At 48.1% G+C, this 72,089-nt stretch overlaps 1 long non-coding RNA gene across 1 annotated transcript; it reads left to right on the forward strand.

Annotated features, from left to right (window-relative positions):
- The first annotated feature begins 3,648 nt into the window (after nucleotides 1–3,648).
- LOC146870088 (uncharacterized) lies at nucleotides 3,649–30,604 on the forward strand. The gene is made up of 4 exons (XR_014958963.1): nucleotides 3,649–3,823; nucleotides 6,728–6,831; nucleotides 8,480–8,575; nucleotides 29,753–30,604. It is a non-coding gene; the product is annotated as an uncharacterized LOC146870088 (long non-coding RNA).
- The last annotated feature ends 41,485 nt before the right edge of the window (nucleotides 30,605–72,089 follow it).

A 72,089-nucleotide genomic window follows, 5' to 3' on the forward strand; every position in this document is an offset into this window, starting at 1 on the left:
ATTGCGAGGCGAGATGTACAGCGCAGACAATACAATATTGTCACAAGACAGGGGGAGTAATCTTTATAGAAAAGCCAAAAGCGCATTGTCAATCCAATCAATCAATCAGTATTTATATAGCGCAGCTTATCACCTGTGAGGGTATCCAGGTGCTGGGCTGCAGGGGGTTTCAGTTTAAGAGCCAGGTCTTGAGTCTCTTCATGAAGTCTGTCAGAGTGATGTTCAGAGGTGGAAGGAGAGGGCATCCAGGACTTGGCGAGGTGGGAGAAGGAGTGTCCTCTGGTGCAGCATCGGCGGATGTACGGTGCCTGTGTGAGGATGGGGTGGGCGGATCGGAGGTTTCTGGATGGTTGGTGGAGGTTAAGGCGGTGCTTCATGTATGCAGGTCATTGGTCGTGGAGGGCTTTGTTGGCATGGGTCAGTAGTTTGAAATGACATCTTTTCTGGATGGGGAGCCAGTAGAGGGCTTTCAGGTGCTGGGTGATGTTGGTCCTTCTGCGCAAGTCTGCGAATCAGCCTGGCTGCTGTGTTCTGTATCGTCTGGAGTATTCTCATGAGTTTGTTGGTTGTGCCTGCATATAGTGCATTGCTGAAGTCCAGATGGCTGGTGATGAGGGCCTGTGTTACTGTTTTTCTGGTGCTGATGGGGAGCCATTTGAAGATTATGCATAGAGTGCGTAAACAGGCTGAGGAGACGTCGTGGACCTGTTGTTTCATGGAGAGTTTTGAGTCCAGGATGATGCCGCCGAGGTTGCGGGTGTGGTCTTTCGGGGTGCATCCGAAGTCCGATGACCACCAAGTGTCATTCCTGAGTGAAGTGTGGCTGCCGAACATCATCACTTTAGCAAGGAAAAAAGGAGAAACACTGGCGTTCTTAGGCAGCGTAGCATTAGAAACCACTTGTGCATCGTGTATACCTTCACAAAACACTATTGCATGGTCATTCAGATGACCAGGCAGGCAGAAGTGGGACAAAGTGTATTGAAGAATTTGTAAGCATACACTCTACAAAAAAAAAAAATACGCAGCCAACCCACAGAAGAAAAAAACGCTCTAATTGATGCACAGAATGTGAATGCAGAAAAGATCATGCAGCAAAACAAAATGGTTACTTAGCGGAAGGAGTATTTTTGCAGCTTGTAGAATTTTCTGGATTTACATGTAACCCACCCACCTTCACTGGTGGAGGTGTATTTACAAGCTCAACTCAAGAGACGGAGCGGATGCATGGGAACCGATGCCTAATTGGCGGCGTTACCGGGGGCTCCACTGCCCGCTTCCCCAATGGATACCCGCAGCTGTATTTCGATCAGTTACTTGGTGAGCTCAGCCCTGTTCATTTGACCTGCCCACATCATCTTCCTGACTTGTGGCGATACTCCATTTGCCCGAGTCCGGTTGTGTGATAAACATCTCTCGGCCGCAGCGGACGCGCCGGATATTTTGCCCGGAGTGGCTCCTGTTGCTAAAGATTGGGGTGAGCGGACCCCTCATCCCCTGACCGTCACCTGCCCAGGGCACAGTACCTTGGGAACAGTTTCTCCCCTTCTCCCCTTCTCCCTGTCTCCCCCTCAGCGTATTTCTCCCGTTCTGCTTTTGCCTAGTCACCTTTCTTTCCACCTGTCTGACTGATACCTGTTGGAGTTTCCTCGAGAGCTATAGGGCAGACCGGCCTTGGACTACCTCCTTGGCCGTCACCTACCCATTCGGTATTTGGGCTGACCTTACCTCTATCTCTTATTCTGTCTTCCCCCTCGTCCTCTCCCTTCTCACTCCCCCTCTCCCTCTCTACTGTCTCTCCTTCTCTCACGTTAATGTGTCTCATTTATTTGATGTAACGTTTAATTGTTATTATTGTTGTAACTTTGCTGAACTTATGTGAATCGCTCTGATACCTACAGGTCTAGCCAGCGTTATATAAAACTGTTTAAATAAATAAATAAGAGACGACCTCTAGATGGCGGAATAATCCACAGCTTGTGAATCCATAAAATTCTTCAAACTGCAAAACTAATCCTACCGGTAAGCAGGACCACTGGACTTATGAGGCAGGGGAGGGCCAAATTATGCAGCAGGATTGAGTAAACAATGCAGCAAGAAAAGGCAAAAAAGTACATTTTGTGATAGTATTACTTAATCATTTTGTCGTTTTCAAATTTAACACTCTCTGGGCATTAGTTGTACCCAAGTACCAGTTTACCACCTAATAGATGTGACCTGTCAACCTTAGTAAAAGGCCTTCACGTGTCGCTGGGTTTTTAGAAACTTTTGAAGTGTTTGGGCTATAAACAAAAACATTTTTTGTTAAATTCTGCAGACTGTGCGACAGTTGATGGATTGTGGCAAATCTACAATTCGTCTAAAATCGCCGCAGCTGCACAAAAACATAATGCCAGTGGCCATGCATGCTGTTTTTTCTGTATGCCTGTAGGAACCATACTTCATCAACCCTGCCGTTTTCCTGACAATTACTTCAAACAAACAATGAAATTACTTTTATCTCAGTGTTGCTTAACAGTTATAATGATGGCACTTACCAAAATAGTATTTATCTCTATCTCATTCTCATCCGCACCCCTCCTGCTGAGGGTTGATCCACTAAAACAAGCCTAGGTTTTCAGGAACCTGGGACTTCCCTCGGGTCAGCCAGAGAGGCGCTCCAGTCAATGTTAAAAATATATTTTTAAAAAACAAGGTGCTATCTGTACTAAGGCTTCTATCAGGGTAGCCTCTAAATGTCTGTAGATCCGGAACTCTGCCCCTTCTCACATTCCGGACAGTTCTGTACAAAAGTCCCCACAGACACGGTTGTCAAACAAACAGACAAATGCCACAAATAGAGCATAGAAAAATGTAACTCCCATCTGGAATCAACTTGGTGCTGCTATAAAGGCTGGTCTGACTAAATAACAGACACACGCCATTGCACCAGCATTACTGCTGCTGTGGCAGTACTGCACTTGCAAGCATTAGAAACTGTTACCCTGGCAGGGCTAAAGGTTTGGTACATTGTCTGCCTTTGGGCTGTTGTCTTCTTCTGCCAGTACAGAGGTTTTTGCTGCTAGGCTGCTGCCAACAGGATAGTTTTTCCACCTGCTTTTAGGTGCACATCTTCCCCGAGCCTCTTTGCTGCAGCCAAGATAGCTCTTTTTTCAAGGCATACTGTTTGTATAAACTTTTATATTAGCTTTTCCAGTGCAAATGCATAGAATCATCAGATATCAGTGAATGGTTAATTCACATAGATAAACGTAAGTGAGATACCTCTAGTACAGTTGTTCTGCCCTGGCCTATACCTATGGCATATTGTTAACCACAGTGGATATCACAAATTCTGATGGAATTCTAACTGCATATTTTTATGTCTCGCCTAGCGTTGCAGCACAAATGTGCTGCATCGCTTTGCGAGGCATGCAGTATACACTATAGTGTGGAAGCTTTGTGGAAGCTCCTCCCACTCTCCGGACCATCTTCTTCATTGGGTCAAGGTATAAATGCTGCCTTCTGATTGGTTTTAAGCTTGCTAGTCCTGCCCCATAACAGCCATGTCAGTCATTTGTATCCTTCCATGGCTACTGGCCCCTTCACTGCACAGACTACTTTCTTCCCCCTCCTTCCTATCTCCCCCCTCCCACTGCAGTCTGGACTATTCTGAACAGCTGCTCTTTGCTCCCTCTTGGGCTACAGCTGCCTCCTCCTCCCTCCTGCTCCTGGGGCTCATTTCACCCCTGCAGCCTGCTTGGTGCTGCTGATTCCCCTCCCAGGCTTGTCTGCCCACAAGACAGAGCGAAAGATAAACTTTGTGCAGTGAAACATGGAGCAGGTGAGGAAAGTGCTACTCGCCTGGTGTCTGGAATGGAAAACAGAGCTCTTTGGGGCTCTAGGTTGTGAGAGGTGGCGAGCCTGTGGGGTCTCTGGGGTGACTTTTTACTGAGGATGGGCACATATACAACGTGTTGTTTACACGTAAGATTGACTTTTAGTGGTCAGCTGTTGCTCTTCGCTCTCTCGAGGGCTGCAATTACCTCCTCCTGGGGCTCTTTTCTCCCCTGCAGCTTGTGTGGCGCTGCTGATTCCACTCCCTCCCCACCTTGTCCCGCCCCCGTTCCCCACGTTCGGAGTATGCTGCTCTGCAGAAACCCAGAAGATGTCAAGTGGAAAATGCCTGTACCGCGTATATGTTCAAATAGTGAACTGTATTGTGCAGTCCGAGTCCGAAAAAAATAAACGCAGGATGTGAACTTAGAAAAGAGCATTAGCAGAGGCACAGCTTTGATCAGAAGCTCACTTTGTGCAGAGTTCCTAAATGCCTCATGTATGAACAGTGACGGCTGCTTTAAAATGGGTGATTGCTTGTCCCCAGCAGCTATTTCACTTTTTTCCGCCTGTGTTATTGGGGCTGACATTTTGTATAGCCTTTTTAAATGGGAGCTTTTTGGGGTGAATGAATGCAGGTCACGTAGATGGACTCTGCAATTGTGGTTGTATTTCCTGTAGGGACACCGTGAGAAGAATGGCGGCGGCGTGCAGTTCAGACCTCCCTCTGGCTGTAGGAGTCCCTTCCACAGGGTTTACTGTCACTTTCTTTAAGTAGCCGGTTTCATTTTGGAGCCTGCGCCGTCTTTCTCTTTCACGCTCCCTCAACATGCTGTCCAGCAGGTCACCCTTCCCCCACTGCTCCCTCATTCATTTTCGCTTATTACCGAGCACAGAATCACACTGCAGCCGTTCAAGCTACGCACGCCTTTGAGTAAAAACCAAAAGACTCGTGTGCTGGAATCACTGCAGTGCACGGGTCTGTTTATTTTTACAGGCTCCCCTGGCTTCCATTCCTTTCGGATATCTTGGGACAGATCGTTTCTCCATATTGCCATTGGTTCAGAAGTACTGTTCGATTTAAAAAGGTATCCCTTTCTCCTCACGTTTAAACCATTACATTGCTGCAGTCTCCGAGTTATTCACAGTTTTTCTTTAATCAGCTTCAAGAAACTTTAATGGAGCGCGGCCTGTTCTGTGCACTCTGTTAAGATCTATATTGCTCATTTTCCATCTAAGCTATTACTGAAAGGGCGTTTCGAAGGGATTGGTGTGTTTTTGTAAGCTGAGAGAGAAATAAATGTTTCTCTCTTACTGCAGAAGTAACCTTTCACATAAGTGTTCCCACTAACTACATGAGTCAGAAATTACATAATTATATAAAGCATGATATTTCTATGAGAAGGGAGGTGATTAGGCTCCATCGTTTCTTACACCATTTAATACTAGCAGACGGCTGCCGACTCATCTGGTCTCTATCCCCGACTCCTTGCTTTCCCATACAAATCACCCCTATCTGCCCTTCAGATTTTGGCAGAAGGAAGAACGCAGAACACCATATTTTTTTATAACAAGCAGGATTTTTTTCTTACAAACCGGCTCAGTTTTTTCTCACTCACAGGAATTTAGCAGACGTGTAGGATTGAACTTCAGGTTTACTATAGCCAAACAAGTAATCAGCTTCATAATCTGTATACCGCCCCAGCCTGCCCATATGACTGATGCGTCGTTGTAAATAATCCCTAGCTGACTAAAATGTTGCTTTTCTGACTGTTTGTAATGGATTCTGCACATCGTCATCTGTTAGGCTACAGATGTGCTGCTCACACTCTAATTTAAATGGGCCAAAGAAAAGCATCTTTAAATCGACTACCCTGCAGCTCTCCATTAAGCAGTCATAACTGTCTTCTCACCACGAACTCTCCCACACTTATCTTAGACCACAAATATAAAAGAATGTTCACACATGGGAGCAAACAAGGGCGCGAATTATGTGGGGTTGTATCATTTCTGCAAGAGGCTGCTTTCACATCCATGAATAAAGGTAAAACAGTGTTGTCCTTATAAAGGAATCTATTCCCACCAGCCTGCAGCTTCCACTTATAGTCCAGTGCTGGAAAGATGAGTTAGCCAGCTTCAGTTATAGGGGTATTTTTGGGATAAACCTACTAACAAGTTGAGTCTCGTGGTCTGTCGGTCAGCATTGCTGAGGCCATAACACAAAAACACATATCCAACCAAAGTTAAATGAAGGCTAGTTGACACAGATTATGTTCCCTTCTGAAGAAGCCAAAAGTTAATTCCCATAAAATGCTTAGAAGTCTGGCTATACCAAACTTAGGCAGGCATTTTTGTGCAGTAGCTAAACACATTTCTTTAGTTTGGTCTATTGACACACTATATCCATCCAAGGCTGTTTTTCACTATCTATATGGCATTTAATCAGCTGTGTTCTACAGCTAGATGGTATGAAAGATGATATTAAAGGAATCTTCCCCACGTATTATTCTCTCACTGAGATTTATCCATAATCTTCAGGCACTAGGGTTGTGATTTCACTGGTGCAGCAGGTGCAATGGCTGGGACCAAAAGCTCCATGCACGCCACTAAACATTGATTATTGCTATGTTTCACAACTAACAGGCAGTCACGAGCTGTTATCTTTCAGGCACTAGGGTCATAATTTGAATGGTGCAGCAGCACCATGCCAAATATCTAGACACCCCACTGAACACCTAAAATTGCTATACTTTATTACTAACAGGCAGTCACAAATGCCGTTATCTTTGTACTGGTCCACCTCTCGCCTCCCCCACCTCCTTCCCCTCTAAGTGCCTCTCTCACTGGTCCCTCTCTCTCTCATTCCTCTCTTGCGTACTCTTCCTCTCTCTTTCATATTGGTTCACTTCAGGTCTATAACAGAATCAGGCGTTGGCCTATGAAGAATTGCTGAAAACATTCAAGTCATCTAGATGGGTCAGCTGAGATTGGGACTATCGGCCAATATTGAAATAGGTAAGTTGCGAAACGTTTTTTAAGTGAGATAATATTAGTCCATTCAAATATCACAAGGCAGCAGATTCTATGGAGAATATTGTAAGCGTTTATGGTTCTCCTTAATCCATAGTTAGTCATGCTGATATTGCCCACCTAAAGCCTGTGGATCACCCCAGTGTCTCTGGTGTTTCAGATGCTCTGTGGGAAAGTCAGCTATAGTGGGGATTTTTTTTTATCATCAAACCCTACTGTTTAACATTGGACTGTTTATTGTATGATAGATGTTGTAGAACCATAATTCAATGCACTGGAACAATCATTGTTGAAAATCTGAATCAAATTGATAGATAGTGAAATTAGATTGAACAATTACTGATGGTAATGTAGCCATTAGATCAGGCTTTGAAGAATTAACAACAGCTATAAAGGATATGACAACACAAATGGCTCAAGACTCTGCAGCCCAGAGGCGTCAACAGAGATATATGAACTATTGCCTCCAAAAGATTAGCGCCTAAAGAGGTTCTGCTGCAGTTGACTCTCAAAATACAGTCTCTACTCCCTTAACATTAGATAAATCTGCACTGAATTTTGTCTTTAAATGTCTTCCCAATCAAGACCAGGATCACAAAAAAGCAAGCGTGATCTTTTCAGGAGCTCCTAATGATGTCCAAGTTCTTTCATGTACCTTTTCAAGATTTCCGTCCCTCAAACCCCACACTCTCCTCCTCTTCTTAGAGTATCATCTGCGTACACTGGTATACTCTTTTTATGTCTCTGTGGCCTGCTGTCCACTTTTTTCTCACACTGTCTTTCTGATACTCTATTTGGAGTTCATTCACCACTCCGTGCACATACTACCTATCCCTCTCTATCTTCCATTCTATCTGTTCTGTGCAGCTCTCACCCCTATCAATTGACCATGCCACATAATTCCACTACACAAATACACGCAACACCACACAATTCCACAACTAGCATTTGCTATTCAATCCACATAATTCCATTCAAAAACCTCATACCATAACTCCAAAACAAATCACATTGGTAAAAGACATTATCGTTTACAGCGCCAATAGCTTTAACTCTCACAAATGCGAGACCGATTGCATTGCAAATGCTTGTTCACCTTGTGAATACCCCCAGGCAATAGGCGAGATCTGGAGATTTTTCTCAGTATTGTGTGGCTTCGTCCCACCGAAGCCACATATACTTGCAGTCTCTGTGCCCTGATGTCTCTTATTTTCTTTCATCACCTTTTGACGCAGATCTGGAGCTCACCACAAACTTCTCTTCTTTTGGAGAAAAAAAGGTTCAGTGTGGAAGGGAACATGTCCCTTCCAAAAACGAAAGCCTCCTCATTTCTATATGCTGGGCCAACCCCTAGTACATTCAGGTTAACACTAGATTTGCGTGTTTAGTATATATATAAGCTTTGCCTCTACGCAGATGTTAGTAGTAGTCACACCCATACATATTTAAATATTCACTATTTCAGATCATACTCTGCCTGTAATGAGACAATTCAGCCCATAATCACGTTTGTAATGACATCCCCAAGCTTCGTATAGGTGCGTTCCAAATTAGTGTCTTTTAGTTTCTCTCTTGAAATGTTTTATGTGTTTCTGTCTCTGAGACTAACTTCCACTCTTATTTCCATCCCCAGGGATCTTTGCAGAATTATCACAAGACTAAGTTTAACACTTCTATACCAACATTTCGAGAGCACTTCAGAAGGACTTTTAGGTGTTCCAAAAAACAGGTGAGTCCCCATTGTAAAACTAGAGCTATGAGGAGAGGGATGTGACACATATTGTGGAAAATTGGTGTAGCAGAGCTTTGGGATTAGAACAAAGTGTAAATGTAATTATCTACAATAGTAATTTACCAGCAGAAGTATCTTCATAATAATTCAAGACTTTCAAAATAATTTCTGCAGGTTGAGTGGGGCCTAAAACAGCACCCAAATTAGGTTTTAGATTAACAAAGGTATTTTCCTTTAATTTTTGTAATTACAGAATTGGTCTCCTTGACAAACAGATCCTTTTCTCCTTTACACTTTAAGACTATGAGCATTTGTACAGCGTGCTATCACCAAGAACAGTATCTTGCCACTAAGCCAGTGCAAATCTAGCTACGCTTAGGGCGGGTGTGGAACTATTTGAAGAGCCAGGTATTCAACTTCTTGCGGTACTCGAGAATCGAGGAAGAGGAGGTACTGATATTATCGTGGTAGGTCATTCCACACTTTAGGAGCAATGAAGGAAAACCTAAAACTGCAGCAACCATTTTAATGTTTGGTATTCGGCCGAGAAGAGGTGTCTGGCTCATGAGTGAAAGGTGATGCAGTTGAGGTTTGCTGGACCGGTGTTTAGTGATTTGAAGTTGTGGGTGAGAAGGCTGAAGGGTGCTCGTTTGTGTATGGGGAGCCAGTGGAGCTCCTTCAGCTGCATTGTGATGGGTGTGTTGCCAGGGAAGTGGAGAGTCCGTCTGGGTGCTGAGTTCTGGATTGTTCAGTTTCCTTCAGTCACTGAATTCCACATATTATCAGCCACTTTGACTGTCTTTTACAAGTTGCCCACTTATGCTGTAAAGAAGTCTAGGAAGGGTGAGCACAGTATTTTCCAAAGTCTTTCCTCTAGACTCACCTTTAATGAATGGGTGTATTTTAAGAGAAGCATTTTAGGTTGGTGAAAGATGGGGAAGTAGTCCCGCCCCCATCCCCTCAGTAGACAACAGGCATCTTTATGTTCCTTTAGTTTTACCAATAAGGCGACTTGGGTGGTAAATATTGCCTGGCGGTCCTGCCAGTACCGCTGTCATGGTTTTCAGGACACAGCAGCTACAGCCTCGTGGGAGAATTTAGTTTGCGCACATCATAGGCTTTTTCAAAGTCCACAATTCAGAACTTTCTATCTTTTCATAGGATTAACAAAGCAAACACAAGAGAACAAGACAAAACATTAAAGTAGCTGGATGAAGAAAATCTGTTTCTAAGGAGTCCACTCCTGCTCCAGATGTCACCCACAATGAAGACAAGTGTGTAAAAACAATTCATTTATGCGCCATGCTGCCATGCAGCTGCTGTGTGACGTAAGACTGCTTAGAGCAGTTTACTGATTACTTCCATATGACAACACCTGTATACGATCCAGCATATAAAAAGTCTTCAAAACGTTTCTGCTCTCCTGGTTCTTGGACACATCTGCATCTTTACTGGCTTGCGGTGTGTAAATGCCTTTTTAATTTTTTTTAATTTTGCATTTGTTTTCCATCTGTGCACCCAAGATCTAGAACAGCATCCTCGTATCCAACACGACTGTCTCAAGGCTGCTCCAGAGCATAATTATTAAAATAATTGACAGTCTATTCTGCCACAGTCTGCACCACCCCTGCTCCTGCTACCGAATGGCAGTGACAACAAGGATGACATTTTGAACTATTGCAGGTCACCCCATGCTACAGGGATGGCTTGGGTGTGTGTTTTCTCTTTAGGTTGAAGCCTACCAGACAGCACAGCGGTCTGGTTGCAAAAGACCTTTCTTGTTCACATTCTGAAAGATTCCCTGGGAGGGTATTCCACCCATTGCTAACCATTGGCTATGTATTTTGTAACTCCTGGTTGCTTTTTTTTTATTTGCAGAGTGTAGGGGACTGGCTAAGTATATGATGTGCATGTATTTAAGTGAAGTCCCTTGCACTAATCCAGACAACCCTTATAGTGATTTCAGTGGTCTTTGATAACCTTTTGAAAGCTCTCCAAGGGGTAGCTGTGGAGAGCACCCTTTGGGCTTATCTTGAAGGAGTGTTAAGCAGCTTGTTTTACCAGTGCTAATCATGTAGTGTAGATTAAATGTAAAAGAATCACAAAGTGTATATATACAAGGGCGCTAGGTGGCGCTGGACCGTCATGGCCGCACTTCAGTGAGGCTCCCACCGGCCGGGCGAAACTACACCATGCAACACCATCCTCCGGGCCAATTCCATGCAATCTAACGCTACCGACGGGCAGCACAGCTATGCGGGACCACTCGGTGCAAGTTTGAAGACAGTGGGCGACCTGGTGGCGGAGATATCGCTCGTTACTGACAGCGGGCGCAGTGCAGCGTTCTGAGCGGAACTGCGGAGCGGCGGCTCCTGACAACGCGAGCCTGGGGACTCGATGGGCCTTGTGGGCTGAGGGCGGGGTACCGACTGCGGTTGGCGCTGCTGATACCCTGATGGCAGCTTGAGGTGAGACTGCACCCCCCCCCCCTCCACGTTGGCCCTGCCAGTGACTGCCTGGGACGACGATCGTGCTGGAGCCCTAGGGTTGCAGACGACGGGCCTGCCATTGCCCTACCTGCCTGGCCGGTGCGCCCTGGGGTCGCCGCGCGCCCTCCTGGACCTGCTTGCCGCTAGGGAGCCGTGGACGGAGACACCTTGTGCTGCTTAGGGGTGAGGACTGGCAGTGACGCCCCTGCACTGGCCCTGTGCTAAGAGGTGCCGGTGAACCCGACCCGGCAGAGGTCTTTTTGGCTCTCCCGTTCGGTGCCTCGCCCGGGTTGGGACCCTGGTGCCCGTGGCACGGAGTGACGCGGCCCTGTCGTTGCGGAGGCTGAGGGGGTGCTGTGTACTCCTGCACGGGGCTGGGCGGAGCGCGTGGACGCCTTGCTGGGCTGCATGCTCCTGGTGGCCTGCGGGGGCTGGTCGTCTGGTGTGCCCCGTCGTGGCTTGGCGCTTGAGGTGCGAACTGTGGCAGAACATAGCTATCACCGTGTGGGCTGGCTATCGGTGACCTGGGCCCTCGCCAGCGGCTAATATGGGCAAGTCGGACGCAAAGCAGTCGATGCTCCAATTTAACCCCTCCAAAAAGAAAACTCGTGCGTCGCCAGGGGATGGTGGAGAGCTGGGCCCCGGCGAAGAGGAGGAGGTGGACTGGAAGACTATCCTTTTAGGCATGCAGAAGAGCCTCACCTCAATTGACGCCAAAATTGACAACATGAATACGCGCCTGGAGGCGGTGGTGCACCGGCTGGATCAGCACGGGGAGCGTCTGAAGGAGGCGGAGGGGCGCATATCGGAGCTGGAGGATAGCGCCGTGACGGGTGCGACTAAGTTGTCACAGATGGACCGACTGCTCAAGGTCATTGCCGACAAAAATGAGGATTTAGAGGCGCGTTCCCGACGGAACAACGTCCGCCCGGTTGGCCTTGCGGAGTCCAGCGGTGGGGGCCGTATGGAGGATTTCATCGAGCGGCTGCTAATCGATAAATTTGGCCGGGACTCTTTTTCGCCGCAGCTGGTGGTGGAGCGTGCCCATCGCTCCTTGGGGCCGCGACCGGTTCCTGGGTCCCCGCCGCGCCCTGTCATCATCAAATTTCTCAATTACAGGGATCGCGACGCTCTGCTGCGCCTTGCCAGGGAGAAGCAACCGATCCTGCATGAAAACGTCACCATTTCCTTTTATCCGGACTTTACCCAGACGGTGCAAGATGCTCGCCGCAAGTTTGCAGGAGTAAAGAAGAAGCTGCAACAACGGGACATTCCATATTCCATGCAGTACCCCGCCAAGCTCAAGATCACTCATCATGGCAAGCCCCTTTTCTTCGGCAACCCGCAACAGGTGGAGGACTTCCTAAAAGCCCAGCCCTCTGCTGCCTCTCAGCGGCGCAGTCCTGAGACACGATCGGGCTCCCGCTCTCCGCTGACTGCTCCGGACTGATGAGTACTGCTGTTATGGTTTCTCCTCTGTTTCTTTCCCCCTGCATCTGTCTTTCCATCTTGTTTGGCATTGCCTATTCCTCCTCGCTATTGCTTCCCCCCTTTTGCTAGACCTGTCATTGGGCTGTGGACATGGAGAGAACGCACTTATGAGGGGGATTGCTCACGCCCTGGAGGGGGCTGCCTTAATCTTTAGACCTTGTTCTCAGTTGTAGGGGGTTGAGAAGACATTACTATCTGGGGACCCGCATGTGCTGTCGCCCACTGTTTATGATGATCTGGTCTGGACATTGATGACTTGTTTCGCCTTGGCACTATCGATGTTGCATTCCACTAGGGCTCGGTTGGATTACCTGCTCCTGTCAAGGACTCTGGGGACCTCCCTCTTGGGAGCGAGACACTTGCCTCATACCTACTCTGATCATGCACCCGTGCTCCTTACTCTGGCCCGTGCTGGACTGGTTGGAGATCCGCTTCCGTGGCGCATGCAGCCCAACATCCTACTGGATGAATTGTTTAAGTTTGAGATGGCCCAGGAGATCACGGAGTTCATAGACCGGAATCGGGGGTCGGTGGATAGCGTGGCGACGGTGTGGGAGGCCTTTAAGGCCACCATGCGGGGTGTGTGTATTTGTAAGGGCTCGGGCGTGCTACGCTCGCTGCGCTGACCACCTTAGAACGAGCCTTGCAGACCCTAGAAACTGGCCCTAATTTTATGGGGGATCCCGCGGCGCAATTAGACTGCCGCACCAAACTCACCGAGTTTAAGCTTGCGGCTGAGAGAGAAGTACGCTTCCATAGTAAGCATTTCACTGCACGCGCGTATGGCGAGGGAGAGCGCCCTGGCAGGTTTTTGGCGGGCGCTGTTCGCCCTCAGCGTGGCGCTAATCACATACTAGAGGTCAGGGCCCCAGATGGCACTATGCAGCGTGATACGCCTTCCATACTGTCCACTTTCGTGTCTCATTATTCCGCCTTATATACATCCCAACGTGAAGCGCCCCTGGAGATGACCGTATACCTGTCCGAGCTTACCCTCAGGTGGTTATCTAATGCCCAACAAGAACTTCTGGCGGCTCCTATAGGGTTAGCCGAAATTAAGGAGGCCATTATGAAGACTGTGTCGGGTAAGTCACCGGGCCTGGATGGCTTCCCTGTTGAGTACTATAAAACTTATATTGACCCGCTTGCGGCAGTTCTGCGAGAGGTGTTTGAGGAGGCTAATGAGACTGGCTCCCTGCCGCCCAGTATGTCGGAGACTCTCATCGTCTCTCTTCTTAAGCTGGGAAAGCCCCCGGATAGTTGTGATTCATACCGACCTCTTTCCCTCATCAATAGTGACGTGAAGATCTTGGCCAAGGTGCTAGCGAACCGGGTCAACCTCCTGATTGGAGGGCTGATATTGCCGGACCAAGCGGGGTTTATTCCGGGCCGCTCTACCTCCCACAACTTGCGGACGCTCTTCTCGGTTTTGAATAACGCGGATCCCTCCCTTGCCTTGGTGGCGGGTTTTTTGGACGCCACCAAGGCGTTCGATTCGGTCGAATGGGACTATCTCCATCTGATCCTCAAAAACATGGGTATGCCTGTGGCATTTTCTAGATGGATTCAGATATTGTATCGCTGCCCCAAGGCATGAATCCTTATTAATGGCCTCGTCCCTGCTCCCTTTCTAGTGACCAGGGGTACTCGACAGGGGTGCCCACTGTCGCCGCTTCTTTTCGAGTTGGCGATAGAACCCCTGGTGTCCCGCTTGCGGCAGAACTACATCGCGGCATCCCTGAGATGCCAACGACGGCAAGTCCTACTGTCACTCTATGCGGGTGATCTCACACTTTACATTAAGCACCCTCGGGATAATCTGAACCCTATACTTAGAGAGTTTGTTCGCTTTGCGCTATACTCGGGAATCCACATTAATTGGGGTGAATCCGCTGTCTTCCCTCTCACGAACGGTATTGATAGAATCCCGCTTGATTATCCACTGGAGTGGTGCGATGAGGGCGTGAAGTACTTGGGAGTATGGGTCTCTAGGGACCGACAGGAGGTGCTGCGCATGAATTACGGTAGGGCGCTCGAAGCCATACGCTCGCATGTGGCCCGGTGGCTGACTGTGCCGCTGACTATGACCGGTCGAGTTTCCCTTGTAAAGATGGTTATACTCCCCAAGCTGCTCTACCTCTTCCTCAATATACCGTTTCACCCGAGAGGCTATTTTTTTCGGGAATTAAGATCGGAGCTTATCCGATTGGTATGGGGGGGGGGGGGGGGAGAGACCGCGGCTCAAGTGGTCTGTACTTACACGTCCATATGGGCAAGGTGGATTCGATATACCGGACTTTGCACTCTATCATAACTGCGCTCAGGCGCACTATGCGTACTATTGGTATCGACCCTCGCCCTTCATGCCGCAGACGGCGGTGGAGACTGGTTGGCGGATCCGGTGCCGCTTGAGGGGGCAGTCCTCGCTGCGGTGCCTTCGTCTCGCGCGGACCGCAACCCTGTACAAGCTACGGCGCATGCTTGGGTGCTATCGCGGACCGTCTGGGCTCGTCTTTTCTCTACTCTCCATTGATGCCTCTGGTGTATCATCCGGCTCTCCCACTTTTAGGAGAAGAAATGTTCCTGATTATAAAATTGAAGATGGGGATTGTGAATTGGGGCGACCTCTTTCATGAAGGTAGATTTCGCGATCTTCCGCTCCTCTATGGGGACGTTGTCCCCACCCCCCTGGAAACTTTCGCCTGCATTCGGCTTCGCAGCGGGCTACAGAAACTGTTGCCGGCATATCCGGATGAACCTCCAGTTCTGGAGCCATTTCATAATATGCTCGACTCTTCTTCGCCTTCACATATGGTCTCCTCGCTGTATCGGCGGATATATAATCGCGAGGGGGGGGGTGGTGCTGAGGTCCCGTGTGGGCTGGGATGCCGAGATTGGCATTGAGTTTACGGACGACCAGTGGGAGTTCTGCTGTTTGCAGACTGAAATGATTTCATCTAGTAGTAGGTTCTGCATTATCCATTACAAATTCCTACATCGCCTCTACTGCACCCCAGCCCAGATGCATAGGTTTCATCTTCGCGATAATGATCGCTGCGACAGGTGTCATTCTCCTGGAGCGGATTTCTTGCACCTGGCCTGGACCTGCCCTAGCATAGATGAATACTGGAGCCAGGTATATGAGGCCCTGGGGGAAATGCTGGGGTCCCCGTTGCCGCCCTCTCCAGGCCCTCTTGGGGTATACTAGAGATATACCTAAGCCAGATCGCCGTTTTGTTACTAGTGCGCTGCTGCTCGCTAAGCGCCCGATAGCGTGCCGATGGGGGCGGGGTAGGCGCCCCAAGTTTAAGGAATGGCTGCGGGATATGATTACTTGTCAGGGAAATGTCCTGTTGTATTCAGAGTTGCTCCCGCCTACGTCCTGACTCCCCCGACATCTGGGGACCACTGACGCAGTACCTTGCAGCGCTCAGCGATCGCCTTCCGCTTCCGTACGGGCCGACTCTCCTGCTGCCGGCTCTAGCTAGGAGGGATGCGCGTAGTGCGGGCCTTTCTGGGGACTGTTGTCCTACCCATGGGGGTGAGGAGAGGACACTGCCAGCTCAGGGGTGTCTCTGATGGCTGCCTGCGATTTCACCCCCTCATGACATACCACTACATCGCCACAATGAGCCATGAGGGAATGCTGCTAGTTGGTATGAGGCGGCAGGGTTAGCTGCCCGTGGAGGCACTCCGCATGTTGGAGGCAGTCATTGGGGGGGCTTGTCGGGGAGGGGAGGGCCAGTGGGGATAGTGTTGTGAACAAACATGTAAGTGGCCGGAGTATAAGATACGATGTAATATGCCATTGTTTTCCTTTTTTGACCCATGCCTGGACAAGTGTGTTGCGCTATTGTATTGTGCTGCATAACATTTTAAATAAAGAGTTAAAAAAAAAAAAGTGTATATATACAAATGTCTATTTATTGCACAACACTCACTAACACATTGGTATATCTCCTACCCCGAGATATAAACACAAATACACTATAATACTTCAATTGCTGTAAAGTAACGAAGCACAAAATACAGTGGTCTCCAGAGGGAGACCAAACGATATACTAAAAAAGTGGAATGCGAACTGCAACCGAAGAAGAGACTGGACCCAGAAGACTTAAAATAGCCGTAGAACCAAGGAACCACCCAGGAACCCCACTAAGGCCATTTGCAGAGTGAAAATATAGCCACATACTCAATGCAATTCAATGGGGAAGTCACAGTTTTAAAGAAGGAACCTTCCCAGAGGACCCTTACGAAACGTTGTGGAAGATGAAAGGATGGAGAGTCACCCCACCCGTGGATATCCCAGGAACCAGGATACCTACACCAGGGAAACCGGGTGCATACTTTCGAAGTGACGTCGTAAACTGCCGTAGACCACAATGGAGGACTTCAGTGAAGATGCCGCTGGCGAAGAAAGTGAAAGAGTCCGGTGGAATCCAAGGGTGGATTCTTGAAGAGTACCACCTGCAAGCAGAGGGGACAGAGTCTATGCCACTCGGGAGTTACCAGGAGGCTCGGAAGTCAAATCACCACTGACGGAAGATGCAGGAGAGTTGACGGTGACCTTGTCACTGCAGCTGTGAGCAACAGGTGATGCTGTGGAAGACCAGGAGCTGTTAACGAGCTGTCCCACTTCGGAAGTTGAGAGCTAGGGGTTTGGTGTCCGGCAGGAGCACCAACAAGCCTTGGCAGCAGCAACATACAAGGAAAATGAAGAAGGTGCAGTGTCGGGATCAGCAAGGTCCAATAGACTAACCGAGTGCCGGAGAGTCAGAGCAGGCTCCAAGCAAGCAGAGGAGCCCACTGGAGCTAAAGACGACCCTCAAGAGGACCCACATGACGGAGGCATAGGAGTCGCAAGAGGACCTTGAGAAGCTCATCAATGATGCAGGCCCACGGTGCAGAAGATGCGATGAGGACGAAGATCATGGTAGCAAAAGATGCTGGAGCTCTCTTGTAGAAGAGAGCCAACAAGCCTTGGCAACGGCAAGTCGACGCTGTGCACAGGGGTTCTGTTCCAGCAGTTCCGACGAGGGATCCTGGCTTCAAACTTGCTGTGAACAAAGTGCAGGCCTCGGGGGAGTTGCAGAACCACCACCTGTGTTGCAGAACCTTTCGGAGTCTGTGGGAGCTCAGGAGCAGCTGACCGGTCAGCTTAGTTGCGGTGCCTGCAGATGCAGGGGAGTGACTCCTTCACTCCAAGGGAGATTCCTTCGGGTGTCTTTGATGCCCACAGGCCTGTAGAAGAACCTGGATGGAGCACAGACGATGCAGAAGACTGGCAGAACGACGAGACCAGGAGCAGCAGAAGTCTTCCAGATGCAGTCTCGGTTCCCAAAGCAAGTCCAACAAAATCCAGAGTGCCCAGATGATTGAAAATGAAGTGGTTTCAGATCTGAATCTTGTCCCACGACAAATCCGAAGAGCCACCCACAGGTAAGCCCTTAAGTACCCAAAGGAAAGGGTTGCGACAATTCAGGGGTCCCTCCCAGAGGAGGGGCTGGATAGAGGGGAGGATACTCCCATGTCCTTTGACCCGTTTTGCATCAGAGCGGGAGCCAACGGCTCTCTTGACTGGTTCTAACTGGAGTATGCAAGGAGGGCAACAAATGTCCCCTTCAAAGCAGTTTGGTGGCTCTGGCAAGCGCCCCCACCCCATCCCAATACACTAAGTTCTGTCAGGGAGGTGGTCGGACCTCTCTGTGACAGGAAACCTATTGTTCTACCTTCCCCTGCTCGAGCCTGGCTCAGCAGCAGAAGGGCAGAATCGTGTCTGTGGTCGGCAGAAGCACTAGCTTGCGGTTAGACCTTGAACAGTTGGTACCGGGTGTGAGAAGCTGGCTTAGTATATGGTGCTCACTTGTGTAAGCGTAGCACCCTGCATTAATCCAGACAACCCTTATGGTGATTTTAGTGGTCTTAGACAACCTTAGAAAGCTATCTAAGTGGAGCTGTGGAGAGCAGCCTTCAGCCTTAGTCCAGAAGGAGTGTAAAGCAGCTTGTTTTACCAGACCTTAATCTTATTGGTATAGGTTAAGTGAAAAAGAATCATACAGTGTATTTATTACAAGACACTCAGTAACGCATACAAATATCTCCTACCCGGAGATGTACACAATGCACACAATACTGTGCAAATAAAACAGGTGTGTAGCACGAATACACAGTGGTCACCGGGGGGGAGGGGAGACCAATCCATATACTAAAATAGAGGAATTATTGAACAGAATAGCTCCGAAACGCAGAGGTATCTCACTAGAACACTACATACTGGGACTTGGCCCGAAATCCAAAAGTGGGAACCCCGCATATAGATTTGTCAACCTGGCGCTGATCTTAGTGAAAAGAACAATACCCATGAGATGGAAAGCAAAAAAAGCACCGGCGGTGCTGGATTGGTATAATTAAATGGTTAGATGGGGCAGGGCGGAAAGCGCAGAGTTACAGAGAGAGGAACGAAGAGGTATACATAAAAAACCCATATCGCTAGAATGGAATGTGATGCTGGAGGAGTTTGTAGCGACGGAAATACACACCATGTAATAAAGTCATACATAATTGGTTAATGTAAACTTCATTGAGACACAGGGTGTAAGGAAAAGCAGGATGTGGCAGAGCTCTATTGTATATTAGGTGGTTACTGTTAGCAAAGTCATCTCTAACGTGTAAGAAAATGACAATGGTGCTAGATGCTACAACTGATGTCTGGAAGCAGTGTTGAGTATGTGGGGTAATGGGAGGGGGGAGTTAATTTAAGTTAGGATTCGTTTTTTTAATATGACGGAGTTATGCAATACAGTAAGTGGTCTCTACTGAGTTATATGTACACAGTAACGACTCGGCAGTGAAGTGGAAATTTTGATTTGGATTGTATGTGCAACTGTATACAAATGTGTAATCAATGTCTGATCAGCGTGGTCACTACTGTAATACTAAGGTCGACTATATGTTTTTATTTACAAAAATGAATACTTGGTACAATGTACACAGAGAAACTGTTAATCAGAAAATCAATAAAATCTCTGTAAAAAAAAGAAAAACTAAAATAGAGGGATGCTAACCACGACTCAAGTGAAGACTGTACCCAGAGGATGTAGCAATGCTGGGGACCCAAGGAATCACCCGAGGTAAGTAACCAGGAACCCCACGGAGGCTGTGTGCAGAGTGGGAACACGACCGCAGGCTCAATTCAAGTCAATGGGTAAGTCACTGTTGCAATTTTAAAGAAGTACTCTTCCCCAGTGGACCCTGAAGAAACCCTGTGAAAGACAGAAGGTTGGAGAGCCATCCCACCAGTGGATACCCTAGGAACCAGGATACCTACACCAGGGAAGCCGGGTGCATAGGTGCGAAGTGGTGTCGGAAACCGCAGTTGAATTCAGTGGAGGACTTAAGGAAGATGCTGCTGGCGAAGAAGTGTAAAGTGTCCGGTGGAATCCGAAGGTGGATTCAAGTTGAGACGTACCTGCAAGCAGAGTGGACAAAGTCTATGCCACTCTGGAGTGACCAGGGGGCAAGTCATCGAATGCCCACTGATGTCGGGTGTTGCAGGAGAGTTGATGGTGACCTTGGAGCTGCAGCTGTGCGGACCAGGTAACGTTGTGGGAGACCAGGAGCCGTTCACGAGCTGTCCCACGTCGGATGTCGAGAGTTGAGTGGTCAGTGTCCGTCTGGAGCACCAACAAGCCTTGGCAACCACAAACAGTGAAAAGGGTGCAGTGTCTGGATCAGCAATGTCCAGGTGACTCGCCACAAGCAGGGGATTGTAGGGGAGTCAGAGCAGGCCCAGAGCAATCAGAGGAGCCCGCTGAAATCAAAGAAGACCCTCAAATCGACCCACAGGCCGAAGGCATTGGATTCACGAGAGGTCCTCTAGCAGCTCACGAAAGATGCAGGCTTACGTGCAAGGGATGCGATGAGGACGAAGATCTTGGTCGCAGGAGATGCTTGAGGCGGAGGCAACTTGGAGCCCATAGATCTCTGAGGAAGAGAGCCAACACAACTTTGCAACGGCAAGTCGATGCGTTGCACAGGGGTTCGGTTCCTGTGGCTCCAACAAGGGATACTGACCTCAAACTCGGTGAGAGGACAGGGCAGGCCTCAAGGGATGTGAAGAACCACCACCTGTGTTGCTGTGCCTTTCGGAGTCCGTGGGAGTCCAGGATCAGTAGACCGGTCAGCTTTGTTGCAGTGCCTGCAGATGCAGGAAAGTGAATCCTTCACTCCAAGGGACATTCCTTCAGGTGTCTTGGATGCCCACAGATCTTTGGAAGATTCCTGTATGGAGCACATACACAGAAGTTGCAGCAGACGAGCAGGGTGACAATACCAGAAGCAACACGAGTCTTCCCAGTTGCATTCTCGATACCCAGAGCAAAGTGCTGAGTGCCCAGATGGTCGAAGAAGTGGTGTCTTGATGTGAATCTTGTTCCACAATGAATCTAGGGACCCACCCACAGGTAAGCCCTTAAGTGCCCTAAGGAAAGGGTTGGGTGATTCAGAGTTCCCTCCCAGGGGAGGGGTTTGGACAGTGGGGATGATACTCCCATGTCCTTTGTCCAGTTTCACGCCGGAGCGGAAGCCAATGGCTCCCTGAACTGGTTTGAACTGGACTATGCCAGGAGAGCACCAAACGTGCCCCTCAAGCAGACTGAGTGACGCTGGCAAGCGCTCCCAACGTGCCGTAATACACCAAACCCGGTCTGGGAAGTGATTACACCTCCCTGTGACAGAATACCTACTGTCCCGTCTTCCCCTGCTCGAGCTTGGCTCGGCAGCATGAGGGTAGAATCGTATCTCGGATCGTCAGCAGCCATGTTGTGCCGTCTGGGTCTATAAGACTGGTACCTGGAGCACTGAGGACCTCCCGGAGGAGCTTGGAATCGTACCTCCCACACCATTTACGGTGTGGGGGTATGATTCCAACATGTTTGATACCAAACACGAGAGTTCGTTACAGCCAGTTTGGAGATGGTCATCGCGCAATGATGCATGGCCACTCTATATGTCGTAATAGCTGATGCGCTTACAACCCGGGAGAATAGACTCCAAAGGTTGCAGGGCTGTTCTGCTCATGTAGAGGAACCCTCACACTTAGAACCGGGCACCCTGCCTTCAGGATTAAAAGACCTACCTTTAGGGGTGACTTATAGGTTTTAAGTGCAGTGATCTCAGATATAAGGAAACATATCTGTTTTTAGGGGTGCTTACACCAACACACATAGGCTTCAATGGCAGGCGTATGTAGTCACAGTCTGAGTGGTCTCATGTGTGGTATTATACATGCTGCAATCCATGGGAGAGCCCTGGTGTACCTATGCCCTGGGTACCTCAGTACCATATACTAGGGACTTATAATGGTACATCGGTGGCCAATCTGGGATGTACCCAAGTACTCACCATAGTCAAATGAAGGGAGAAAATACAGGGACAGGTCCTGGTTAGCAGGATCCCAGTCAGACTAGTCACAAACAGCATAGCATCTGGCAAAAGTGGGGGTAACCATGCAGAAGGATCGTACCTTCCTACACCGGGAATACAGGGGGGCTTAAAAGCCTGTTACCAGTGGTTTCCCAGAGGAGCCCCCCAGTGCATGGAATCATACCTCCAACACAGTCAACGGTGTTGGGGTATGATTCCAACATGTTTGTTTGATGCCAAACATGCCCAGCTTTGGCACAGCCACTACATAGTTGGCCATCACATAATGACGGATGGTCATTATATGTATCAAAATGGCTGCCTGCGCTTACAAAGCCTGGAGAATCAACTCTGGGGTTTGTACGGGTGTCCTGCTCATGCAGGGGCACCCTCACACTTATAACTAAGCACCCTTCTTTCAGGACTGAAAGGCCTGCCATAGGGATGACTTATAGGTTTTAAGTATGTTGACCTCAGATATAAGGAAACTTCTAACTGTCGTGAGGGGGGCAAGCACCAACTCACACAAGCTGCAATGGCAGGCCTGTAGTCACAGTTTGAGTGGTCTCTCATGGGTGGCACAAAACGTGCTGCAGCCCATGGGAGACCCCTGGTGTACCTATGCCACGGATACCTTGGTACCATATCCTAGGGACTTACCTGGGTACACCAGTAGCCAATTAGGAAGGTACCAAAGTACTTACCATAGTCCAATTTAGGGAGAGACCACAGTGACTGGGGTCTTGATTAGCAGGATCCCTGTCAGAAAAGTCAGAAAACAGAATGACACCAGCAAAAAGTGCGGGTAACCATGAAAGTAGATCCTACTTTCCTACAGTGGCAAAATATGAATTCTATGAAAGATTCCATTTGCAAAACCAGTGTTAGTTAAGTCACTTTCTTATCACCATTGGTCCTTTTTGTAGTTGCTACCAGTGCTTCCCTAGTGACTCGTATAGAATTGAAGTGGATATTCCATTGAGCGCTGTACCCAAAGGTTTATAGATATAAAGCCTGCACAGTCCCTGACGGCTCCGGGGAGGATTGAGGCCCGGTTGCTGCTCTGGGGAGGATTGAGGCCCGGTGCTGCTGACTGCGGCGCTGCTCCCAACATTGCCTTGGATACCGGAGACGGAACGAGTGGAGCGGTGCTGCGATTGCCGCCGCTGCTGGCTGCCTGGGACCCGGCGGTGCAGGGCTGACTCGGTCTGTGGCGCTCTGCGCCTGGGGCTTGTACCGTCGCTGCCTTCCCGGACCCGCCTGGGATTTCCTAGGTGGGCGGGGCATACCCCTGGTGCTTCCCGCTTCCTCCCCGGCCGCCGGTGGCGGTTCGTGACTCTGCAGCGCCTGCTCCTCTGACCCGGCGGCTTTGAATAGGCGTACGGCCTCGGGACTCCGTGAGCGGGTGGGACCTGCTATATGGCGCGGGACCTGCTATATGGCGCTTCTCTTTGCTCCTACTTGACTGGATCGTGTAGAACGTCTGGGGCCTGCAGCCTCTCTGCTTGCTCACACTCACTAGCTGTCTGCTGTGGCCTGCCCTCCCTCTCTGCCTCGCATCCCTGAGTGCTGTCCCTGACTTGGAACTTTGAGATCACTGATGAGTTAACATCCGCCTAGCCCAGCTTGGGGATGGCAGCCGGACATTAACTGTGACCTGTGTGCAGCCTGGCATAACGTGTAAAAGGTGATACTCTGCTTGGGACCCGAGGTACCCCTTCCCGCTTGTCGTGACTCCTTGGACACTTCTTGATTGTGCGTAATACATGCTATCCCTGATCCCCCTCCCCCTTCCCCCCCCTCCCCCAGGGCGCTGAGCGGCGATTCCCCCGGACCGGTGAAGAATGTGCTATTAACGATTGTGGAGGATCGCGCCCTCTCCATAGCGGTGTCTATGGGCCTGCAGCCAACACTAGCTCGCTGAGCCGCAATGGGTCGCCCCAGGGTCAAGGGGACGGACGCTGGCACTGCCGACAGCCATCAGCTTGACGACTCTACGCCAGCCACACAGCCAACTGCCAGCGATCCGCCCTCTGCCTTGGGGTCTCCCCCAGACAAACTGGACCTTATTCTAAAGGAGGTGCGCGATTCGCGACAGGCCATTGAAAAACAACTTGGGACTTTGTCTTCTGGGTTTACCCTCCTTAAAGCAGACCATGATAAGCTTGCTGCGGTAGTCAAAGAAAACAAGCGCCACAACATAAGGAACACGGTGCACAGATTGCACTGCTCCAGAAACAGGTTGCAGATCTACAGGAGAGGGTGGACGATGCGGAAGGACGTGCCCGATGCAACAATATCCGCGTCATAGGTCTGCCAGAGCGATGCGAGGGTTCTGATGCTACTAGATTTATGGAGCAGTGGTTTAGGGAACATGTGGCTCCGGAGGGCCTCTCGGACCTTTTTTGCGTGGAAAGGGCGCACAGGGTGCCGACGGGTAGACCAGTGGCAGGAGCACACCCTCGGCCCCTGATTGTCAAAGTACTGAACTTCAGGGATCGGGACATCCTACTACAAAAAGCGAGGGCGCTATCCCACATACAATATGAAAATCAGCGAATATCCCTGTACCCGGACTACACCGCTGTGGTCCAACGCCAACGATCCCACTACCAAGACGTGAAGGTCAATCTCAGGGCACTGAATGTTAAGTACGCACTGGTATTCCCTGCCAAGTTGAAAGTGATTCATGACCATAAGACACAATTCTTTGAGTCCCCGGACGAAGTGGCAGAATGGATCGAAATCATGTTCCCCCCTGGTGGATCTGGGCCCTCTTTCTAAACGGTCCCTATCCCCCCCCCCCCCGGAACGACAGCGGGTTCGCAAATCAAAACGTCTCGGTTGCTCGCCGCTACGTCCGGGACTCCTGCCCCGGAGCGGGCCCTGCGGGATAGGGCTGAGGTGCTGTAGACGGCTGCTTGGTTCAAACCACTCGGACTCAGGATCTAGTATTACCTTGTTTAGTAACATTACACCCCAGACTGCTTATGGTTATCTAGGGTGATGCGGACTTCTGCTCTCTGTAGAGGTGTGCTGTCTACTGACCCCGTCCCTTATGTCTTGCACCTGGCGACCTGATACCATACCTCTAGTATCGACTCTGCAAAATGTGAAGGTAATAATAGTGGTCCGAGCTGCGTAAAGCTCGGAACGCTCTAACTCAGCTGGCCTGGCTGTAGGCATACACCCCCTATGGCGAAAGCAACATGCGCAATGTTTTCAGTTTGCACCGTTGTGCACTGGGTTTGGCCCAACAAAGTTCCGATAGCTGGCCCGAGTATTGTAGATGGGAATTCAGGTTTTGTTAGGCTCTGGCCCGCCACCTGCTCCTACCGACACACTGCTGCTCCCCCTTTGCGGCGCAGGCGATATATAGATACATAGCTTACATATCAATGCAGGATAGCTACAACGTGATTACCTGGAATGTCAGGGAACTGGGGTCGATTCATAAACGCCACAGAGTACATGCGCAGTTGAACAGGCGGCGTGCACATATAGTGTTCTTACAAGAGTCCCACCTGACAGCAGCCGAAGCGGCTAAGCTTCGCAAAAAATGGAGAGGTCAGATTTTTTCCATGTCGTATTCTGCATTTGCGAGGTGCGCGTCCATATGGATAAGGAATAGGGTCCCCTCTGAGGCGCTGGAGCAGTGGGTGGATCCATTGGGCAGATATGTCTTAGTGAGGGGCACACTGGATGGTGCACAGGTTGTCCTTGGCAGCATATATTCGCCCAACTTTGATCAGGATGCGTACCTCTTAAGCCTTAAGCCTCAATCCTTTCCTGGCGCCTTGGGCTGAGAGTGCGTGGATACTGGGAGGGGACTAGAACACTGTAATGGACACATCTATTGATAGGTCTCACCCCCCCCCCCCCCCCCCCCCCCCCCTAGGAGGAGCAAACACTGTTCGACAAGCGGAGGCATTATGCAGTTGGGCTGAGGGCTGAGGCCTGGGGGATGTTTGGCGTTTGAAAAACCCCACCAGTAGGGAATACTCATTCTTTTCCCACCCGCACCAACTTCATACTCGCATAGATAGGATACTTTGCTCCAATCACGTTACAACCCAGGTAACACATGCAACATATTTGGGTAAGACCCTTTCTGACCACAACCCATTGGAGGTCTCCCTCAGCTGGGGCAGAATCCCCACCCCGGTTCCTACCTGGAAATTGCGGCCCCTGATGCTTGAGGACCCAGTCTTTCCGGGAGGCACTGGCGACTGGCACAGACAATTACTTTTCTGAGAACACTGGTACCGCATCCACACCCCAGGTGGAGTGGGATGCATTCAAGACCGTGATCAGGGGGATAGCTATCAGCACCACGGCTGGGGCGTGAAGGGAACTGCATAATAACTTGAAAGCGGTAGAAAACTCACTAAATAGTCTAACAGGCTGCGGCGACTGATCCCACGAAGGGCATGCTTCTACAAGATGCCCGAATGCAACATGCAGAGTTGCTGGAGATGCTTAGGCAAATAGATTATACTTCCTATACGCACGCAAGACATGCTGACGCGGACAAGGCGGGCCAGCTACTAGCACGCATCAGGGATGACCCCCCACATTCCCCGATCCATGGGATTATCACTAGCAGCGGGGACACAGTTCATACGCAACAGGACATTAATGCGGCCTTTTGCGACTATCAGGCTCTATATCGGGCACCCCCCCATTGGTGGAAGAGGCTCTTGATACCTTTTTAGCTGATGTACAATTTCCACAATTGGGCAAATCAGGACAGGATGCTCTCTCCGGCCCTATTACAAGGACCGAAATTAAGGGGGCCATCAGGGCCTTACCCCGGAATAAGGCCCCAGGTTTGGACGGCCTCCCGGCCAAATTCTTTGCCACTTTTTCGGACACTCTGGTGCCGCAACTAGAGAGCTTGTACAAAGCCGCGCTGTCCTCAGGGTCTCTGCCCCACTCTACTAGGCAGGCACTGGTAGTCTCTCTCCCTAAACCAGGACGTCCGTCGACTGACCTGTCCGGATACAGACCACTGTCCCAACTCAATACCGAATATAAAATATTGAGTAAGGTGCTTGCTAGCCACCTGCTACCATATGTGCACAAGCTCATACACCCAGACCAATGCGGCTTCGTGCCGGTGCGGTGCACATCGCTTAATATCAGGAGGTTGTATCATGTCATGGCAGCCACCCCCGTGGAGAGAGCCAACGCTGGATGTGTCACCCTAGATTTGCGACAAGCATTCGATACGCTCCGGTGGGATTACATGTTCCGAGCGCTAGAATGCTTTGGTATACCCCCGGATTATTTAAAGTGGGTGCGGCTTTTATACACGGACCCCACAGCACGGGACGGCATATCTCAAAGGAGTACCCGGCAGGTAAAGGCACCCGCCAGGGATGCTCCCTATCCCCCTTGCTTTTTATGCTAGCCCTGGAGCCTTTGGCCCTTAGGGTGCGGCTATCGGCGACGCAACAGGGGATCCGCCTGGGACAGACAACACATGTAATTTCCGCATATGCGGATGACATAATTCTGTACGCTGATAATCTAGCCTCTCTCTCACCCCTCCCGAGCATTTTTGATTCTTTTGCGCGGCTTTCGGGCCTTAACATCAATGATAATAAGTCTTATGCCTTCTTTTTCCGACAGGGGGATCGCCGAGAGACGATTCAGTTTGGCTCCCATTCCCTAACTGTTGCCGCACACACTTTTAGATATTTAGGCATTCAGATTTACCGATCAGCGCCAGATCTCATTGAGGGCAATCTGGACTGTACGATCGCTCCGCTCCCAGGTCAATTTTTGGTCCTCCCTACCACTCTCGGTGATGGGCCGAGTAGCGATCTCGAAAATGGTAGTCCTGCCCCGGCGCTTATATTTCTTCACCAACCTACCGGTTGTGATCCCGACCCAGATGCTCAACTCCCTGAACACTACACTTTCCGCTTTGATCTGGGGTAATGGCCGCCGTAGGGTTGGGCTGACCAAGTTACAATTAGACACTGATAAGGGCAGGCTGGGTGCCCCAGACTTCCGAGCATACTGCTATGCAAGCCAATTGCAATGGCTGTCGTATTGGCTGACAGGGCGCAACTTACAGAAAATAGATTTCCCCCCTGCAGATGTAGACCGGGGGCGGCTCCACACACTGCTGCTCCCGCAGGCTAGGATATCGGCGGATGCCACGCTGCTCTTGCGCACGGCGCTCACTTATTGGAAAAAAGCCACTCATTACACACGTAGTTGCCTTCCCTATTCCGACACTACTCCACTCCTTGGGATCCCTACTCCCACTGGACTGCTCACTAAACGACGATTGCTTCCTTGGGCGGAGGGTGGGGTGACCACAGTGGATGACCTATTTGATGATGGCACATTAATGGACCATGGTAATTTTGCACGACATCATGGGGTCACGGATGCATTGTACCTACTGCATGCTGCACTTGTGCAGTATGTGAAGAAACATTGGGCCCCACACAGGGAGGAACCCTCATGCCACAAAATGGTCTTGATGACCTACCTGATGGGAAACGGACGCCACCTTACCAAATGGCTCTACAAAGGCATTACCACCCACACCAGAATCTCACTAACGGATTTACACAATAAATGGGCTGCAGACCTGGGGACAGACATGACAGATAGGGACTGGGACAAAGCCTTAGCATACCCCAGGAAAATTCCACGAACGCCAAATTCAATATATGGTTTTGCACAGGGCGTATCTTACCCCGCACCGCTTACAACGTATTTTTCCAGCCACACAACACCGCTGTCCGAGATGCAAATTAGAGGGTGCTGATTTACTACACATGCTATGGCAGTTCCCTGTGCTTACCCCTTATTGGTCCGAGGTACTGTCCTTGCTCACAACTGCGGTTGGATCCCAGTCCCAGACACGCCTGCAGTATGCCTTTTGGGATTGATAAGGCGCCCTAAGGCACAGAAAGTGCAACTTCGCTTTGTAGACCTGTCTTTGCTTCTGGCTAAACGCTCCATTACGATGCAGTGGAAATCGACCACACCCGCCCAACTTTCCGGTTGGCATGGGGAAGTAGTGAGATGGGGTGGAGCAGAGAGTGCTGCCATCCGCCGGGAGGAGGCTCGGGAATTGCGCAAAAGGGTTATCTCTTTAGACTGGGACAGTATCCTGGAAGTCTTCAGGGCCTTGGCCCCGCCACCTGTGCCGATAGCTCGGACATAAAACTGTTTTATTACCTAGCCCCTGTTTTCCAGTTTCCATGTTTAGGGAATTCCATTGTTTGTGACTCCTGCACTATGGGGCGCATACACACCCCTTTGAATGCCTACGTGCAGCTGGGAGTAGATGCGGGAGCACCTTGGCATATGCACTAGGAATGGTCGGTGCCAGATGAAGTAAGGGGAGGGAGAGAGGGATGGGATAGTTGTATTCCTGTGCCATACACTTATTGTTGATGATAATGCATGTACACCGTACGATGACTTCAATGTATTACGACATTGTGTATGACTGTAACATGTTGTGATTGATGGGTTGAAAAATAGAAAATATAAATCTGTTTCAAAAATAAATAAAGCCTGCACAGTCTGTGGGAGTCTTAAGGGGAAACATTTTAGTCAATGTGGGCTAACTAGAACTCAAGAGTTTTAAAGAATACACTGTATTGGGAATCTTCTACGTTCATTTGAGTATCTTTCTTACGCCCCCTTTACTTTGCCAGATGACTCCCCAGATCTAAGCAGTGCCTTTTGAACAGCTGACGCCTTAATCTCACTTTTGCTTTTCCTTTGTGATAAACAGGTGGTTCCCATGGGATGTCTAAGAGAAAGACGCATGTACCAGAAGTGACTCGACTCGAGAACAAACCTCTGTGTTCTGCATCTCAGGAGGTCAAAGCAGGGGTGTTGTGATGTCGAAACAAGGGGCTCTCCTGTCTCCAGATTGAGAATCCTGCTTCGCCATTTCCAGAGGCCCAGCGTGGAGTTGAACTACTCTTTTGCTAGCCAATCAGCAGAAGCTTATGTGTTTCTCATTGTTGGTCAACATGACGACCGGTACAGCGCTGTCTTTTCAGCTGTTGCGCACATTTGTGTGATGTTTAAGAGAACTTTACCTTAACCCCTTCAGTGCCCATGACGAGCTGGACTCGTCATGGGCTGCGGTGGCGCTGTGCCCATGACGAGTCCAGCTCGTCATGAACTCCGCCCGCTAATACAAAGCGCGGCACTGGGCGGGGAAAGGGGCGGGCATGCAAGGGGTTAAGTGCAACATCTATGGCTTTTGTATGGGGTGATGCCTCTAAATGTACTCTGGTCAACTTTGAAAACAAATAGTGTTCAATTCCATGCTTGTCTCATGTTAACTCTGTCTGATGAGGTCTTTTTGGCGAACAGTTACTGGTGTAATCTTGCATCCCTTTTCTGAACACAGTCCTGTCATACTGTAATCTTGAGGATAACCCTGCTGACTTAGGTGAGTATGTGTGTGATCTAGTAGAATACAGTAAGCTCCCTAGTCTTCTATAGGGACGGTGGTCTTGTTGTCAGGACACAATGGCTTGCTTTGATTGTTGGCATCATGTCTCCTCTCCAAAAGGATCCTCCTCCAGGGAACCTTGCCCCAACCCTTAAACAAGGTTACTTAAAGATGGACAAAGAACGTGTTTAAAGATTTATTTTATTTGTATTATATTTAATTAATGGACATTTGTTATATCTTGATTCACTGGGCAGTCATTCTTCAAGCCTGAAGGCAAAAGGTAAAGTGAAAAAAAATCGGAGAGAATGTGTTGAAAGAATGAGACTGAAATCAACTCCCGTGCATGGAATGAGTGGCAAGAGTGCATTGAGGAAACTGAAGAATGAATTATTCACGATCAAGGAATGCAGCAGAAGAACATAACACTGTTTCACCGTGCATGGAATACAGCTGAAGATCCCCACACTGCATGACACCATGCCCACCTCCGAAATGACTCCAATACTTCCTCCCTCCCCGTGCATGAAATGTAACTGAACCTCCCCCACCCAAAGTTACCTACTTATTGCAGCAATGGGTGAGACCCCCACGAGAATGGAATACGACAGAAGAGCCCAGTTCACCCCACACCCTGACCTATGTGCAGACTCCTACTGAACAGTCTTCATATCCCTGTGCATGATCTGACTGCAGAAGTCTGCGGTAGGTCCTCATATCGCACAGTGGGAAGAGCTGGCCCCTCATTCTGAAAGGGAAGGTCGTGGGCACCCCGAAAACTGCATAGGAAAAGTGAGGCGTGCTTGCACTAGAAAGGGTCATTCTGGAAGGAGGAGTGGGCCCTAGAACTGCTGAGAAAGACGCAGTGGGCACGTGTACTCTAGATGAGGTAAGGACAAAACAACTACAGTCACATACTGCATTACTGTGCCTTGTTACTGTTGAGTGTGGGATGCTAGCCCCTTCTACTGCACTTGGACTGCCGGGATACTAGTACTGTCAGGAGGGACAAACTTGGCCCCCATACTGCACAAAGGGATGTGCCAGGCACTTATACCTCTGTGGCATATTGGCCCCTCTAATGTATGGGAGGACATGATAAGTCCTAGTACAACTTAAGGACATGGATGTGGGTCCACCATTTTTGTAAGATTCTTGTACTGCAAGAGGAATGTGCGAGTGTCTTGTACTGCAAGAGGATCGTGTTAGGCTTGCACTGCGGAGAGGGACTGTCAGGAAATGTGTGTTTTTGTATGGTCTCACCAGAATTTTGTTTTCTAGGACTGAATGACAGGCTTATTTTGAATCTGGGTTGTGGGAGACTGCTAAACAGCCTCCCGCTGCACGTGTTCTACCCCTAAAACATGGCATATAATGGCCAAACAATTATTTACTTGACCTTAGGTAAGCCTGTGGTAAAAATGGCAAAACATGGTGGCTGTGCCACATGAAGTCTTAGGCCTAGTTGGTTAAAATGTCAAAGCAAAACCAATTTTTGAATGTATGGCCTAAAAATAATCTTAAGGAAGTCAAATGCAATAGTGACTTCCAGGTGAAAGGCTCAGTTGCCTAATGCAGTTACCAGAAGGTCTTTTGCAAACTTCTGTGTGTGCAGTTTGTGGCGATCATGGAGACCTTGCTCAAAAAGTGCAAATCTAATTCATTGGTGAACTTAGATTTGTAGTATTATTATCTCAAATATGATTTCTCAAGAGGAGGGACATTTATGCTACATGAGTGATTGATTCAATGGGCAGCAATGCACACCACGGACCTACCTATAGGACTGGAAGGGCTTTGCTGAGAGAGTGGTGGGCAGAGATGTACCATGGGTATTCGTTTCATATAAATTAGCACAATGTGACCTTGCAATCCTTGTCCTCACATTCCAATTACCAGGACCAGGGCTGAGGAGATTCGTATCAATTGTGACATCCTGGCTTCTTGCACATAGCGACTTCCACGGTGAGGATGTTCGTCTTTAGGCGATCTTCCAAGTAATGAGGAGGCTACTGATATGGCTGGGTTAACCCAAAGGCGCGATCAGTGTGTTTACTGTAATGCTATGTAAGAGTTAGTGAGATAGGCTCAAGACACATCGCCATCACTGCTAGGTTACCACCATAAAATAGACTTTACATCCCCCTGAAAGTTGGAACACTGCTATAATAAAGGGATAGAGGCAGAAGACTCGTTGGATTGGCCAGCTTGGCTTTTGATTACCACCGGGGCGACCACGGGAGATTCTTTGCTCCTGGCTGGTGGGAGACAAGGATATTCAGTGAGTTTCCACCATGGTGGGACTCATCGAATATCCTTGTCTCCCACCCAATATCTCTCCCTCCCAACCCCTCTAGTTCTCAAGCTAGTTTCTCCGATGGACATTTTGAGTGCTTACTCTTTAAAGAGGCTAACTGACGAGCCTAAATACTACAGAGGAATAAACAACTGGGCCCAAGTTCCCCAGAGGGGCTTTTTACTGACCCTTCTGTTGAGGGTGTGCTGAGGCTTTATACTATAGAGGAGGAAGTTTTTTGCCCAAGAGTAATGAGTTGGGCTTGTACTTCCGAGAAGGCTGTGTTGGGCCTCTAAACCTCTGAGAGGAAATAGTTTGGCCCGCCTACTGCTGTATGAAGGTAGTGTGTGCTATACACTGTTATGATGTGCTGGGCTCTTGTACTAAAAGTTTATGTTCTGAAAAATGAACTTGAGAGGTCTAGTTGTCCCTCGTGGGTCCAAACAGTCTGTAGAGCTGCGCTTGGCCTCTAAATACTACACAGGGAGACACCCGGCCCTCAAACTCCTACAGGGCCATTGTTCTCTCCGGGGAAGCTCTTGGGCCTCGTTGGGCGGGGGCTGGGCTCTGGTGCTGCACAGAAGCAGGTGCCGGGCTCTGGTGCTGCACAGAAGCAGGTGCCGGGCTCTGGTGCTGCACAGAAGCAGGTGCCGGGCTCTGGTGCTGCACAGAAGCAGGTGCCGGGCTCTGGTGCTGCACAGAAGCAGGTGCCGGGCTCTGGTGCTGCACAGAAGCAGGTGCCGGGCTCTGGTGCTGCACAGAAGCAGGTGCCGGGCTCTGGTGCTGCACAGAAGCAGGTGCCGGGCTCTGGTGCTGCACAGAAGCAGGTGCCGGGCTCTGGTGCTGCACAGAAGCAGGTGCCGGGCTCTGGTGCTGCACAGAAGCAGGTGCTGGGGCTTCATACTTTGAAGGAATATCCTTAGTGAGCACTGGCACCTCAGTGACCAGATACTGCAGAGCGGAATGTTTGTTTTGTCAGTGGGTGCAAGCTCTCATACTGCAGAGTGGAATGTTTGTTTTGTCAGTGCGGTGCAAGCTCTCATACTCAAGAGGGATACAACTCCTGTGATGCTCAGTGATGAGAGCTTGGCCTCAGTGGCTTAACAGAGCTTACTGACGTGTCAATAAGAGGTTTCGAAGCTGTGCCGTAGTATCTCCATCTTCCGCGCTCTGCGGGAGCAGCTGTATTGTAATCTCTCCTGCCTCCCCCAGAATATTTAACTGTCAGGTTATTCCGTCCCTTGTGCCTGTGTGTGTCATCACAGAGGGTGTTGTGCAAATCACAAGGATCCCTCACATGTGGTACGTTACCCCCCCAACCACGAGTCGAGACTTTAACAATTATTTTCCAGTTTCCCGTCTCGATGCCTTCTGCACACAATATGTTTTAAACGTGTGTGAAGTGAACTTGCTGGATTTTGTATATGAATGTTTTACACACCACTTGGTGTCAGAAGTGTTGTTAGTTATACACGTAAATGACGGGTATTACTCTTACCAATTAATCAAGGCATTTATAGAGCGCGCTACTCACCCGTAAGGGTCTCAAGGTGCTGAGGGAGAGGGGTAGCTGCTACTGCTCGAACAGCCAGGTCTTGAGTAACCTCCTGAAGGTCAGGAGGACTTTGGTCTGCCGTAGGAGGATGGGGAGGTCGTTCCAGTACTTAGCGGCGAGGTAGGAGAACGATCTACCACTCATTTTCTTGGATTCGAAAGAAAAGGGGCTCAGTCAGACGGTCAGTGCTGCTGTGATTTCAGGCCGTGACCTGCGACAGTAGCACTCAACTCAACTGGCTCGATGGCACGGACGGATGGGGGATAGAATGGGTGGCGCATGCGCACCGGCACCGGCTACCGAGTGACAATGTCCGGTCGAAGGACAGCGGTGCTGTGGCGCTTTCACGCAGCTCCTGGTTGGTCTAATTAGTTCAGTGCTAATCCGGCTGATATACAGCTATAAAAGTTTGTTGAATTAGGTGTTTGTCAGATACAAGATCCAGCGCAGTCACTCGCTGGTGTGCGCAGCGTATGGTAAGAGTAAGACGCAAGAGACTACAATGAACGCCAGTGCAATAAGTTAGGAAATGATTGTGAAGATGTGTTTTGGCCCCACCCATGCCCTACTACAACTTTCCATTGAGCCCTCATGTGTTGGTGCTCTGCCCGAAGATTTGGTTAACTTGCTGGGTAACCCAAATGAATGTGGTCCTCCGACTGAGTTCTTTCAGCTTGCCTGCACCCACGTACGTACAGGAAGAGCGAATGCCACCAAGAATGTCCTTCACTGTGCTCTCGACGTCACCCTTGTACACGCTCTCGACAGTCTTCCTTTCCGAAGCCCTGGAGCAGAAAAGAAATGGAGAGGAAATGTTAACTTTGAAGAGGCTAGTACTTGCACCATTCTCGACAGCTCCTCACTTCTATAACACCAACACGGTTCCTCACAAACACAGCTCCAACACTATGCCCTCAGCATCCCAGAGAGTCGGCTTATTCCTTTCTCTAGAAACCCCCACACTGGCAGGGCTCGCACCCAATATCCTTCAGAACTCCTACACCTGGACTGCCAGCTCTTTTGCATCCAGCGTTCAGACGCTAGCCTCACGGCCCCCACAGCCAAGGAAGGCCATTATCTCTGTGCACAACAGCTCGCCTGCAGCTGCCCACAGACCTGAGCTTAAACCATCCATCTCCTTAACGAGAAGCACTTTTGCACCAACTACTGGGGACCACCGAATGTGTACATAATTTGCCAGAAAAATTGTAACGGATATAAACTCATGCAAAGCCTTTAATTTTTTTTCTCCAAAACTCAAGATTACTCAGTGGCTTGTAGAACTCAGCGGCACACTGACACCACCCATACATTGTACTCCATGCCTCACTACCCCGCCGATCAGTGCTTGAAGCACTCTAGAGGCCTTGTCGCCAGCCAGCCACTCATGAGGGTTTCCAGAAAAACTAGGGTGTGCCTGCGCTTGCCACCGTGGAGGAGCACAGGACTCCTCACTGAGTTTGTCTAAGACCTTTACACAGGTTCCGGTGTGAGGCACATCCATGCCTGGTGCCTAAAAGCAGGCTCATCGACCATACTCCCAGCTATGTATGTTTGTATAGTGCAAACCTAGTGAAAAGGAGCGGAGTGCTGTACAGGGTCAGAGGCAAGCATACAGTCGACAAGTGATAGAAGGGGTAGATGGATTCTGGGAGCAGAAGTGTACTGTTACTGCATTTTGATGTAAAGTTCTTTAAAGAGGTGTGTCTTCAGCGGTGGAGTGATCCTGATGGATACACAGATATTGTTACAGATCCGGAGTGCACAGATGGACAACTGCTGCTTTCTTATTTTTATTTGAACACTTCTTAGTCCCTAATGTGATGTTGTCCTGGCTTTTGATGTGCCAAGAAATATCAGAGATGGTGAGTTTTGTCTGAAAGAATAACATTGTTGCTGTTCATAATGCCTTTCTAAAAGATGCAGCTGGTTTTGAAGATGGTGTTGGCTGGCAAGGGAAGTCAATTAAGTTTCATCAGGTTGGGGGTGATGTGATCATCTTTATTCAGGCTGTGGATCACACATGCTGCAGCATGTAGGATACACATAACAGATCCAATGTGGAATCTGGGAGACCACGGTGTATGGTGTTCTCACCATCCAGGTACAAGAGTGTTAGATCATGAACAATAGTTCTAAAGTCGCCTTGTGGAAGAAACGGTTTTACTTTCTTAAAAAGAAAACTGGTACAAGGCTGTCCTTGTTTTTTGGCAGTGTGCTCCTTGAGGGTGAGGTTGGGCTTCACAGTGAATTCAGTTGACTTGACATTGGGTAAAGTTACAGTTGTTTATCGTCTTCATATTGGTGAATTCTGATTCTGTTATCTGTGAGTAGACTAAAAAAAGAAAGGAAGAGGGCCCCTGGAGGAAAACCTAGAGGAAGGTGGATGCAGGGGAATGAGCTACAAACTGAAGGAAAAAAAACACCAACCCTCTATATTTACATTTGTATTGATCCAATAATATTGATTAATTACAGCATACACAGAGCAAAAAAATTCTAACCAACAGTCATCTATATATATATATATATTCTCAAAATATATTTTATTAGTTATTTTGTCTTTATTATTCGAGACCACTGCTAGGTGTTATATCTTTTCCGGTCAGTCTAGCTGCGGTAAGCATTCTTTTAAAATTGTTGCTCCTGCTCATGAGCTTTTAACTTTGCCTGTTTGCACATGTTTCACAAAGACTATATTTGCACATCGTTTGAAATACCTCATATTGTTTGTACCTCAGTTAACTGCTGCCTCGCCTGTTTAGCTGCCCCTGACCCCGTTCCGTCACGGCTGGTGCCGATTGAGCGGAGGGTCGTCGGGGCTAGTACTCACTTCCGGCTGTACCGGACATTGCAGGTTAGCGTTCCAGCTTTGCACGCCTCACACGCCCCCCTCGCTATTTAACCTGACTGAGGGCGCGGACGCGTGCAGCGTTGCTTAGTATTCGAGACCACTGCTAAGTGTTATATCTTTTCCGGTCAGTCTAGCTGCGGAAAGCATTCTTTTAAAATTGTTGCTCCTGCTCATGAACTTTTAACTTTGCCTGTTTGCACATGTTTCACAAAGACTATATTTGCACATCGTTTTAAATACCTCATATTGTTTGTACCTCTGTTAACTGCTGCCTCGCCTGTTTAGCTGCCCCTGACCCCGTTCCGTCACGGCTGGTGCCGATTGAGCGGAGGGTCGTCTGGGCTAGTACTCATTTCTGGCTGTACCGGACATTGCAGGATAGCGTTCCAGCTTCGCACGCCTCACACGCCCCCCTCGCTATTTAACCTGACTGAGGGCGCGGACGCGCGCAGCGTTGCTTAGTATTCGAGACCACTGCTAAGTGTTATATCTTTTCCGGTCAGTCTAGCTGCGGAAAGCATTCTTTTAAAATTGTTGCTCCTGCTCATGAAGTTTTAACTTTGCCTGTTTGCACATGTTTCACAAAGATTATATTTGCACATCGTTTTAAATACCTCATATTGTTTGTACCTCTGTTAACTGCTGCCTCGCCTGTTTAGCTGCCCCTGACCCCGTTCCGTCACGGCTGGTGCCGATTGAGCGGAGGGTCGTCGGGGCTAGTACTCACTTCCGGCTGTACCGGACATTGCAGGTTAGCGTTCCAGCTTCGCACGCCTCACACGCCCCCCTCGCTATTTAACCTGACTGAGGGCGCGGACGCGCGCAGCGTTGCTTAGTATTCGAGACCACTGCTAGGTGTTATATCTTTTCCGGTCAGTCTAGCTGCGGAAAGCATTCTTTTAAAATTGTTGCTCCTGCTCATGAACTTTTATAAAACTTTGCCTGTTTGCACATGTTTCACAAAGACTATATTTGCACATCGTTTTAAATACCTCATATTGTTTGTACCTCTGTTAACTGCTGCCTCGCCTGTTTAGCTGCCCCTGACCCCGTTCCGTCATGGCTGGTGCCGATTGAGCGGAGGGTCGTCGGGGCTAGTACTCACTTCCGGCTGTACCGGACATTGCAGGTTAGCGTTCCAGCTTCGCACGCCTCACACACCCCCCTCGCTATTTAACCTGACTGAGGGCGCGGACGCGCGCAGCGTTGCTTAGTATTCGAGACCACTGCTAAGTGTTATATCTTTTCCGGTCAGTCTAGCTGCGGAAAGCATTCTTTTAAAATTGTTGCTCCTGCTCATGAACTTTTAACTTTGCCTGTTTGCACATGTTTCACAAAGACTATATTTGTACATCGTTTTAAATACCTCATATTGTTTGTACCTCTGTTAACTGCTGCCTCGCCTGTTTAGCTGCCCCTGACCCCGTTCCGTCACGGCTGGTGCCGATTGAGCGGAGGGTCGTCAGGGCTAGTACTCACTTCCGGCTGTACCGGACATTGCAGGTTAGCGTTCCAGCTTCGCACGCCTCACACGCCCCCCTCGCTATTTAACCTGACTGAGGGTGCGGACGCGCGCAGCGGCGCGCCAAAGGCAAGCCCGTCTGCGCCCGTCCGAGCCAAGTCCGCTGTACGCTGCCAGTCCCCCTGTGCTTCTACTTGTAATATCCCAACATATACACGGGAGGGGCTTCTCTCCTATCGGGCTCAATCAGTCTGCACGCCCCACCTCTTTCACCCTGGTTCTCCTATGGTGCAATGCCCTCACTGTGGCTTCGCGACTACTGAGACCTCCTTACCCCCTGACAAGTTAACACACCTTAAGGTGTTTAGTTTGAACTGTAGGTCCCTGGTCAGTCACTATGAGGATATTTACGACCTTCTAGCTGACCAGACCCCTGACATATTGTTTCTTACAGAGACATGGCTAACTAAAGATACTTTAGCCATTCCGACCTTGTCCCTCCCACCAGGATACTTAATACAAATCCAGAACAGACCTGTAAAGAGAGGGGGGGGTCTAGCAGTGATTTTTAAATCCTTTTTCTCTTGCTCGCTCTCCCCGGCCAATATTGCGGACTGTGAGAGCTCTCTTTTCAAGATCAAGATCATGGACACCTTCAATCAATCAATCAATCAATCATAGGCATTTATAGAGCGCTCTACTCACCCGGAGGGTCTCAAGGCGCTGGGGGGGGGGGGGGTGCTGCTACTGCCCGAACAGCCAGGTCTTGAGCTTCTTCCTGAAGGCGAGGTGGTCCTGGGTCAGGCGCAGGTCGGTCGGGAGGGAGTTCCAGGTCTTGGCGGCCTGGTAGGAGAAGGATCTTCCTCCTGTTGTCGTTCTTCGGATGCGGGGGACGGCGGCGAGGGCGTGGCTGGCTGATCGGAGGTGTCGTTTGGGAGCGTAGAAGTTGATGCGGTTGTTGAGGTAGCTCGGGCCTTGGTCGTGAAGAGCTTTGTGTGCGTGGGTGAGGAGACGGAAGGTGATTCTCTTGTTGACCGGGAGCCAGTGCAGGTCTCTTAGGTGTCCGGAGATGTGGCTGTGTCGTGGGATGTCGAGGATGAGTCTGGCTGAGGCGTTCTGGATCCGTTGGAGTCTCTTCTGGAGCTTGGCGGTGGTTCCGGCGTAGAGGGCGTTGCCGTAGTCCAGTCGGCTGGTGACGAGTGCCTGGGTGACATTCTTCCTGGTCTCGGTGGGGATCCACCGGAAGATCTTCCGTAGCATGCGCAGGGTGTTGAAGCATGACGAGGAGACGGCGTTGACTTGCTTGGTCATGGAGAGGGAGGAGTCCAGGATGAAGCCCAGGTTGCGTGCGTGGTCTGTCGGTTTGGGTGCGGTGCCCAGGGCGGGGGGCCACCAGGAGTCGTCCCAGGCGGAGGGCGAGGATCCCAGGATGAGGACTTCCGTCTTGTCAGAGTTCAGCTTCAGGCGGCTGGTCGACATCCACTCGGCTACCTCTTTCAATCCTTCGTGAAGGTTGGCTCTGGCGGCGGCGGGGTCGTTGGTCAGGGAGAGGATCAGCTGGGTATCGTCGGCGTAGGAGATGATGTTGAGGTTGTGTTGGCGTGCGATGGCCGCGAGGGGGCTCATGTAGATGTTGAAGAGGGTTGGGCTCAGCGAGGATCCTTGAGGGACGCCGCAGATGACTTTGGTGGCCTCTGACTTGTACGGTGGTAGACGGACTCTCTGTGTTCTTCCGTCGAGGAAGGAGATGATCCATTCCAGTGCCTTCTCCTGGATTCCGACGTTGCGGAGGCGCTGCACTAGGGTGCGGTGGCAGACGGTGTCGAAGGCCGCGGAGAGGTCTAGGAGGATGAGGGCCGCTGTTTCTCCGTTGTCCATCAGGGTTCGGATGTCATCGGTGGCAGCGATGAGGGCGGTCTCGGTGCTGTGGTTGGCTCGGAAGCCAGACTGTGAGGGGTCGAGGGATCCGTTCGTCTCGAGGAAGGCGGCCAGTTGCTTGTTGACGGTCTTCTCGATGACTTTGGCTGGGAACGGGAGCAGCGAGATGGGGCGGTAATTCTTGAGTTCGGTGGGGTCCGCTGTTGGTTTCTTGAGTAGAGCGCTGAGTTCGGCATGCTTCCAGCTCTCAGGGAAGGTGGCGGTGGTGAAGGAGGTGTTGATGATGTCCCGCAGGTGGGGTGCGATGACGGCGTCGGCTTTGTTGAAGACGTGGTGAGGGCAGGGGTCGGTCGGAGATCCGGAGTGGATGGAGTTCATCATGCGGACGGTTTCTTCGGTGCAGATCGGGGTCCAGGCGCGGCGGGTGGAGGTGGGGGGCGGTGGTTCGGTCGGGTTGGACGTGGCGTTCTTCGGTAGGGTGTTGAAGCTGTTGTGTATGTCCGCGATCTTGTTGTGGAAGTAGGAGGCGAGGGAGTTGCAGAGTTCTTGCGATGGGGTGGTGTCGTTGTTTCCGGCGTTGGGGTTGGAGAGCTCTTTCACGATGTTGAAGAGTTCCTTGCTGTTGTGTGCGTTGTTATCCAACCGGTCCTTGAATGCAGTTTTCTTGGTGTCGCGGATCAGTTGGTGATGCTTCCGGGTGGCAAGCTTGAGGGTGGTCATGTTGTCCGGGGTTGGCTCCCTTCTCCAGGCTTTCTCGAGGGCTCGGCAGTTCTTCTTGGAGCTCTTGAGTTCGTCGGTGAACCATGGGGCCTTCTTGCTGCCGGGTCTGCTGGGCGGGGTCCTCAGTGGGGCGAGTTCGTCCGCGCAGTTGCTGATCCACTTCGTGAGGTTGTCGGCGGCCTGGCTGGGGTTCGCTGAGCTGGCGGGAGGGTGCTGGCTCAGGGAAGCGGCGAGCTGGTCGGCTGTGATCTTGCTCCAGCTTCTGCGGGCGACCGGATGCTGGTGGTGGTGGGTCGTCGTTCTTTTGAAGGTGAAGTGGACGCAGCTGTGGTCCGTCCAGTGGAGTCCTGTGGCGTGGCTGAAGGCGATGTCTTTGCTGGAGGAGAAGACGGCGTCGAGTGTGTGTCCGGCGAGGTGGGTGGGGGCGGTCACCAGTTGCTTGAGTCCGAGGTTGGCGAGGTTGTCGAGCAGGGTGGTGGTGTTGTGGTCGTTGTTGTTCTCCAGGTGGAAGTTGAGGTCCCCCAGGAGGATGTAGTCAGCGGAGGGGAGGGCATGCGGGCTGACGAAGTCGGCGATGTCTTCGCTGAATTGTGTGCGTGGTCCCGGGGGTCGGTAGATCAGGGTGCCTCTGAGGGTGGTCTTCGGGTCGGTGTGGATCCGGAAGTGTAGGTGTTCGGCGGTAGTCAGGATGTCGTCGGTGTAGGTCGTGATGCGGATGGTGTTCCTGTGGATGATGGCGATGCCTCCTCCTATCTGGTTGGCGGTGCGGTCCCTCCGGGTGATCTTGTAGCCCTCTGGGATGGCGATGGCGATGTCGGGCGCTGAAGAGGCGTTCATCCAGGTCTCCGTGAGGAAGGCAACGTCAGGAGCAGTGGTGTCGATGAGGTTCCAGAGTTCGATGGCGTGTCTGTGGACTGAGCGGGTGTTGAGCAGGATGCACTTGAGGTGGTTGCTGCTGGTGTTCGGCTTGGCGGGTGCTGGTGTGGGGCGGGTCCGGATGCAGGTGAACTTGCAGGTGCGGCAGCTGAAGGGTCCGTGGGTGCGTCTCGGGGTGGCACGGTAGCATCCCGGGACTCGTCCGTCGTTGAGTGCGATGAGGGTGGCGGCGTCGTAGGTCCGGCGGGGGCCAGGGGTCCTGGCACTGGGCGCGGTCCAGGCGCGGACGGGCGTAGACGGGCTTACCTTTGGCGCACCTTCGGCGCTCATTCGGTGCTCCCGCTGCGCGCGTCCGCTGCGCGGTCGCTGAGGGGGCGTCATAAGAAGGGAGCCGGGAGGGCGGGTCAGCTGGGAGGCAGGGAGCGCGTGGTCCTATCAGCAGGCGTGGGGGCGGGGTCGCGGCAAAAACCGGCGTGAAAATCGGCGTCGGGCGGCCCTGCGGCGGCTGGGGCGCCGGGCTGGATCGGCGATCGAGGCGGGCGGCCCTGCAGCGACTCTAACAGGGCTGCTGATTTATCGCCCTCCCGGCCCTGTAAGTTCCTTTCGGGAATCTCTGGTTGCTACTGTCTCCACTATGACTCTGAATTCCGCGAACTTTAGCCTATTGGGAGACTTAAACCTTCATTTTGAATGCAGTGATACCCCCACGGTGAGAGGTCTCCTAGATGATTTGAAGCATGCCAACCCACACAGCTTGTTAAAGGGCCCTCCCATGCAGCAGGACACTTATTGGACCCAGTGTTCTCAAACATTTCGGCAATTATCGCCTTCCGCCCAAGTCCTCTCAGATGGTCGGACCATTATTTGGTTCATATTTCCATCAAGGTAGCTGATAATTTTAAAAGACAGTCCCCTCCTCCTATCCCAAGGCGCCCATGGCACAAACTAGACAGCAGTCTGTTTATAGACAACCTGAAAACCACGTGCCCTGTTTGGTCGGTGAATCTGGAGGAAGCAGATGCCGCATACAGAGAATGGATTAATAAATCTCTTGACCAGCTGATTCCCGTGACACTGTCCAAGTCCAAACGTGGACAACCTCATCTCTGGTATTCAGAGACACTTGCTGAACAAAAAAAGCAATGCAAGCTGCTTGAACGCGCCTGGAGAAAATCCTATGACTCCCAAGCCAAAATTAAATTTAGGTCTGCAACCAAAATGTATCATAAATTAATAAAAAAAGCTAAGGCTAGATACTACACTGACATGATCCTGTCAAGTGCGAATCAATTTTAAAACCATATTTTCTGTGGTGAAAGACATGACTAAGCTACCAGAAGGCCCCAGTAATACGATTACCTCCAATGCTCACTGTAATGAGATTGCCACCTTCTTTATAAATAAAGTTAAGGATATTTATAAGTCCTTTTCCTCGACTGACGCAAGCCCCGATTCTATCATACTCGAGACCCTACAAGATCTTCCACATTCTCTCTGCATCCTCCCCCCCTATTTCAGCGGACCAGATGGATAGGCTGACTGTAAAAATTAAATCTGGATCCCCTGAGGATCCTGTAAAACCCGAAATGGCGCGACTTCATAAGGATCCCATTCTGCTAGAGGGTCAGAATCTGATCAATAAAACCCTGGACTCATCTACAATACCTAGATCTTGGAAGCATGCTAAGGTCGTCCCTCTACTAAAAAACCCACTTTGGATCCATCCAAGCCGGAAAATTTCCGACCGATATCTCTGCTACCTTATCTATCCAAGATAGCGGAATCCCATGTAAATTCCATTCTGATTAACTATCTAGAGGTCAATGGAATCTTAGACGACTCCCAAAACGGTTTTCGGGCAAATCATAGTACAGAATCGGCCTTATTAGCCGTTACAGAACAACTGAGGGAGGTACAGGACCAAGGTGGTACAGCGGCACTGGTCCTATTGGACCTGAGTGCAGCGTTCGATACGGTCTCCCATGAGATCCTCTTAAGAAGACTGTGGGAGATCGGGGTCCGAGATGGAGCCCTAGAGTGGTTTGTCTCATTTTTGACGGACCGCTCCTTCCAGGTCCATGCTCCTCCGTATAAATCAGGAAGGTTTCCGCTGTGTTGTGGCGTTCCCCAGGGGTCCGCACTTAGCCCCACTTTATTTAATGTGTACGTCCGCCCCCTGGCCATATTGGCCAGAGCTCGTAACATCAAATTAACATCTTATGCGGACGACACACAGTTTATCTTCTCCTCCAGTGATACCAATGCTGACAAAATTAAATTCCAGGAAGATCTATCGGACATTGCAAAATGGATGACTGAAAATTGTCTTCAGCTTAATTCATCCAAGATGGAGGTACTACTGGTTGGAAAGGAGATTCAAAAATGGGACGATCAGTGGTGGCCGCCCGCATTTGGCCCTGCACCTACCCCTAAGAAGGAAGTTAAAAACTTGGGTATTCTGGTCGATAACCGACTAGATCTTGATTCCCACGCCAAAAAGGTGGCAGGCATGTGCTATGGCCATCTACGGTCTTTGAGACCCATTTTGGGTTTTTTCGAACCCCAAGTCCGCCAGATGATTATTCAGGCCATGGTGCTGTCGAACATTGACTACTGCAATGTCCTTATGCTGGGCTCCAATCAATCTACGATTTACAGACTTCAAAGAGCACAGAATGCGGCCGCACGTAGTCTGTTCGGTTTGCCAAAAAATTGTCACATCTCCCCCATCCTTCATCGTCTGCATTGGCTGCCTGCAAAGCAGCGCATTCAATTCAAGGCACTTTGCCTTATTCATAAAATTCTTCATTCCTCGGGCCCCAAAATTCTGCAAAACCTAAGTGCTCTTTATATCCCCACTCGGGCTCTCCGTTCTGCAGATCTGTTTCTGGCCCACATTCCTAAGATTCGGAGGAGCAGAGCAGGAGGCCGATCCTTCAGATATTTGGCCCCGAAATTGTGGAACACAATCCCGCATGAAGCTCGTGTTATCACGAATCACTTGTCTTTCAGAAAGAGAATTAAGACTTGGCTATTTACCACTCTCTAGGCCCGGTTCTCTGTGGTTTTCTTTCCCTGGCCTGGTTGTTGCGTATCTGGCTCGTCTGCAAGCGCTGGGACGCCCCGTTGCTGGGGTAGCCATGCGCTATATAAGCTACCCTAACATAACATAACATAACATTATAAAGTTTTTATAATATTGTGGAAGATAGTGTAAAGTAACAAAACAGATGCGTATAAATCACAATATAATCTAATGATATACAACAAGGTAATACCAACTTTTCCCCACAAAGGGAGAAAGGGACGGAAGGTAGCCTTGGATTGTTACCACATCCACTTCTGTTTTTTGCCGTGGGATCTGAGTCTGTGATATGGTAGATTCCATTTGCCCTTATCAGCTTTCAGCATCTTCCAGAGGACCATTCAGTACATATACAGCCTAACCGTTGCTGGATTTATCCTATACTCTGGAGACATTTTTGTCATTCATCAGGATATCTGTATATGCCAGCCATCTTCCCATAAGTCTTCTGGGGTTTTCTTATCATCTACACTAGCAACGTCTTCTGGACTAAGGGACAGTGTTGGCCACCTGCCGCTACAGCTATGTTCACTTTGTGACATAAGATGTGGTAACTATCCAAGGCTGGCTTCCCTTTCATTTAATGCTTGGTTCCCTGAAGAAGGTAATTGACTGCATTTGGTTCGCATGGAAATGCACGTCAGTGTCAGAGTGGGGACAGGAAGACTACCCATATTGAAAGAAAGCACAATGAGCACCAAGAAGAGTCTTTTGTAGTCTGGAGGTGCCCATGTGAATGAACATGCGTCAGATGGAACAGTAGGAGGCGACCCAGCGAATGACATTGCCACTAAATCCTATTAGAGAGTGCAGGCTGTTGGTGAAGTTGCTGAAGGCAGCTGATATGTCCAGAAATATCAGGAAATGGGCCATCTTCATCTGTGGTCAGTAGGTTATCATCTGCGATGTGTAAGGCAGTGTTCTCCGTGTTGCACTGTGAAATGAAGGCAGATTGGTGGTCATACAGGTGACCGCACTGATGTGATCTTGTAGTTCAGTGTAGACCGCTTTTTCACTCATTTTGCGTATGGGAGTAGGTGAGTGATGGGCTGATTTTTGGCTAGATCATCCAGGTCTAGTGTAAGTTTCCCTAGGAGTAAGAGGATGTGGCCTATCTTGAGAGCTTTTGAGAACGTGCCTTTAGTGAGGAAGGCATTGACAGTGGTGAGTACAGATGAGAGAGCATCCCAGGAGAATGATTTGATGAGGGACGAGAATAAGACATCTTCATAGGAAGTGGTTTTGTTGGAGTTGAACATGGCAGCAACATTTGCAAGAGATAGGGTTTTAAAAGATGACTACTTTACAATTTTATGAGAAGGGGTGTATGTAAGAGAATAATCAGCCTTGGTGTTGTCAAAGTGTGCATTTTGTCTGTGAAGAAGTTGATGGCATTGCACTTGTCTGTGGAGTGTGGGGTAGGAGGGTCAGGCAGTGGGTTGATGCAGTACTCCAGGCATGTCTTCCTTTGCCCAGTTACCCTGTCTGGCTCCTTGTTTGCAGTGTGGAAATCATGCCTTGCTGTTTCTTAGATCTATCACTAGATTCCTGCCCGTTAGGCCTGACATCCTTAGGGGAGTCTTCCCCAAAACATTTTGCCTTCTCCCATTCTGTTTTGCTGAAAATCGTTTTTGTTGGCTTAAGTGCTTTGTGCACTTTACCACTGCTAATGTGCTTGAGCTCACTCCTTTAAACATGATAAAATGTGCATTTAATTTACTTATAAGCTCCCAGTAAAGTGGTACTACATCTACCCAGGGCCTGTAAGTTAAATGCTACAATTGGGCTTGCAGCACTTATTGTGCCACCCACTTAAGTAGCCCTGTTAAAACCGGTCTCAGGCCTGACATTGCAGCCTGTGTTCAGTTCTAAACTGCCATTTTGATCTGACAAAATACACCCTTTGCCAGGCCTAACTTTCCTTTTTAATGCATACAAGTCGCCTCTAGTGTAGTCCTTAAACAGCCCATAGGGCAGGGTGCATTGTATTTAAAAAGTGGGACATGTACTTTTATGTTTTACAGGTCCTGGTAGTGAAAAACTCGTTTTTCAATACTACAAGGCCTACCTCTCCCATAGGATAACATTAAGTTACCTTATTACATTTAATACGTATTAACGTTTTCTTGGGAACAGGTAGAAATGTAATGTTTAGTCTCTAAAGAATTGTAATTTAAATTCCTCTTTAATGGTAAAGCTTAATTGTAAGTCACAAATATGAAAAAGCACACTTTTAGAAAGTGGACATTGTTTTGTCCTAATCATTTGGTGCCTGTGTATTGGATCACATGACTAGATGTAGTAGGCATTTGTGTATTCCTCCGAGACAGTGTCACAAAGAGGGACCGACTGTTGGCAGGATAAGCAATCCTGATAAGATGGATGGGGGCAGCGCTGTTACCTATCACCCTTACATTTGAAAAGAGCTGCCTCAGCACATTCTGAAAGCCTTTTGTCACCCCAGACATCCTGGAACCAGGGCAGGGAGGAAGGAAATTCCAGACCATCAGTGGGGGAGAAACTAGAAGTTTCTCCCATTTCAAAGCTGGTATCGGGTGTAAATATTGGATCATGAGACCCACACTTCAGTACACTCCTGGACCTGTGGATACTACAGAAGGAGGACTGCCGTGGCGCTTTGTCCGGTTAGGCACTGTATTTAGTTAAATCTTTGAAATTACAGATCTATGTTTTGGTGTCAAATAATTTATTACATTTTGCTCTTCTATATTGGTGTGGGATTTTTTCCTGTGTTTTCCCTATATTACTGTTTGTGTGCTTCATAAATACTTTACAAATCCCTTCTAGGTTTAGCCTGTTTTTGAGCCAAGCTACCAGAGGGTTAGCACAGGTTATCTGAGTGACCTTTGGTGGTACACCATGACAAGGATTGTGGCTGTTGTTCTCAGTTCCTCACATGGCCCTTCTGTTACCATTGAGGAATCACCAGCATAGCAATCAAAGTAAGGAAAAATATAATTCCAGTGTTGTTGGTATGTGCATATGTGATTATGTATAACTGAGAAAGTAAGTAAAAGTGACTAGGAATGAGGAGGAGAGAGTTGAGCATGTCAAACGGAGAGTCAAAATCAATGAAAATGGGTATGCATATTTAACAGTGTGAGAGAATTGAGGATAAGATGGTATGTGGGAGTGAGTGAGAGAGAACCAGTGTGACAAATGACTGGGGTGAACCCACCTTCAATAGTCAGTCGTCGAGGTAGGGGAAAGAGACTGGAGCTCCCCTCCTCCTAAGATCTGCTGCAATCACTTTGTTTGTTAAAAAACGTTTTATTTCATTTTGTGCTTTCAACACAAGAACAGTGATATAAACCTAAAACACACTGACATTATTGCATCACACTTCTGCGAAACAGCACTGTCTGAATTGTCATGTTCGAGGCATGTGGGCTGCTGAATTCATATCTGTGCATAGATCGCCGCCTAGTGTTTGGTCCGGATGTTTGCACGTTGTTGTCCTGGAAGAGTCTTCGAAGTATCCTGAGATAGGTGACTCCTCCCCTGGACTACAGTGCGCATGGGCATCCTCTCCATCCTCAGATTGTTTTTTTCCGCCATTGGGTTCGGATGTGCTTATCTTGACTCAAGTTAGGAAAATTTAGTTTCAGGCCAAAAGGCCTTTAGTTTTCGACGGTACTGTTCCCGATCGGTATCGACAGTTTACAGGCTAGTTTACTAATTTAAACAACTTTCCGGATCCATTAAATCCGACCATCGACCGAACTTCGACGATGGAATCGAGGACCCCATTCAAGCGGTGTCCCGTTTGCCACGCCAAATACCCCCATATCGACGTCCACCCGGTGTGCAACAAATGCCTCTCACCGGATCATGACGGATCATGACGAATCAAAATGCATGGCCTGTGCCCGATTCTGATCCAAGAAGACTCTACGGAATCGACGAGCCGCGAGACTTGAAGCGCAGCAAGCGGCACCGGCCCCAACCAACATCTTCAGCACCGAAGACGAAGATGTCGAAAGCGTGGAAAATATGCCCTCCAGCCCTACTTCCGAACACGGTTCCCGAGCGGAAGATGTCGATGAAGAGCTTTTTCACAGGGAAGAAGCCGACGATGAGGTAGGAGACTACGACGAGGCCTTAGGGGCCGAAGAAGGTAGCTCCGGCGAGGAGCAAGGCCTACCCGTCCAAATAGAGGCTATCCCAGTGAATCCGACAACGGCTCCGGTCGAGGGATCACCTTCGGGCCTTACCCAAGACCAATCCCGCAGTTCCTCGGCCCCGCCCTCTGGCCCGGCCACGGACATTCAGCGAGAGCCATTATTACCAAAGAAGACTGGTTTCCCTACTACAAAACCGAAACCAATCATCACTCCGGTTCAACAGAAACCAAAAGTGAAACTGACTGGTCGGCTCGAGGACCTCCACACCTTCGACGCCAGCCAAACCCGTCGGCTCCGACCGCACCAAAAGGGACTTCGGTGCCGCACTCGCTGCAGCAGATGTCGGCGCCGACCCGAAAAGAAAATCCATCGGTGCCGTCAAAGCGCCAAGGCCCCCGGCACAGAAACAATCGGCACCAGCCATCAAGGTGAAAATGGCCACTGCATCGCTATCCACCTCGAAGACAGCGACTAAGGTACATTCATCGACGCCGTCGACGGCTCCTACCCCCTCCTCGGCTCGATGACCCGGTGTCTCCGAAGACGTCCACACCTGCCTCTACGGAACCTCTCGGCGCCAAAGAACCGTCGGCGTTCCAGGTGCAACAGGTGGCAGCATCCTTGCAACGGATCAGGGAAAAGGCAGCCCTCCAGACCTCGTCGGGCTCAGAACCGAAATGGGCACAGAAGGCACCTTCGGCACCAATATGCCAATATCACCTTTGGTTTGCCGCCACCCACGGCGCCAAAGATGTTCGAAATCAGAACCCGCGTTACCCAGACAAGGTCCCCATGTACCGAACACTCTACTACTGGGACATCACCGTCCCACTTCATCGACGCCGACACCGGCAGGCTTATGCTCCGAAACCGAAAGATCACTTCGTGGCACGCTCTGGACTCTTATAGGATTCCACTAAAACAAAAAATGCCGGCGGAATCAGAACCAGTTCTTTATGAACGCATCCACACTCCTTACACAGATCCATCATTCTCTCCAACGCACTCCGATCCCGATGCGCTGGAGGACTACATGGGTGACAACACCACCTACCCCGAAGACATGGACCCTGAGGGCCAGCAAGACCCTGATCAGGTCTGGGATGACCCAGTGGAGCCAGGTGCCGCTCTGGATACACAGGACACACAACTTTATGGCGCAAAAACGTCCCCCACAGAGGACACTGCTGCATTCAATGCCCTCATCGAACGGGCCGCAGCCAATCATGGAGTGCAACTCCACTCGGACACTATCGAGGATGATTTCTTGGTGGACACCTTCGCATCCTCCGAGAGGACTGTAAAAACTCTTCCCATGTTAAAAGGTGTCCTCAAGCCAGCAATGGACATTTTCAAAGAGACCACAAGGGCACGAGTGATAAACCCCAGGATCGAGAAAAAATACAAACCCGCACCTGGGGACCCCACGTACATTAGGAGCCAATTGCCTCTGGACTCCATTGTGGTTGCCAATGCTCGCAAACCGGCACACTCGCAGTCAACTGGTGATGCTCCTCCCCCGGACAAAGAGTCCAAGGTTCTAGAGACCTCCGGAAAACGAATTGCAGCCCAGGCAGCAAACATATGGTGAATCGCCAATACACAGGCCCTCCTAGCTCGCTATGACCGCTCACACTATGACACGTTAGAGACCCTACTCCAACACCTGCCAGACGAATTCAAAGAGGCAGCGGAGCTCCTCATCAGGGAGGGACAACTGCTCACAAACGCATCCATCAAGTGTGCACTAGATGCTGCAGACACTGCTGCTCGGGCACTAAACACCAGCGTCATGCTACGCCGACACGCCTGGTTACGAATCTCCGGATTCAAACCTGAAGTCCAAAATAACATCCTCAATCAACCGGTCAACCCCGACTACTTATTTGGACCGGAGGTTGACGCCACCTTAGAAAAGATAAAAAAAGACACAGACACTGCAAAGTCAATGGGGGCTCTGCAAACGCAGACATTTCGTAGTGGCTCCTTTCGTCGCCCCGGAAACAGAGGTGCAGGGAGAGGACAGGGGGCACAGCAAACCTACAATAAAGGGGGCACACAGAGTTCCTACGATAAAAACACCCGAGGGGGATATCGTGGTTCCAGCACCAAGGGCAGAGGACGTGGTTACGGCAATACCAGGTCCTCCCCTAAGAACAAACAGTGACGCCCTCTCCCTTCCCCCCCAACCACATAACACCTGTCGGGGGGAGACTCCAGCGGTTCCTGTCCACGTGGGATTCCATCACCACAGACAGGTGGGTGAAAGATGTTATCCAACACGGTTACTGTCTCGAGCTAACCTCCACTCCACCCACCATACCGCCAAGACACCGTCCTATGTCCTCAGAGCACTTAGCGTTATTACAGCAGGAAGTGCTAAGTATGCTGCAAAAAGGCGCAATAGAGGCCGTGCCCATACACCAGCAGGGGACAGGCGTGTACTCTCTGTACTTCTTGATACCAAAAAAGGACGGGTCACTCAGACCTATCCTAGACCTGAGACCCCTCAACCAATACATTCTCTCGGAACATTTTCACATGCTCACCCTGCAGCAGGTTCTCCCGCTCCTCAGACAGGGAGATTTCCTAGCCACGCTAGACCTCAAAGATGCGTATTTCCACATACCCATACATCCATCACACAGAAAATATCTCCGGTTCACCATTCAGGGTCAGCACTATCAATTCAAAGTCCTCCCCTTCGGAGTCACAACAGCACCCAGAGTTTTCACAAAGTGCCTAGCTACCGTGGCTGCACATCTACGGAGGCAACACGTTCACGTCTACCCTTACCTGGACGACTGGCTTGTTCAGGCAAAGTCAGCCCAGCAATGTGCCAGCCACATGTCCCGCACCATTCACCTTCTTCACAGTCTGGGATTCTCACTAAATTACCCAAAATCACATCTCCAGCCCGCACACGTACAACAGTACCTCGGTGCGACCATAGACACTCTGGCAGCCACAGCTCAGCCAAATTTAGTGAGGATCAACAGCATGCAAATGGTAATTTCCAAGTTCAAACCCCAACACTCCCTTCCTGCGAGAGTGTTCATGCAGTTGATAGGCATGATGGCCTCCTGCATTTTCATAGTCCCCACACGCGAGACTACATATGCGCCCGCTTCAGGAGTGCTTAGCACGTCAATGGAATCAGGCTCACGGGCAATTAAAAGACCTAGTGTTGGTGAGCGGTCGGGCATACAACTCTCTGCATTGGTGGAATCCACAAAACCTTTGCAAGGGCCGACCGTTCCACGAGCCTGTTCCACAAATAATACTGACAGCGGACGCCTCTCTCCAGGGATGGGGGAGCCCATGTACTCCATTACACAGTGCAGGGACTATGGACGACACAACAAAAGAAGATGCACATCAACCTTCTGGAACTGATGGCAATCTTCCTAGCCATGAAGGCATTCAAAGTACACCTGTGCAACAAAGTCGTGTTGATCCGGACGGACAACATGACTGCCATGTACTACATACAGAAGCAGGGAGGAACACACTCTCCACAGTTGTCTCATCTGGCTCAGAGCATGTGGATGTGGGCCATTCAGAGGAACATATTCCTCATGGCGGAACACCTACCGGGCAAAGACAACAAGATGGCGGATCTGCTCAGCAGACACAGCCACCAGATGCACGAGTGGGAGTTACACCCATCAGTACTCCAACCATACTTCCAGCAGTGGGGTCATCCAGAGATAGACCTATTCGCGACAAGCGAAAACGCAAAATGCCAAAGCTTTGCCGCCAGGTTCCCACATCCACAGTCGCAGGGCAATGCGATATGGATGAACTGGTCTGGCAGATTTGCGTACGCTTTTCCCCCAGCGCCATTGATACCACTGGTGGCACGCAAACTGCGGCAGCACTCAATGACACTCATCCTGGTTGCTCCAACATGGGCACGCCAGCCATGGTACACAACCTTTCTGGAACTCTCCGTGGTGCCGCACCAAAGGCTGCGGATAAAACCCGCGCTTTTGACGCAGAACCATGGAGAAATTCAGCACCCAGATCCGCAACAGCTGAACCTGACAATCTGGCTCCTGAAGTCCTAGAGTTTGGCTACCTAAACCTGCCACCGGACTGTATGGAGATCATTAAGGAGGCCAGGAGACCCACTACCAGAGCTTGCTATGCAGCTAAATGGAAGAGGTTTGTCATTTATTGTAATAACAATGACATTAACCCGCTAGACGCATCCATTCAAAATATAATCTGTTACCTCTTACACCTATACCGATGCAATCTGGCATACACCTCAATACGTATCCATTTGACCGCAATAGCAGCCTATCTCCAGAACAGGCAACACCTCTCTTTATTCAGAGTGCCTGCCATCAAAGCTTTCTTGGAGGGACTTAAACGAGTAATTCCCCCAAGACACCCACCAGCACCGGTGTGGAACCTCAACTTGGTCCTCACCCGACTGATGGGTCCACCCTTCGAACCTCTCCACTCATGTGAGATTCAATTCCTCACCTGGAAAGTAGCCTTTCTAGTGGCAATCACTTCGTTAAGAAGAGTTAGTGAACTCCAGGCACTAACCATTCAAGAGCCATTCATACAGGTTCACGCAAACAGGGTCGTACTACGTACCAATTCCAAATTCATGCCTAAAGTAATATCGCAGTTCCACATGAATCAAACTATTGAACTGCCTGTCTTCTTTCAAAACCCACAGAATGTAGCTGAGAGAATGCTCCATACACTAGATGTAAAGAGAGCCCTCATGTACTATATAGACAGAACTAAGGTCTTCAGGGAGACAAAACAACTTTTCGTTGCCTTTTCACCACAGCACAAGGGCAACGCCATTTCCAAAGCAGGTATAGCCAGATGGATCGTTAAATGTATTCAAATTTGTTATCAGAAAGCTAAACGCACATTAACGATTCCCCCACGAGCCCACTCAACACGTAAGTTAGGGGCGTCCATGGCTTTCCTGGGAAACATTCCTTTACAGGAAATATGTAGAGCAGCCACATGGTCCACTATACATACATTTACCAAACACAACTGTGTAGATGTACACTCAAAACAGCAGGCAGCTGTAGGACAGGCTGTTCTCAAAACTCTTTTTCAGACCGCTGCAGCTGGCACTGGTAGCCGCCGCTAATAGGAGGTACTGCTATATATTCTATGCACAGATATGAATTCAGCAGCCCACATGCCTCGAACTGAATATGCTACTTACCAGTATGCATCTGTTCTTGGCATGTAGGGCTGCTGACATTCATATCGCCCACCCTCCTCCCCGGCGCCTGTAGCAGCTGCAGCTCTCAGAATTACTGTATAGCATGGTCATCACTTTCTGTATCTACTCCATCACTGCCACAATGGCGAAAAACAATCTGAGGATGGAGAGGATGCCCATGCGCACTGTAGTCCAGGGGAGGAGTCACCTATCTCAGGATACTTCGAAGTCTCTTCCAGGACAACAACGTGCAAACATCCGGACCCAACACTAGGCGGCGATCTATGCACAGATATGAATGTCAGCAGCCCTACATGCCAAGAACAGATGCATACTGGTAAGTAGCATATTCAATAGTGCAGGGTGCCATGTCCCTGAATTCTTTCCAACAGCCCACACCTTGTCAAATTTCTGCAGACAGCCCAAGGCCTTAAAAACTGAATGTTCTGCTTGCTTGCACCAGTCCATACCCACGTTCCAGAGCTCCAGGTTAGGAGAAATGCCACTTTCCCACAGTTTAGCTATACCGCCTGGCAACCATAAGTTCAACATCACGAAACGCAAGGTGTATTTGGGCAATGGTTGCTCCTTCTAAATTCCTAACATCGGCAATTTTGGCTCAACTGCAAAATTCTCATCCATGACTTCTGAAATGCACCGGCCCACCTCCTTCCAGTACAACCTTAGCCTGTGGCAGTCCCATGACAGCTTTGCAAACATTTATCATTATTGGTCTTTGCCATGCAGAATAATCTGGGTCTGGCGTAGTATGCTCGGTGTAGTATTTTTTTTTTGGACCAGCCTTAACCCTGCTCTTATAGCTACACCTCTAGGGTGGCGTTAAATCCTCATCTGTTAATCTTCCCAAATTCAGTAGTGTTCTGTAAATTTGTGAGACAGTGTGCTTGAGTAGAGGCATTGTTAGTACTTGACACTCCTATGGTTTCCTCCGCTACGTTATGTAGTTTCTCGGCCAGGCCCACTACGGCATGTTTGATTTGGTTATAGTGGAAAACCGATAATTTTTATTAATTTAGTCTTCTAGACTGTTGAACTTAAACCACAGAGGTTTTCTACAAAACCATCAGTGAGGTATTCTAGTTTTCGTGATTAGTTTCATGCATGCAATTCATAGTTTATTTTTCGAGTGTCTTGCAGCATACTGAGTTTTGTGTTCATTCACACAGTTGGCTACCAGTTTTGTCGTAACATTATTGTCGACCTGCAGATTTTGGCTGCCACAGCTTTCAGTGAGATAGTTTTCGGTAAACTTTGGTTGTGTCTGGATGTTTTTCAACGAGCGCATATGGTTTTTGGAACACGGAGCACTATGCTCTAAAAACATGTCACTTGTGGCTTCTCAGCATGATTACATTCACCACTTTTTTATCACTTACCGCCAGTGCACTATCTGGTAGACTGGTCTTGACAGCTACATTTTTTCATCTCCAATTCTTCTTTTGTATGATGCACTTTTCCACGTGAATCCACTGGTCTTGCCATGTGTAAGCATATAATATGTGTTCTGTATCTTCAGCCTTAACTGAACGTTATTGTGTTTGTCGAATAAAACTTTCTCATAGTAGTAGTAATGTATTAAATTATGTTTGTTTGCATTTTTACAGTGGCCCCTGAAAAAGGGATGAATTAAATCCCGAAATGCATTGGGCTGGGCTGAGCGCATCTACTGAAAATGTATCAGATTATGTTGTCATGTGCAGGACCCAAATTACCATGCATAAAAATGGATACTTGATTTATTGTATATCAATCGTTTGTGATGTAACTTGGACCGTAAACTTGAAATGATCACAGATCAGTAACAATTCGCTGTCAGTTGCAATACATACGTTGTTATTCAGAAAACCTGTGAAGTGTTTGCTTTTTAATGAAATTGAGTGAATAGGCGATTCTGTTGATCACGCTGTGCACCTGGTATACTGGTGAAGATTCACCTGCAGAAAATCTGCATCAGAAGTGACATGCGGGGTGCACATATAGGCACCACCCTGCTGCGCTGACATCAGTTCCTTCTTTCAGTGCCAACAGCGCGCATCCTGGAGAGATTCCTCAGTCATTTTTAGACCAATTTTTTGACTATTTGTCAACTCTTCTTTGAGCCTTGTTCCCAGTGTGCTAGGAAGATGGTCCCCAACAAACCACAGGGTTTAAACCATATGAAGAATGACACAGACAGATGTCTGTCTCTGATCCACACTTGTTTTGCCTGGGGTCGTGCCACGACCCCAAGGCCTGCACCAACTAAACGTCCATGCATTCAAAGGCGATTCACGAGCGGGTGATATAGCTCTTGGTGGCAAGGCAGAAGGCTCCTAGCCGGTCCTGAACCGAGGGACATCCCTGGCCAGTTCCCAGAGCCGAACCTGCAGATGGTCGTCCTCTTGCTCCAAGTTGACGCCATCGAAGTCGGTTAAGTCCAAGCACATGAAATCAAAACATTCTTTGACTTCTCCTAGCAAGCGCCACACTTCTAGGCCCCGTTTCCACACTCCACTTGCGGAGCTTGAGGATAGATATGCTACAGGCGTCCCCAGACAAAGTGCAACTCAATCAATCAACTCAGATTTGTAGAGCACAGCTAATCACCCAAAAGCGTATCCAGGACATCTACAATTTCATGCACTCCCATCTTTATCACAAAGGATGCCCACACCCAGAGTACTATCCAGTCACCTGCAGCTCCGGCTGCCGAAGAATCTGAACCTCTTTAATGGGTCCTCAACGCAGCACACCAATACCGCTAGTGGCAGGATCAGTCATGCAATAACCTCTTACATGTGGGTGCTCCAAATTGTGCAGAGGGATTATGCCCTTCCATTCCCGTAAACCCCATCACCACTATCCCCAGAGCAGTTGACGGAGGACCTTCTCTTGTTGCTCCGTCAGGAAGTGCAGCTCTGCTGGTCAAAGGAGCCATGAAGAGAGTGCCAGCATCAGAAGTAGGGCATGGTTGCTATTCCTGCAATTTCTGATGCCAAAAAAAGGCAGAGGCTTCTGTACTAACCTAGATCTTCCCCCTCAATGCCTTTCTATAGAAAGAGACATTCATGATGCTCACTTTGGCTCAGGTTCTGTCTGCCTTGGATCACGGAGACAGGATGGTAGAGTTGGACCTCTAGGACGAATATTTCCACATCCCCGTCCTGCAGACCCATAGACTGTGGCCAGCGGTTCACGGTGGGCGTGAGTATTTTCAGTTCCCTGTGCCCCCTTTTGTCCACTCCATTGCACCACAACCACCGGTGTTCACAAATGTGATGGCGGTGGTTGTGACTCACCTGCAAAGTCAGGGGTTCCAGTCTGTAACGCCCTGAACGTCTCAGGATCGTTTAACAGACACGATAATGAGAACGCAACCACTTGTGAAGGTTTAGTTATTTTAATGAAGGCAAAAATAATACAAGGAATAAACAAAGGTTATAGTCACTGGAATCCTCCAGGCTAAGTACGTTACCAGCCCACAGCACGGATGGTCCTAGCCGTCCTCTGCATATACGCCGATCCCGGCGTATGCCAACAGAGGGCAGAAATGAAATGGCCAACAATGCCAATCGGTAGGCTGTGAGGGGCACGAAGAGTGTTGGGAAGAATCGAGGAGTCAGGGAAACACCCAGCCGGGGTCTCTACCTGAAGGGAGCAGCCGCTCAACCTCTTCCTCAGACTGCACCGGGACGCGGAGTCACCTCCTGGTGATGCGTCACCGATACCCCAATCACAAGCAAAGAAGACTGAACCGAGAGCAGCCGCTCGATCGATCCTGTGGACTTCCGAGTCTGTAACGCGGCAAACACCTCCTGGTGTGCGTTACAGCTGGCAGTCCCTGTATCTCTGGTCGGGCTGGGAGTTACGACTCCAACCAGCAAAAGCGCCACTGCGCTTTGACTCAGCCGAGTCAAAAAGCGAAGCTCAATGGTTATCCGGTAGAGCTTTCCGGGTCCTTCACAGGTGACGATGGGGCAAGACACGGCCCAGGGAGTAACGACTCGACCTACCTCCGTTCTTGCCTTACTGGAGCACCACTCCGGAACACTGCTCTTCACTAAGTAGGTACGTCGGTGTAAACACAATATCCGACAGCGTTGTACCTCCCGGTTCCTCCCTTTATAGGGCGTGTTTTCCTTGAGTTATGTAACAGCTCTCCTGTTTACATAAGGGCGTGTTTTCCTTGAGTTATGTAACAGCTCTCCTGTTTACATAAGCTCTCAACCGCTAAGCATCCTGGGAGATGTAGTCCGTTTTCGCTGGTTACCGTTTTCCTCCCCTCGCATGACAGGAATTCTTGACACAGTCTTTCCCTACCTCAATGACAGGCTGTTGTCGGACTCGCCCCTAGCAGTCATCACCCACCTCCAGACTACAGCAAACATCCTGCATTCACTGGGGATCACTATCAACATGTCAAAGTCACACCTGACTGCTTCTCAGACACGCCCTTTCATTGGAGTCATTCTGGAGTCGATGCAGTTTGGCACCTTTTCTTCAGAGTGGGTATCCAGGACATTTGGGCTATGATCCCGATGTTGCAGCCTCCGTACTGGATTTCGGTGAGACTGACTCAGAGGCTTCAGGGATTAATGGCCCCCTACATCCTGCTGGTGAAGCACGCGTGTGAGATGTTGGCCTGGTATATGCTGGTCACTAGTTAAAGTGGCCACCTTGCACCAGTACAATTCGACTCTTATGGTAGATAGGTTTATTTTTTTTGTGTTGAAATTTTTTATTAGCATTTCAGAATCATTAAACAAAAACAAGAAAACTCAAATACAAGTAAGGATCATATGATAGAAATTAAAAAGTAAATCCATATATAGAACAATATTTAATATTATGCTATCTAGGACAATAAATATATATAACAATATATAAAGGAAAGAGTGAAAAAGCATATACAATCACGTTTTAAAAACTAAATGATAACAAATACAAACATGTTAAGAAAGTAAGAAAGGATTCCATATCTGTGAAAATAACTCTAGTTGATCTTAAATATTATATATAATCCTTTGAATCATAGCAGATAACCAGGACTCTTGAGATGGTGGAGTGGAAGATTTCCATTGTCTTAATATACAGATTTTAGCAGTTGCAAGCGCGGTATGTAGGAAACGAGATTGTGGTTTAGAAAGAGTGGGAACATTTCTGAAATCGTGTAATATAATATTAGCTGTGGAAAGGGGTAAATGCAGTGAGATAGACTAATATAAGGTCTGACCTATGTAAGACCAATAATGTTTAACCATTGGACACGTGCAAAGAATATGAACAATATCACATCCAGAAGCATTACATCTCCAACAATTGGAATGTGGTAACAAGCCTGCCTTATATAATCTAACCGGAGACCAATGCCAGTCATGTAGAATTTTAAATAAGCAAAACTTTACACGAGCTTCTCGCGCTCCCTTATCCAAACCATCTAGTATAGTCATCCATTCCATATCTCAAAAAGAAGTCTGTAAACGTGTTTGCCATTTATGTCGGAGATCGCAGGATAATGGGTGTGAAAATAATTGAGATATAATTGTTTTGTAGAGACCTGAAATTACACCTTTCTGTTTGCCCCAAATTTGTAAATAAAACACTATTGGTGATATAGATAATGACCAAGGTGTGGAACCAAGAGCTTTGAGAAGAGATTTTCTAAGTTGATCGTATTTGGCATGCTGCAGCGGGGGTAAGTTGAATTCATCCATTAACTGTGATAGAGGTTTAAGATCCCCGTCATGGAGAATTTGGTCTAGTGTGAGAATGCCTGCCGATTTCCATTGAGGCCATAGAAAGCTTCTACCTTTAATGCGTATTCTGCAGTTGATCCATATAGGAGCCTTTACATGTAATCGAGAATTAATGCCCAAGATATGATGCGCTCTTTGCCATATCTTACGCATTGCAGACAATAGGGAGTTACGTGGATCTATTCGGCTTGAACCACATCCATATAAAACTGCAAGACCATTTGTTGCAGAGAGAAGATGACGCTCAACATGGACCCAATGTGGTGTATTTAAATTATCTTGGAGCATGTATGAGAGCTGAGATAAATGCAAGGCAATGGTATAATGTTCAATGGAGGGAAGACTGAGACCACCATAGGAATGATGAGCATTTAATTTATGTATAGCCAGACGAGGTTAAATAGAACCCCATATGAAAGATTTAATTTTGGAATCTATAAGGCGCAATGTGGATAAGGGAACATAAAGAGGAAGCATACCAAGAATATAAAGAAAGCGCGGTAACGTAACCATCTAAACCGTTTGAACTCTACCCCATAAAGACAGACCCAGCGCTTTCCATTCATCAAAATCTTGTTGCATCTGAATGATTAAAGGCCCAAAATTATCTGATACCATGGCGTCCAATCCCTTATTTACCAAGATACCTAAATATTTTAACCGAGAAGGTTGCCAATGAAATGGATATCCCTGTATCACATCCCTTGAGGTGCCATCTGAGATGGGAAGTGTTTCACTCTTATCCCAATTTATTTTATACCCCGAAAAAGAAGAAAATTCCTCTATAATTTGAAGTAATGATGGTAAAGATCTGTTTAAATCAGTAATAGTGAGCAGTATAACATCCGCATATAGATAAAGTTTAGATTCACCCACCCGTAAGGAAATACCAACCACATTGGAAGAAGGCTAGAATTAAGATGATGGGAGGGAGCTCGGAAAAAGTTTGTATTTCACGCGGAACACGCCAGGTATGTCCCTGCTCACCAATCCTCTTTGCCTTGTATATTGATCCACTAGTACGCAGAATACTACGATGTGATGATATTAAGCCAATAGTTTGTAATGGTTATGAGACCAAACTCTTGGCTTATGCAGACGATCTAGCTATAATTACCCCAGAACCAGAGGAGTCTCTGATTGCTATCACAGGGATAGCACTGGAATTCGGACGGTGTTCGGGGTATCTGCTAAATGAAAATAAGACCCAGATAATATGTACTAATAATATCGATAGGCCTGATCAAAGATATTCGGATGCAGCGGTTTATCTTGGGGTTAGGATAAGCTCCGCAATCGACACAATCATTAAAGATAATTTCAATCCGCTAATTACATCAATTGCGGCAGATTTAAAAAGAATAGATGTTATACATTTGTCTTTAATAGGGAGAGCTAATGTGCTCAAAATGACAATGTTACCTAAAGTATTGTATCTCTTTCGCTCTTTCCCGTATATTTTTGGGGAGGATATGCTAAAATCTCTAGAAGCATTATTTATGAATTTTATGTGGCAATATGGCAAAATTAGGCGGTCTATTAAATATTTGTCTCTCCCATATGAAAAAGGAGGGTTGGCAATTCCTAACATTAGTTTTTATCAATGGGCTTGTCTAATTAGCCAGATGGCAATATTATTCGATTCAGCCACAAATCTGACTGATACTCCTTTTGGCAAAGTCAACCCGCCGTCTATTTTTTAACTACTTTTGAGAAGTGAAGCTCTGGGGCTGCTGCTACGTAAGACTGACAGACGTTATTATAATAAAACTCGATATAAGGTTCTAGATAGTGTGTGGGAAGTCTGGAAATCAGTCCAGAGAAAAATGGCAATTCCTAGAATTAATTATTATACACCTCTCTGGAACTCCTGTATTTTTCTGCATTTTAGTAACAATAGGATGGGAAGAATATGGGCACAGCAAGGAGTCAGAAGAATGGGTGATTTATTTGTGGGGGACAATCTGTTGAGCTCTGATGATATCCAACGGAAATTTGAAATTTCAGATAATCAAGGGTTTAAATTTGTACAGATTTATCTAACCTTGAAAGGTATCAGACCACGGTTATCTCCAGGGGGGAAAATTAATATCATTGAGATTTTATTAGGAGTGGAACTAAAATCAAAATGATATAGAACTTTATTATCTAGAATACCAGAGGACTTGGACAAATTTGAGTCCTCCTGGATGTCGAAATTACAAAACCCTGAGGTTGATTTAGATAAAGCACTGCAATTAGCTGGGAAACTGTTTCGCTCCACGAATTTGAGAGCCCAACTCTTTAAAACCCTTTTCAATCTGTATTTTACACCAGCTAAATTATATGATTGGGGTAAAAGAGTGGACGATACATGCCCAAGGTGTTTGGAAGGGCCTGCTAACCTTTTGCATATGTTTCATCAATGTGATAAATTAATTGGAATTTGGGGGGAGATAGAGAAGTTTTGGGAGGGGCTGTTAGATGGTAAGATTAATCTATCCCCAACCCTTATGATAATAGGAATTGATAGTAAACTGGGTCTTAGCAAGGAGAATGAAGCCTTTGTTTTCATATCTGTGGCTGTTCTCCGGATATTATTAGTGGCAGGCTGGAAGGATTATGTAGTACCTTCCTTCCAGATGTGGCTGGCTAGACTCCTGGGGATTCATAATATCGAATCCTCCTTATATACTCGGAAGGGAAGGAAGATGAGTAAGCTGGGGATTAGTATTTGTGCCCCCCTTAAGAGCTGGAGAGACTCTCGTTTATAAAATTGCTTAAGGTTGTATATCTTGCATCGTAATGAATCTAAGAGTTTTTGGGGTTGTTAAGAGATTCGAAATTTATGTGGTGTTTATTTCTTGTCCCCTTGATTCCTTAGTTGTTTGTCATTTTTATGTTTTTTTTGTTTTTATTTTTTTGTGGCAGATATATAAAAGCATTTTCGAATCTCTGTAAAGAAAGTTGGGTCTTAGTTGGAATTTTGTATAAATTGAAGTATAAAATGTATAGATTATTGATTGTACCAGGTATTTTTTCTTTTTTAATAAAAAAAAAAAAAAAATGGAAGATTGCCGAATAGCGGCCGCTAAAGGTTCAATGGCTAATAAAAATAAAAGCGGGGGGAGGGGGCATCCCTGGCAGGTGCCTCGCTGTATAGTAAAAGTATCGGAAGTAAATCCTCCACAATTGACCAGTGCAGTGGGTTGCAAAAGGGGGTGGTGATGGATGGAGCATCAGAACCAATCAAACACTCACACCCAGTCAAAAGATCTGGGTTTGATCCATCACCGTTCTTTAGCCCACTCTGCCACCCCAGTTCAGACATGGCCATATGCAAATCAGTCTGACCCTGTGCCTCATGGGAACAGTCCAGCCCGAACTGCTAAGCCATGCCTTCCCTGGACCGGAAACAAGCTTCCTAGGACCGGTTTCTGGCATTTCAGCCGTCTTCAGCCAGGCTTGCTTGAATCCAGTGGCAAAGTGAGCAAGGGACTCAGGTCTGAGCATACCCTGCCAACTTATGGCGAACAAAGCGGTACAAAAGGGGGTTGTTCATATAACAATTTAATCTTTCTTATAAATTGTTCTCCCAAACCAAATTTTTCTAAGATTAGGAATAAATAATCCCACTCCACTCTATCAAATGCCTTTTCGGCGTCTAATGATAATGCCAAAGCATCATCCTGTAGCAGTATGCAGAGTGTGAGCTAGGGAGCGTAAATGATTTCTGGAAGATCGACCAGGTACAAAGCCCACCTGAGTATTATGAATGAGAGAGGGAATAATTCTGCGCAGACCAGAAGCAAGAATACTAGCTAAAATTTTAATGTCACAGTTAAGAAGTGAAATGGGACGATAACTGCTACAAAGTGGATCTTTTCCTGGTTTTGGTAAAACTGCTATTACTGCTTTATTAGATATATAACCTAAAGGTGGAAGTACGTTCGACTTCTTGAAATGCCGCATGCAAACAGTCTATAATTTTATCTCCGGACCAGCGATAAAATTCTGCTGGAAAACCATCCTCGCCTGGTGCTTTGTGATAAGGAAGTTTAAGGATAGCGTGAGAAATCTCTTCTTTACTAAGGTCTTCATCCAGTATGGATCCATCTTCATCAGAAAGAGATGGTAATTCTAATCCATTTAAAAAAGACATCATTTGACCCTGATCTATATGGGCGTCTGGAGTGTATAAAGATTTATAGTATGTGGCAAATTCATTAGTAATATCCTGAGGACGTTTTAACATGGAACCCTAATGTATATTCAACATCAGTTGGGTGTGATAAGCGCCAATGATCTATAAGGCCGTTGTCTGCAATGATATCATTCATAAGGGCTCTGTACCCTGCATTATTCTTATCAAGAGGTCCAGTTTTGTCCAAAACTGGATCTCTCACCAGGTTCAAATTGCCTCCGATGATGTATTGTGAGGCATCAATCTCCGACAGCAAACGATTCAAACGTAGAAAGAAATATTTGTTAGCACCAGTAGGGGCATAAACTGAACCCACACATATATGAATATTACCAATGCACATTCTTGCAAAAACATATCTGCCTTGTGAGTCTTCCCATGTTTTAAGTACACAAACGGGTAATGTTTTTCTGATAAGGATTGCTACCCCACATTTTCGAGTAGGGCCTGCTTCTGAAGAAGTCCCATTGCTGATACTACTGTGGATAACTTTACCCACCCAATCTCTACGAAGTTTTTCAGACTCAAGTGCATTAAGAGGAGTCTCTTGAAGAAGAGCCACATCCACCTTTTTAGATTGTAAATAGGAAAGAACCTTCTTCCGTTTGATATAGTGTGTTAATCCATTGACATTCCAGGATATAGCACATAAATCATGAGCAAGGACCATGTTAGAAATAAAAATAAATAAATAAAATTAAAAAGATAAAAATAAATAGAGACTTACAAAAAGATGTGATGGAAATGGGTATAGAAGAGGAAAGGAAAAAACCAACAATATGAAAGATAAATAAAGATAAAGTATAGAAAGCAAATAAAGAAAGATTTATAGACTACAAAGGAATAATAGAAAGAGTATAATAGAATAAAAATAGACTTTTAACCGCGTGTCTAGGCGCACTAGAGCACCGCTCTGGGCCGGGACTCCATTAATAAGGAAAATCCAGGGCTAGAACATTTAAAGAGAAAAAAGAAGAAGAAAAAAAAGCGCAATTTAAAGTGGCCAATAACATTGATATGAGAAGCTAGAAAAGAAAAACCCTGAGAGAATAAAATAAAGTAAAAATAGAAAATATGAACTAAGGTGGTTAGGAATATGAAGGGATATAACATCTGCCCTTTAAAGGATAGCATATTAAGAGAGCATAACATTTATAATATAACATTTTGGAAATATATTAGAAGATTTAAGTCATAGTAAACTAAATATTGATAAAGATATAGGATTTGAAATATATAAATATCTAAGAATAGGTCAAATAGTCAACATCATAGATAAAATAACTATATTGCATGCGATAGATAAATCATGCACTAATAACCTCTAAAGGACATCATCAAGAAATATAATAGTGAATAATCAAAATCCATAACTTAAATAATAGCCCTAATAAAAGATAAGCATGAAAAGTTAATACTGTGACATTTTGATGACTAATATATGTAAAATGCTACAGAGTTGTGGCTATCTATTCATGAATACAGGAAAATAAATTGAACGTTCCAAAAGGACAAGAGAATTTAAACCAGTAAAACAGCACAGAGTTCATCTATATCTGTCAATTATAGAGACATAAGCAAAAGTAGCTGCAACCTATGGCTTAATAAGTTATATAGGAGCCATGACATCAAAATTATTCCTCATTAGAGGCAGACTTTAGAGGAGAACGGGACTTCTCGACGTTCCATGGCAGCATTGGATGTGCCTTATTGGAAGTTGATGCAGTGGAGTTTTTCCCAGACATCTTGCGTGGTTGTTTTAATACATCAGCAAATAAAAGTGAATGAGAAGGTTTGTTTCCACTCTTGTTATTAGACATTCACTTCTAACTTCAAATGTCAGGGAATATTTAAAACTGCAGACAAACAACCCTTCAAGTAGAGCAAATCTAAGGCATCAAGATGAGTACTCTTCAGTTGTAAATAAATATTTGTCAGATTATTAAATGAATTAGCACTTAAATGACATATGAGCCAAATTCCACAAAGCAAGTTATAGTCAAGTGCTATTGGAGTCAAAAAGCATTGAGGAAAATAGCGCAGCAGTTTTATGTAGATTAGTAGAGTAAGCAACCAGTAAGCCTGCAGCTGAAAAATCTCCTTATTTTAATGAAAATTATCATGAGAGAAATAGGTTGCGTATAAATATTGATGATATCATTTGAAAATTGTGGTAGAGCATGAAAAGCATGACCAACAGAAATTAGTTCTTAAGCTGATAGACATATGTCTAAATGGAATATTGTAAAGACTTAAGTTGTGAGGAGAAAAATGAGGAGTTTGCGCTATATGAATAGTATTGATGCATATTGGTGTACATGCAGACAGCATTAAACCTTTCAGGGAATGCTGGAAAAATCACTGCAACAATGATTTCCCTCACTTTCTTTCAGTAACAATCCTCATGTGAGAGAAAAAATGCAGATTGCGCAGTTCTGCACTTTGATTGTTAATACTCAAGTGGAGTTGTCATTCATCATATATAAAATATGAGACCGGGAATATTACATCTAGACTGATGTCTGCAACACTTGGAGCCCAATTAGCAGGTAAGCAGTGAATATAATGTGCTGTCAACTCACTTCCTTTTTTAACACGTCTGTACACCGATTACTTTTAGCAAAAAGTAAAGCTGCCTTTTTTCATAAATAAAGATTGTTTCTTATATCCAGGTTCACATTGTTCCATTCTTAGTCCATTTAGCAGAGGAGTCAGCAGGAATACAAGTCACACATGCTCCAGGGAACATAAATTATTACTGGGCCCGGCAGCCGTGTGTTGAAGCAATGTTTATTATTTCACTGAAGCAGTTGAAAAAAGCTTAACCTTAACCCAGACAACATAAATTACTGCTGGGCCTGGCAGAAGTGTATTGAAAAAATGTTTCTTGCTTGAAAAGGAACTGTGGAAAAATGCTTAAAAAGGCAAGTTAATAAAATGAGAGGAGCAGTATTGCTTAAAAATGTTGTATTAGCAGTCTTGTATAATAAAAGGGAATTGTGACGTGGTTTTTTCCTCAGAATACAACACTTCAGTTATAGATGATTATAAAAAGGGCCGGTTTACCTCATAAAGAAATAATGTTTTTGACCGGGAATGTTTCCTCCAGCCGGTGTCTTTGGAGTCACAGCCCAATTAGCAGTGAGGTCAGCGGGAGTTCAGCTTACGCAAGCACCGGAGATCCTAGGATTCTGCTAGGCCCGGCAAGCCACAATGTATCCACACCTCAGAAAAGCCAGTTAGAGATGGTCTAGCAGGACGGAATTTTCACAGCTGACAGCTTCAATGTTCCGATTACTCAGAAATGCCAAATTAACATCCTTAGACATCTGCAAATAGATGTTCAATCCATTTGAGTGCCGACCCAGAGCAGAGCCTCACAGTTAGGCGGCCATCTTCCTACGTGGCCAGACCATGCCCCCGGTAGATAGGTTTAAGACAACCTTTTAAAGAAAGCTATCCTAGTGGTAGCTGTGGAGAGCAGCCTTCAGGCTAAGTCTCAGAGGAATGTAAAGCAACTTGTTTTACCTTATCTCTTGAATCACTAAATGAAAGGACACCACACAGATATATATATATAAAATATATATGTATTTATTACTAGACACACTCTACTAATCTCTTTATGAGATTAGAAGTCAAGGACATATGCACAAATCAACATTTCACAACAAATTAAGCACTTGTATGGATGGGGCCCTAGGGGCGTACCAGACCTTATACTAAAAAAGAGGTATAAGAAGAACGACTTGAGAAGGGAGAAGGCCTATGGTCTTCAGAAGCGCTGGGGCCTCACTAATCCACCCAAGGCAGGTAAGTAAAGGACCCACGGGAGACGGATGCAGTGTGAGAACACAGCAGCGGATCCCAATAGACTTCAATGGAGCAAGTCGCGGTTGGAATTTTAAAGTTTTAGGATACTTCGGGAGAGTCTACACGCAAGTCACTTACAGGGTAAGTAGTTCTAGAGCCAACACACACAGGAGCACCAGAGTACTTGAGTTACCTCACCCAGGGAAGCCGGGTGCATAGGTGTCTTTTGGTGTTGGGTCGCGGCGTCATTTTCAATGGGAGCCAAAGAAGACTTGCTGCTTGTGTAGACAGGAGAAGAGTCCGGTGGAATCCAAGGCTGGATTCTGAAGAAAGAAGGCCTGAAAGCAGTGGAGACAGTGTTCAAAGTTGCTTGCCAGTGACCCGGGGCCAGGAAGCTGGATGCCCACAGAAGTCGGGTGTTTTCAGGTGATCACGGGTGTCTTGACTCTTCAGCCACGAGGTCCAGGAGGCGTCAACGATGACCAGGAGATGGATTCGGAGTGTCCCATGAAGTCTGCAGCTTACTGACGTGTCGGCAACCGGATTGGAGCCAACAAGTCTTGGCAACAGCAAGTCTCGTGGAATGTGAAGAAAGTCAGCGGTGCAGACCAGCAAGGTCTGAGGGACTCACCCAGCGAGGGTAAGTCAGGGCAGGCCTGGAGCAACCAGTGGAGCCCTTTGGTCCTGTGGAAAAGTCTTCAGGGGACCCACAAGCCAACCGGCAAGGGATCACGAAGACGCCTCGTGAGGATTCACTTCACAGGAGCCCACGGTCACTCGGGATGAGGTAGGCCTCTGATTTTCGAGGGAAATCCTGCTGGAGGCTTGGGCCACACGTGGTCCAAAGCACAAGTTCGTAGAACGTCGTGAAGGGGTTGCACTCGACAATAGTGCACGGTACCCAGGTATTGCTGTTCCTCGTCACTCGTGGGGTCCACTCGCCTCAGCTTCGCTGGGCACTCACAATGGCCTAGGAGAAGTCAGGAAATCCACTTCCGGGGCTGCAGGGACTTCGGACTCCGGCAGGAGCGGGAAAGTTTGCAACCGTTGATGCAAAGTTTTGGTGCCTGCCAAGCAGCGGAGTCACTCCTTGACTCCAAGGGAGATTCTTCAGTCTTCCAAAGGTAGTGGAACGTCGAAGGTCCAGGATTCTTCTTCAGAGCGTCATCCAGGGATATCTAGTTTGCAATGGTAAGGGTTCCCTAACTTATACTACAAGGAAGGGAGGGACTAGCTCTATGACAACTCCTATGGAAGGGTCAGGGGAGTGGGTGGCTACACCCACTTCCCTTTGTCCAGTTTCGCAGCAGAGTAGGGGCTGGTAGCCCCTGAACCGGTTTGAGCTGGCATAGGCACAGAGGAACCTACTGCTCCCCCAGTGCAGGACTTCAAAGCACCCTAGGAGTGCACCCACCCAGCCCCAATACACTAAATCCTGTCTGGAAGGTGGTTACACCTCCCTGTGACAGGATGCCTATTGTTGGGCCTCCTCCACTGCGAGTTTCGGTCAGCAGCAGGAGGGCAGCCCAGTGTCTGTGCTGGTGGCATCCATTTTGTGATGCCAGGGCCCTTCAGGATTCTACCGTGTCTCCACAGTGGGTACATGTCTATTCCTCGAGAAGGGTGGGATCATACTCCCACACCAGTTACTGGTGTGGGGGTATGATTCCAAAGCGTTTGACACCAAACACGACATGTTTTGATGCAGCTATCCCAGAGTTAGCATTTACCGCTAGGTTATAATGCACTTAAGAGTATATGGCTTAACCGCATCCACAAACCGCAACAGAGAATGGACTCTGAGAGCTGCAAAGGGGCCCTGCTCAGGCAGAGGCACCCCCTCACATGGAAACCAAGCACCCTGCCCTCAGGATTGATAGGGTCTGCCTTAGGGGTGACTGATAGGTTTATGTGTGTGTGTAAGGTGAGATATAGGGAACCTATATCTCAGTGAGGAGTGCTAACACTACCTCACCCAGGCTGCAGTAGCAGGCCTGTGGTGTCCGATTTAGTCTGCTTCCCAGGGGTGGCATAATACATGCTTCAGCCCCTGGTAGGCCTGTGAAGTACCTATGCCCTTGGTACCTAAGGTACCATATACTAGGAGCTCATAAGGTACCATTGTATCCAATCACTAGTGCATCTAATATGCACTCCAAGTTGTTTAGAGAGAACAGAGAGGCTGGGGCCCTGATTTGCAGGGACCCAGCCAGACTATAGCCAGAAACCAGTGTAAACATCAGAAAAAAAGGCGGGGGCAACATAAGTGCAGATCCTACTCTCCTATACAACCCCCCCCCCCCAAACTCAGGGACACTAAGCTAACCGTGACCAGTTGAGTCTTCGTGTTCTAAGTGGAAATACCTTGAGAGTCCATCTGCATTGGCATGTTGGGTCCCAGGTCTATGTTCCATTGTATAGTCCATCCCCTGTAGGGAAATGGACCACCTTAAAAGTTTTGGGTTTTCACCTTTCATCTGTTTGAGCCATAGGAGGGGCTTGTGGTCAGTCTAAACTATGAAGTGAGTGCCAAACAAGTATGGCCTCAGCTTCTTCAGGGCCCACACCACAGCAAAGGCCTCCCTCTATATCGCTGACCAACGTTTCTCTCTAGGGGTCAGCCTTATGCTTACAAAAGCTACTGGCTGGTCTTGACCTTCATCATTCAGTTGAGACAGTACAGCTCCCACACCCAGCTCAGAAGAATCTGTTTGGACAATTAACTTTTTGGTGTAGTCTGGACTCTGTAAGATGGGGGCAGTGCACATGGCCTGCTTTAGGTCTTCAAATGCCTTTTGACAGCTAGCTGCCAACTGAACCTTTTTTGGCATTTTCTTTGAGGTAAGATCATTTAAGGGGGTCACTATAGATCCATATCCCTTAACAAACCTCCTATAGTACCCATTCAGGCCCAAAAAGGCTCTCACCTGTGTCTGGGTGGTTGGAGCAACCCATTCCATGATGGTTTGGATTTTGCTCTGTAAAGACTGAACCTGGCCTCCACCTACAAGGTGGCCCAGATACACAACCTGACTCTGCCTTATCTGGCACTTAGTGGTTTTGATAGTGAGGTCTGCTTTTTTCGCAGAGCCTCCAAAACATTTTTGAGGTGGACCAGGTGATCCTGCCAGGCGGAACTAAATACAGCAATATCATCTAGATAAGCTGAGCAATAAGTTTCCATACCTGTCAGAACTTTGTTCACCAACCTCTGAAAAGTGGCAGGTGCATTCTTCAAACCAAAGGGCATCACCACAAAGAGGTAGTGCCCACCAGGGGTCAAAAATGCTGTTTTGGCCTTGGCATCCTCAGCTAACCTGATCTGCCAGTAGCCAGCTGTTAGGTCAAATGTACTCAGATACTTGGCTGAGGCCAAAGTATCAATCAGTTTATCTGCCCTGGGAATTGGATAGGCATCAGTCCTGGTGACTGCATTGAGGCCTCTGTAGTCTACACAAAACCTCATTTCTTTCTTACCACCCTGGGTATGAGGTTTGGGTACTAGGACTACTGGACTAGCCCAAGGGCTATCTGAAGGCTCAATCACACCTAGTTCCAACATTTTCCAGACTTCAGTCCTGATACAGTCCCTGACATGGTCAGGTTGCCTGTAGATTTTACTCTTGACAGGCAGACTGTCTCCAGTGTCAACCTCATGGGTGTACCAGGAAGTCTGACTAGGCGTCAGGCTAAACATATGTCTAAACTGTTGCAAAACTTGTCTGCATTCAGTTTGCTGATGATCAGTGAGGCTGCTTGCCAAAGCAACACCATCTACGGACCCATCATCAGGGTTCTGTGAGAGCAGGTCATGGAGAGGGTCACTCTCC

Source organism: Triturus cristatus, chromosome 1_1 (genome assembly GCF_964204655.1).
Source record: "Triturus cristatus chromosome 1_1, aTriCri1.1, whole genome shotgun sequence".
Lineage (NCBI taxonomy): Eukaryota > Metazoa > Chordata > Amphibia > Caudata > Salamandridae > Triturus > Triturus cristatus.